The following is a 72089-nucleotide window of genomic DNA, read 5'->3' as shown; positions in this document are numbered from 1 at the left end:
ACCCAAAGCAACAGCTCTATTATCCTTAAACATCTAGACAGAATGGGAGGCTTGAAGCCGAAACCCACCATCCTAGACTGCATGATTAAGAATTTCAAAAAGGGGTATGCAGGAGACTATGGAGTTCGAATGACCCCTGGCAGGCTCCATACTTTGTGTGAGCTTGAATGCTGACCTTTGGAGTCGGGTGGTCCTCAGGAGGAACTCTGGACCTAGCAGCAGTGCAAGCAGTCTATCAAATAATCACTGGAACCCGAGGCCACCCAGATCAGTTCCCTTACATTGACTCCTTGCTGAATATCACCCAGTCTCTACCCGCATGGATTCGGTTCTGCTCAAATGGACCTGGATAATACAAGATATTAGCAGCTCAGCCAGTCCAGGCCAAAAAGACAGATAGAGAAAAGCTTATTTTCCAGGGAGACAGAAAAGACGAGATGTGCCTGCCCCCTCTATGCCCCAGGGCACTGACACCTCCCGTCCCACTGGAGACACTGCCACCCTCTATGTCACCACCTCCCCAGCCTGAGTACGCAGAGCAGAGCCCAGCCCCCAGCCTGAGCAGGTAGGAAGGAGACTCCACTCAGCACAAGCTGGGAGACCGGCACCACCGGCCCTCCAAATGCCACTGTGGGAGACGCAAGGGCCACAGCAAGTTGGGGAAGACAGGACTGTTCAACCCAGGCACCCCATACTCTGCTACCAACCCTTTAGTACTACAGACCTTCTCAAGTGGTGCCATCATACTCCTTCCTACTCTGAAAAACCACAGGCATTTCAATCCCATTATGGTCTAAACAGAATTAAGAAAAAGAGCTTCCACAAGAATAGCAGGTGAAGAGCTATTGGTGAACCGGTCAGGATTTTTGGCTGCCCTCCAAAGAAAAGGAGCAGAAAGTGTCGGAGCGGTCCACGGATGACATCAGGGAGAGCCCCCAAGCAGTGACAGCGAGCGGATCAGCAGCCACGGCCGCCTAGCAGCAGCAGCAGCCCCAGCACAGCCTCCACCTCGGCTGCTGCCGCCGCTGCCGCAATGGCATCTGTCGGGGAGCACCAGCCCCTGCCCAGTCCCGAAGTGATGCTGGGACACTCATGGGGCTCTGTTGCGAAGACATGCCAGTATTTGGTCTCTGTCAAGCCCATAACGATTTCTAGTTGATGGTGTGTGATAACTGTAATCAGGCCATCAAACTGCAGGCTCTGATCGACCTCGTAGAGTCTGTCTTTCATTCTCACCGGCCCACCTGGGAAGATGTTCGCCAGCTGCTTCTGACTCTTTCAATACGGAGGAAAAGAGACACATTCTCACTGAAGCATGAAAATGGCTGCAAGGGCTGAGCCCCCAGGGACACACTGGATGTTGAGGGGTGGGCCATGACATGGGCCCCTGACCAGATTGGGACTTTCTCTTGGAGTCCTGAATCAGAATGTGGGGCCATGGCAGCGCCCTGTGGCCTATTTGTCTAAAAAACTGGACCCTGTGTCATCAGGATGGCCACCCTGTCTACGGGGCCCTCGCTGCCACAGCCCCCTGGTCAACGAGGCAGACAAACTCACGCTGGGACAAACTTTAAATGTAAAAGTATCCCACTCCGTAGTGGCCCTGATGAATGACCCCAGTTACAAATGGATAACTGACACAAGGATTACCCACAACCGGGGCTCCTACGTAAAAATCTAAGAGTCCATCTAGAGACTGTGAGAACCTTAAACCCAGCCACATATTTACCCAAATGGGAAGGGCAGCCTGATCACAACTGTGAGGAAATCATCGAAGAAGTGTACGCGAGTAGGCCTGATCTAACCAACAAGCTCCTGCAAAACCCAGACCTGGAATTCTTCACAGACAGCAACAGTTATGTGCAGGATGGAAAATGGCCAGCAGGTTACACTGTAACAACAACCCAAGAGGTGAAAAAGGCAGAGTCCCTCCCCAAGGATGGTCTGCTCAGAGAGCAGAGATTTGGACACTGTTCCAGACACTAAGGGAAGGGAAAGGAAGACAAATCAATATATACACTGATTCCAAATATGCATTTGCAACCTTACATGTACATGGAGCCATCTATAAGAAGAGAAGGCTCTTGACTGCTGGGGGAAAAAAATCAAAAACAAAGAAGAAATTTTACAGTTACTGGAGGCAGTATGAGATCCAAAGGAAGTAGCCATTATTCACTGTAAGGGACATCAAAAAGAAAATGACTCTGTGAGCCAGGGGAACAGGCTAGTTGATCAAAAGGCAAAAGAGGCAGCTGCCCGGGAACACCCAGTAATTAAAATTATGGCAGCGCCAGAGATACCCACTATCCCAGAATATAGCCACGACAAAAACAAGTGGGCACAGGCCAAACAAGGGAAGAAAGAAAAGGATGGATGGTGGATCATGATGGATAGAAGGGTTTTCATTCCAAAATGACTAGCTTATCGCATAGTCCAACAACAACACAAAACCACACATATGGAAAAAAACGACTTTGGAGGCCCTCTTAAAGCGATATTTCCTGATTTCTTATCTCCCTACTCTGTGTGCATCAGTCTCCCAACGCTGCTTGCTCTGTGCTCAAAACAATCCAAAACAAGGGCCCACTGGGCCAAAGGGAGTACAACAACGTGGATTGGCTCCCTTCAAAGATTTAGAAGTGGACTTTACTGAACTTGGGCTCAGTAAGGGATATAAGTACCTTCTGGTTTTCGCCTGCACCTTCACAGGGTGGATGGAAGCCTACCCCACCAGGACGGAGAAAGCAAGGGAGATAACAAAGGCTCTCCTCAGGGATGTCATCCCTTGGTTTGAAATACCCACCTCCATTGTGTCTGACAGTGGACCCGCCTTCGTGGCAGAGATTGTACAGCAAGTGGCAAAGACACTGAGCATCCGCTGGAACCTACACACAGCATACCGGTCTCAAAGCTCAGGGAAGGTAGAAAGAATGAACAGAACTCTAAAACAAATGATAGCTAAAATAAGCCAAGAAACCCAGCTCCCCTGGGTGGACATTTTACCCCTGGCTCTGTTGCAAATTAGATGCACCCCAAGATTTAACATTGGGTTCTCTCCCTTTGAAATCCTCTATGGGCAACCACCACCTTTAGTCAGGGTGGGAAATCCCACCCCAGAGATAGGAAATATAGGGCCCGACCAACAACCATTGGGACTAGGACAAGTACTATGGGAAGTTTGGGGTTGGGTAATAGAGAAAACCCCCATTTTGTTAGGAGTCCAAGTGCATCCCCATAAACCAGGTGACCAAGTATGGGTGAAGGATTGGAAAAAGGAACCTCTCAAACCAACATGGAAGGGACCATATTTAGTGGTATTAACTACCCCTACGTCTGTTAAGTTGCAGGGATCATCCCTTGGATCCACCACTCCAGGGTTAAGAGAGTGACTTCACCTCAGACAGAGGGTCCCTGGAGAATTGAGAGCATCCCGGGAGACCCGCTCAAGATCAAGATCAAGAGGGACCAGAAAAAGGTCGACGAGCCCTGCTCTAGCCACACCTGGAAGCTGGCTAGTCAACACACGGCCAAAGTTTGAGGAAAGCTCAACAAAACTGTTAAATATATTCCTCTTGTGCTCCCTTGCCTCTTTCCTTGTTTGCTATACTAGCCTGCATATTAGTAGTGGGGCTGGCCAGCACCGCCCCACCTGACTGGAATATAGGCCATAGGATCCTGATAGCTATTATATACCTTGTTATAACTAGTGCCATCACCGCAGCATCATGTCTAAGATAACCATAAGGCTGATGTTACTGACGCTAATGCCCTCACTCCCCTTGGCTTCACAATGCACCTGCACTGAACTGGGTGACATGTTGTCCATGTACCGACCTGTATATTCAGCTTATACTTATCAACCGAGCTGATGCTATGACTCCACTTCAGAGTGCACATATCAGGGCAGATCCTACTGGACTGGCATGATTAAGGCTTATTATGTATCTGGCATCAAGTGCTATGGCACACCAGGCAAGCTAGTGTGCTGGACCAAGCAAACACACTATGGGATGAGTGATGGAGGAGGAGTACAGGACCAGGCATGCTGGCAAGTAGTCCAACAAGCAGTCCAGAGGCAACACCAAAAGTTATTACCTACCCAGGAGCCAATAAAGCTTCTATCTTTAGCTGAGCCTCAGGATCTAGACCCACAAATAGATGAGCTGTTGGCTGCAGTCCATGGGATTCTCAATCATTCCAAACCAGACATGGCTAAAGATTGCTGGTTATGCTTACATCCTGGCCCCATCCAGCACCTGGCTTTACCTTTGACAAACTTCACTAAGACTTTCACTATGACTAATAGCGATGCTGCCTCTACCACTAGAAGTTCCAGGCTGAACTCCGTACAGCTCGCCTACAAGGCACCAGAATGTTATTTCAATAATGGAACTAATCCTTTAGAGGGCAATCTAACTATAAAACAATGTATTAAAACCTCACACTATATGGGTCTAGGGTGCCAACCCACACAAGGATGCTGTTCTAATAACAGGACTTATTTTGTGTGTGGCGAATTTGCCTACCAGTGCCTCCCCACCGGTTGGGCAGAGTTATGTGCTTTAGCTTACCTCATTCCCTGAATGGACATTATGCCTAATAATCAAAGTCTGCCTATCCCTGTCATAACTCACCAGCATCCACGAAAGGATAAAATGACCCATACTACTGATCCCCTTGCTAGTGGGGCTCCGAGTGGCAACAGGGGTGGGCACAGGAATCGGTGGCAAAGCCTCATCCTCTTATTCCTATTATCAGCTTACAGGTGAGTTCAGCCAAGATCTCCAATGAATAGCAGAAACCCTGAGAGCTCTGCAAAATCAGATTGACTCTCTAGCCAAGGTGGTCTTACAAAACAGGAGGGGTCTGGACCTACTGACGGCCAAAGAGAGGGGAATGTGCCTCTTCCTAAATGAAGAGTGCTGCTTTTATGCCAATCAATCAGGAATTGTCAGAGGGATGATTCAAGAGTTACAAGACAGAGTGGAAAAGAGGAAGCATATTTTAGGCAAGAGCCCAAAGACAGGCCCCTGGAGCTGGATCTCCTGGCTGGCACCGTTCACAAGTCCCTTGCTCCTAATTTTTGCAGTTCTGCTGTTTAGGCCCTGTATCCTAAACTTCCTGACCCGCTTTGTCAGTGAGCAGATAGAGGTTATAAAACTCCAGATGTTAGCCTTCAATTATGAGCCCCTGCAACAGATAAGTGATGATGCTTACACCAAGAAAGGTTGTGAAAGCATCAAGAGAGGGGAATGAGAAGGAAAAGCCGGGCTGGGCTAACAAGCTAACTCATAAATCTAAGTGTAATAAGTGTCGGTTTACTGATCTCAGTTCTGCTGTGCTAACTCGTAAATCTGAAGTTTAGTAAGCTGTCAGTTTACTGGGTTAACAAGTTAATTTGTAAATCCAAGGTCAACAAGTGTCAGTAACACGATCTGTTCCTACAAGATAAGTTCCAGTGTACTGATTCCTTGCTTTTGCTGTTCATGCCTTATTGGCTAATAGCCCCATCCTTGTAATTAACCCTATAAAACCTCATGCACACGTCTTGAAGGTGCTCAGGGCTTTGAAGCAGAAGCCCTTCTGAGCCTGCTGACGTAATAAATCTGAGTACTCCAACCCTCCAAGTGGTGCTTCATTTCTTGGCTGGCCTGTCGGTTCCATAACATAAGTACTTACTTAATTGGGAATTAAAGAAAATCTCACCCTAAAAATAACTAAGCTGTGGCCCCTTTATTGTGTATACAGTTAAGTTAAAAAAAAAAAAAAAGGTGGCCTGAGAAAAACAATTTTTTTCAGAATTCTGATCTTACAAAAACAAAAGCCTTCTAAAGAGAATTTGCACTTCTCTTCCTGTGCCTTTAAAAAATGTGTTTTATCTTTCTCTGGGCATTTTGTGTGTGTGTGTGTTTAAAAAACTTGATCTTTGCCATTGGAAAGATACAAGTATGGTATACAAATGGCAGCCAAGCAAATAGATTGGGATTCTGAGCAATCCTTTGTACCAATTCTCAGGCATTTTGCCAACTTAACCTTTGTTGCATCAGCCTGAACCACAAAGGCCTTTACTTTTTTTGGAAGTAAACTTTTGAATATTATTTAGGTGGTACTCCCCACTCTCTTGTGGGAAAGCCTCTTCATCTTATTGGTTTGATATATATCTTCATTTATTATATACATTAAACCAATATATACCTTCTTCTTAATTGGCTTAATATGTAGCTCATTGATGGCCAGATGATAGATACTTTAAATTGAGAAACTTCTGAATTGGTAAAACTTTAGAAAGCTCTCATTATAAACAGCTGTTTAATTGGTACCTACTAAAAATTGAATTTAAGGGTGGAAAAAATGTATATCTAATGGTTAACCTAAGAACTCCTTTAGTTTAAAACAAGAAAAACCAGTTTGGAAAGTCTTATTTGTGTTCTTCCCTTCCCCTCAAAATGTTTTAGAGGTGCTAATAAAAATATTAGAATAATTAATGTTAATTAGGTTGAGTAACACTGTAGAAAAAGTCTATAAAGATTTTTCTTAACAAGGTAAAAATGAGGGACTTATCCCAAATGGATAAACATTTTCCAGATGGTTATTTAAAACACGATAAGTAGGGGGAACAGCCAAGATGGCAGAGTACAAGGACACTTCTAGCTCATCCTCTCCCACAAATACACCAAGACTGACATCCACGGACCCACCCAGCCAATCAGAGCACCTGCTGAACTTTGACAGAACATCGCCTTCTTTAAAAGACAAAATACACCACAAATCTGGTAGGAGAAAAGGAAAAAAGAAAGAAGAAAAAGCAAAATAGTGCGGGACTGATCCCGCGGGGAGGGAGTGGCAAAGTAGGAATAGCACTCCATTGCTGGGTCTCCTCCTCTCCAATGGAGGTCAGTGGGACGGAGGGAGAACCTCCAAGACTCAGATCTGTATGGAATAGCCCTTGACCATCAGAACTAAGATAAATGGGCACAAAGGGTCCCCATGACCCTCAGCCCTAGAGGCAAACCGGCAGGTGGGGGATGGGACAGATTGCCCAAGCCAGGTGGAGGACTCACGCCAGCTGTAGAGGCAACCACAGGGGATTGCAATGTGCTGTGCACCATTGCTGGGAGGGTATACAGAGCAAAATAACCTGGGTCCGCCATAAAACATGGGGAAAAAAAGCAAAGCAACACTGCTGATGTGCCCTGGGGGGAAGGGTGCTGTAGCCTTTGTCTCCAAAGACCTGCGGAACCATTGCTGGTGTGTTCTCTGGAGAAGAGAGGCAGGACTTGACCACAGCCACCATATCCTTAGGTGTGCAGAGCCCAGGCAGAGGTGGGGTCGAAACCTGAATCTGTACCAAGGGGCTCTGCAACCTCACAGATGGGACTGAGACTTATTTATAGCCCCAGTCAGATAGGATGGTTCTGCCCCAGTGCCTCTGTGAACTCGTGCCTCTAAGACAAACCAACGAGGAGTGGAGTTGTGGCACAGAGCAGGGGTGAAGGCTGGGTGGCCATTTTCTCTGAGACCACCTACGGAGCAAGGACCAAGATGGAGCGGGGAGCTGCACAGGGCAGGGGAGCAACCCACTGGCCTACCATGCATGAGTGTGGTGCCAGCATCAGGAGGGTGTGCAACCCACCTGCCTATGGTTCACCAGCGTGGTGCTGGACCATGGCATCAGGAGGGAGCGCACAGTCTCCATGGGAACATAACCACTTTTCTCCTGTTCAATTTTCTTTTACTTACTTAATTTTTGCTTTTTAAAAGGTTTTTATGTTTCTATTTTTTAATCCCTTTTAAAACTCTCTTTTGAAATATTATTATTATATTTTTAATTTGTCTCAATCTCATTTTTATTTCTCTTTGTTTTGTTCTTCTGTTATCAATTATACTCTGTTTTCAAATATTTTTTCTTCTTTTATAGTTTATTTTTTTAATTTCCCTAAATTTGATTTTTATTGTTCTTTGTTTTGATCTTGTTATTGATTATAATTTGTTTTCAATTTTTTTCTTCTTTTAAGGTTTTTAAAATACGTCTCAACTAGATTTTTATATTTCTTTGATTTGTTCTTCTCTTATTGATTATACTGTTTTCAAACCTATTTGTTCTTCTCTTATTGATTATACTCTGTTTTCAAACTTTTTTCTCTTTTAAATTTCTTTTTTTCTAGTTTTATTTCTGCAACTGATTTAAATAAATAAATAAATAAATAAATAAATAAATAAATAAACAAACAAACAAACTCCTTAAGGACCACAGTAGATAACTGATACTTCATAATCTATAGTGCCGGAGTGATATAAGCAAAATGAAGCAGAGGAACCACTCACAATTAAAAGACCAAGAGAAATCCCCTGAAAGAGCAATCAATGAAATAGACATTGATAGTCTACTAGATCATGATTTCAAAAGAGGAGTGATCAAAGTACTGAAAGGACTAAAAGATTGTGTTTAGAGACAGAGAATATGTCAAAAAGAAAATTGAAACTATAAAGAGGAGCCAATTAAAATTGGAAAACTCATTTGCTGAGAGCTGAGCTACAGAATGTTAAAAGTAGGCTAGATAACACAGAAAAATGAATAAGTGACTTAGAAGACAAGATAACAGAAGTAACCCAATCAGAACAGCTGAGAGAAAAACAAAAACCAATGAAAATAATATAAGGGGCCTATGGGATAATGTAAAGCATGTCAACCTATGCATAATAGGGGTCTCAGAAGGAGAAGAAAGAGCAAAGGGGATTGAAAAGGTATTTGAAGAAATCATGACCAAAAACATCCCAAACCTAAAGAAGGAATCAGATATCCAAGTACAGGAAGAACAGAGGGTCCCAAACAAGAAGAACCCAAACAGACCCACACCAAGACATCATAATCAGGATGACCAGGGTTAAGGCTAAAGAAATGATTCTAAAGGCAACAAGAGAAAAACAAGAGTGAGTTACAAGGGAACCCCCCCAACACTTTCAGCTGATCTTTCTACACAAACACTACAGGCCAGAAGAGAGTGGCAAGACATTCAAAGTCCTGAATGGAAAACTATGCAACATAGGCTACTTTAACTAGCAAGGATATCCTTTAGAATAGAAGGAGAGACAAAGAATTTCACAGACAAGCAAAAACTAAAAGAATATAGCAACACTAAACCTATGTTAAAAGAAATGAAAGGTCTACTCTAAATAGAAAAGAAGCAGGAAAGCTACAGAAAGAAGAAAACCATAATTGGAAAGGTGATAATTACCATGAATTACAACAGAATAAAAATGAAATTGTAAAAGAAGACATCTAAATCATTAAGGGTGGCAGAGGGGAGCAAGAAAATATAGAGTTTTATTTCTTTTTTAATTGTTCTTGGTAGGATGGGTTTGAGACTATATTATTATCTATTTAAAACAAATAGTTATAGTAAAGTTATAATATATGTACATAACAGGGTAACCACAAGCCAAAAACTTACAACAGAGACACAAAAACTTAAAAAAAAAAAAAAACAAAAAAACCCCAAGATAATGCAAAGGAAAATTATCAAACCACAAAAAGAAAAAGAAAGGAACAAAGAGGAAATATCAAATCAATTGCAAAACTAAGTTCAAAATGGCAATAAACATACTTCTATCATTAATTACTGTAAATGCCAATGGATTAAATGCTCCAATCAAAAGATAGAGTGGCAGGCTAGATAATAAAGCAAGAACCTACAGTATGCTACACATAAGAGACCCACTTTAGGGAGAAGGACACACAAAGACCGAGAGTGAGAGGATGGAAAAAGATATTCCATGTAAATGGAAATGATAAGAAAGTAGGAGTAGCAATACTGATCTCAGGCAAAATAGACTTTAAAACAAAGGCCATACACAAAGATAAAGAAGTACATTTTATAATGATTGAAGGAGTAATACAAGATGAGGATATTACATTCATTAACATATATGCACCCAATATAGGAGCACCTAAATACATAAAACAAATACTAACAGATATAAAGGGAGAAATTGATGGGAATATGATCATTGTAGGAGACTTTAACACCTCCTCCCATTAACATCACTGGACAGATCTTCAAGATATAAAATAAATAAGGCAACAAAAAAATTAAATGACACAATAGAACAACTAAACTTGGTTGATATTTTCAGAACATTACATCCCCCCAAAATAGAATATACATTCTTTTCACGTACACATGGAACATTTTCTAAGATAGACCATGTACTTGGGCATAAAAGAAGCCTCAACAATTTTAAGAAGATAGAAATTCTCTCAAGGATCTTTTCTGACCACAATGCCATTAAACTAGAAATCAACTACAGAAAGACAAAGGAGGAAAAAAAAGACAGCATGGAGATTAAGCAACATGCTTCTAAAAAAAAAAAAAAAAAAGGGTCCATGATGAAATCAAAGAAGAAATTAAAAAATGCTTTGAGATAAACGACAATGAAAACAATCATATAGAATCTATGGGATGCAGCAAAGGCAGTGCTAAGAGGGAAGTTTATACCAATACAGGCCTTCTGCAAAAAGGGACAATCTCAAATAAACAATCTAACCTACCAGCTAAAACAAATAGAAAAAGAAGAGCAACCCCCCACCCCCTAAAGTTAGCAGAAGGAAGGAAATAATAAAGATCAGGGAGGAAATAAATAAAATAGAGATTTTTAAAAATAGGAAAAATCAATCAAACCAAGAGCTGGTTTTTTGAAAGAGTAAACAAAACTGACAAACCTCTGGCCAAGCTCATGAAGAAGAGAAAAGAGAGAGCAAAAATAAATAAAATAAGACAGGAAAATGGAGAAATTACAACCAACAGCACAAAAATACACAATATCATACAAGAATACTATGAACAACTATATGGAGACAAAATGGATAACCCAGAAGAAATAGACAAGTTTCTGGAAACATACAACCCACCAAGACTGAACCAAGAAGAAACTGACCACCTGAACAAACTAATCACTAGAAATGAAATCGAATTAGCAATAAAAAAAACCTCCCCACAAATAAAAATCCAGGACTGGATGGCTTTATTGGGGAATTCTACCAAACATACAAAGAAGAAATCATACCAGTCCTTCTCAAACTCTTCTAGAAGATTGAAAAGGAGGAAGTACTTCCAAACTCATTCTATGAAGCCACCATCACACAGATATTAAAACCAGACAAAGACACTACCAAAAAAGAAAATTATAGACCAATATCACTGATGAACATAGATGCAAAAATCCTCAACAAAATATTAGCAAACAGAATCCAACAACACATAAAAAAGATCATACACCACAATCAAGTTGGGTTCATCTCAGTAACACAAAGATGGTTCAACACATGCAAATCAATCAATGTAATACACCACATCAACAAGAGAAAGGACAAAAACCACATGATCATCTCAATAGATGCAGAAAAAGCATTTGATAAAAATTCAACACACATTTATGATAAAAAAAAAAAAGTCACCAAAGTGGGTATAGAAGGAACATATCTGAACAAAATAAAAGCTATTTATGACAAACTTACAGCCAGCTTAATAGTGAAAAACTGAAAACCTTCCCATTAAAATCTGGGACAAGACAAGGTAGTCCACTCTCACCACTCCTATTCAACATAGTCTTGAAAGTACAGCCATCATTCTGTTAAAAAAAAAAAAAAAGGTCAACAAACCTGACTGGCCGGTTACTATTCACAGCTCCAGGCCCATTGTTAAAACTAAAGCTATTGATCTTACTGTTTCTACTTTATTCTGGTAATCAAAAGTTATAATCATGCTTGGTCTCTGAGTGGTTCTCCAGGGAGAAGGTCACAGGACTGTAACCTTACAAAATAGCCTAAATTACCAAGAAAACCATGCCTTGGGTGTTTATAAGATAAAGAGATCGAAATAGATAGCCTGTATAGACTTGGTCACCTGGAGACACCATGACACCACTCTGAGTCTTATGAGAAGAAAATAATTCTGTTGTTATCGATGCTTTGTTGTTTGAGCTATGGCTATACACACCGTGCCCTATCTCCAAGGTGAGTTCACAGCTTTGAAGGCACTAGCCTGCTATGAGTCCCCTTTGCCTGGCAAAGTAATAAAGCTGTCTCTTTTCTTCTAAGCTCCAAGACCCTGTCTCTGAGTTATTTGGCTTCTCAGGGATGGAGGCTGATTTTTTGGCAACATAGATCTTGGTTACTCTGAAATAGTGTCTAACTGGTGCATTATCCAGGACTTTGACCAATTTTCCTCTCTTCTATGGCTCCTCTTTTGGTCTCTACATTTATGGCTTACCCAGTGAAGTACAGAAAGCACACATCTGTCAAATTTTGTGACTTGTTTGATGAAGAAAGCCTGTGGGGAAAAGACTAAAACTACTGGTTGAAATTAGGTTTATAAATAATTTGAACATTTCATTTCTTTGTGATTTGCACATCCTCCTCATTATAGATAAATAAGAGTCTAAAGAAATGAGGTCATTTGCAATGATTACATAATAAAATGTTAGAGCCCAAATAGAAAAACTCTTCATTTTATTTAGTTTCTACTCTATTTTTCTTAAAATAACATTCATTTTTTAAAGTTTACTTCACCAAGGACTAATCCTTTGCTGATGTTCAAATTTATTCTTTTGTGTCTGTCTCTTAGGCGAAAACATGAAACATTGCTTCTGTGGCAGTTTCTTCCAGTTTTTCAAGCACTCGTGTAGTAGTAACTGGTTCAAAATACTGTTTTATTTCAAAGCATGCAGTTTAGACGTACCTTCACTAATGATGGCAATATTTCCATTTTGTTTCTGAGCTGTCAGGTCACTTTCACTGTCAGACAGCATACCTAGCAGAGTGTTATTTTCATAGGTTGGAAAATAATACTGTGGTTGATCCCACATCTGCCTTTCAGGAAGCAGGGGTGTATGTTTATATTCTTCCATGTGAGTCCTTCAATCAGCTTTGAAGTTGAACTTCTTGTGGCAGCTGTAACATCTACATTGGTGAATCTGACCCCCCAAATGAAATTGACCAGTTTCCCTTGCTGATAGAAGTTCAATCCAAGTTCTGACTTTATTTTGAGCAGACCAAATTCATGTGTATCCAAATAATTGATGACATAAAATCAGTCATATTCTTTATTCTTAGGATTTATCCTATGATGCCTTAACTATGACCCTTTTCTGCTATTTCTGCAGGGTTCAGATTCATAAAGTAATATTTTTATCTACTAAAATTCCAGGCACCTCTACATAATTGATTACATAATCACTTGAGTTTTGTTTTTTTAAGTTTAGTTTTATAGATTAGGGTAAGGAGACCCAATTTGCAAATCTCCTGTAACCTAAAATATAGCAACAATCTGTTTTACTTGTGAAATATCTCAAATTATACTATTTAGGGGAAAGTTCTCAAATTTTCAGTGTTCCTGAAAATATCTTGGGGTGTTTTTTGAGAATGTTCTTCTGACCAAGCCTGAGATGAACTGGGCTCAGGTGGGGATATGCTCCCCTTCTAGTGGGAGAAGCTGAAGGGGCAGACAAAGGGTAAGGATGTGTCATTCTAACTTGAAGGCAGGAAGATAAAGAAGAGTCATCCCTTATATGTGGAATCTACAAAAAAGACACAAATGAACTTATTTACCAAAACAGAGACAGACTCACAGACATATAAAACAAACTTATGGTTACCAGAGGGGAAAGAGGGTGGGACAGGATAAATTGGGAGTTCAAGATCTGCAGATACTCACTGCTATATATAAAATAAATGAACAACAAATTTATACTGTTTAGCACAGGGAACTATTTTCAATATCTTGTAGTAACCTATAATGAAAAAGAATATGAAAATGAATTTATGTATGTATATGTATGAAACATGCTGTATGCCAGAAATTGACACATGGTAAACTGACTGTATGTCAGTTTTTTTTAATGGAAAAATAAATAAAAACAATATGTTTTTGATCCTTTTTTTTTTTTTCCTTTTTTTAAGGAATGATCCAATCTCCCACATGAACCCTGGCTGATTAGATGTAGAAGTCCTAAACACAAATTCTTGCATTTAAAATAAATATTTTAAAATGACTCTCAGATTCCTTCAGCTTGAGATATCATGTGTGTGCAGGGGCCCATCACACACACACACACCCTCCAGGGACACTATAGGATCCTGCACAGCATCAGGCAGGCATCAGGAGCAACGCAAAGAGAGTGAATGACTCATATGATGTCCCTGGGACAGTTGCTCAGAGTCCGCTGTGAGGGCTGAGATGGGGCTGTGATGGGCAGATGGCACAGAGGGGTGGGGACCAGAGAGCTGGATACTGATGCACAGGGAGGAAGGAACACTATTCCTAACAGAGAATACATCTCTGCAGCAGCTGCACAGACAGAGTCCCTAGGCCAGGCTGGCTATACCTTAGCCATAACACTAACTTTGCCCCAAGGTGAGGAATTTTCAGTCTATGACCCAAAGGGGTGGGTTTGAGGTTGATGGTGATAGCCAAGAGAAACCTATGATTCCAAATTCAAAAGCTTGTGTCTACAAAATAAGAAGACACCCATGGATTCCCTATTACATTTCCAGGGCAACATACCTACATCCGAATGAGCAGGAATTGCAGTCATTTCCTGGCTTCCTCCCCTACAGGTTTACTTGCAGACACAAGGAGTGGATACCAAGTGTCCCTGCAACTTCTCCTTTGTTCAGCTGCTGCCACCTCCTGGCAGATCACTGATAATCAGAATATGGAGCCTGAGAGCCTGGTCCCCACAGCTGAGCAGGAGGGCAGGACTCAGCCTCCACTCTGGTGGGGACAGATTCAGTAATGACCATTCTGACAATCTGGGGGTATCTGGAAAGTTGGGCTGTCAAATGGAGTTGCCCAAGTGTGGTTGGGACAGAGTTGACGTAGGGATGGGTCAGGGAACAGAACTGAGGCACCTCAGCTGGAAGTGATGAAGAGGTTCTCAAATGTTTGCAGGGAAGAGGCTGGATTCTCCAGAAGAAAGCTTCTCACCCATTGTTTCAGCTGCAGCAGTTAGTGTCTGTGCACTGGTGTACCTGCTCCCCTTCCAGAAATGTCAGCCTCTCCTCACAGCCACCTGCCGAATCTCACCTGTGCTTCTTCACTGTCCAATCTACATGAGGAGTCTCTGGGGTCTCTTTCCTGCACTGCCGGGAGTGGGAGGGGAGGCCAAATTCAGGAATGGTGTCTTGAGAAGCAGACTGGCAGGACCTTACACTCCCACCATCCTGGCCCTCATCTGGAGTTGATGGTGAACTTCAGAAACTACCTGCTCCCTCAGGCTCTGAGAGAACCTGTGCCACGGTGAATAACACATTGTGCCTGATTCTTCCCAGTGGTAAGGTTCTTGAAGTACACAGGAGGACCTCTGTCATGCTGTGGAAGGCCCAGTCTGGAATATTCCACAGCAGTCCAGTCAAGGCCACAAGCACAGATCCTAAGTGACAGGGCCTTCAGGGATGCAGGCTCATGGCCATTCCCCCCAGTATTCACACCCATGGCATAGTGTCTGGGCACAAGTGTCCAGCCCTCACTGCCCACCGTGCCTGGAACCATCCCCCTCACCAAGGGTCCTGGGGTTGGCTCCAGGTCACCACTCCATCCTGTCACATCCTCCAAGTGAGGTTCTTCCCAGGGGAGACCCTGATGTCTGTCCCAGGAGCTTCACCTCGAGCAAATCTAAAGAGCATTTGAAGGCTGGTGGTTGTGGCAGTGAAAACATTTGCATTTGTCTCAGGTGATGGAAAAGGTCAATGTGAGCTCAAAGAGGAGCATGAGTGCCCTCTAGTGGATTGTTTTTGCTAGAAGCAGAGCAAAGAGGGCCCTAGAGAGTTGAAGGATGAGAGCTGATCCTGGACAAAGGGCACATTCAGGTTCAGAAGGAGGCATATTTAAGGGTGACTAACTTATGGCTTCCTGTAGCTCACTAGCTGGTTTTCCAAAGGGAATAACACACAGTCTCTTCAGCAAGTGGTGTTGGGAAAACTGGATAGCAGCATGTAAATCAATGAAGTTAGAACACTCCCTCACTCCATACACAAAAATAAACTCAAAATGGCTTAAAGACTTAAATATAAGACAAGACACAATAAATCTCCTAGAAGAAAACATAGGCAAAACATTCTCTCACATAAATCTTAGCAATGTTCTCCTAGGGCAGTCTACCCAGGCAATAGAAATAAGAGCAAAAACAGACAAATGGGATCTAATTAAACTTAAAAACTTTTCCACAGCAAAGGAAACCATAGCAAAACATAACAACAACCTATGGAATGGGAGAAAATATTTGCAAATGATGCTACTGACAAAGGTTTAATTTCCAGAATATACAAACAGCTCATGCAATTTAGCAAAAAGAAAAACCAAACAACCCAATTGAAAAATGGGCAAAAGACTTAAACAAGCAATTCTCCAGTGAAGACATACAAATGGCTAATAAGCACATGAAAAAATGCTCTGTATCACTAATTATCAGAGAAATGCAAATCAAAACTACAATGAGGTATCACCTCACACCAGTCAGAATGGCCATGATTCAAAAGTCTATGAATGATAAATGCTGGGGAGGGTGTGGAGGAAAGGGAACCCTCCTACACTGTTGGTGGGAATGTAGTTTGGTGCAGCCATTATGGAAAACAGGAGATTCCTCAAAAAACTAAAAATAGATTTACCATATGATCCAGCAATCTTACTTCTGGGTATATATCAAAAGGGAACTCTAATTCAAAAAGATACATGCACCCCAATGTTCACAGCACTATATAAAATAGCCAAGACATGGAAGCAGCCTAAATGTCCATTGACAGATGACTGGATAAAGAAGTTGTATATTTATACAATAGAATACTACTCAGCCATAAAAAAGAATAAAATAATGCTATTGCAACAACATGGATGGGCCCAGAGATCGTCATTCTAAGTGAAGTAAGCCAGAAGGAAAAAGAAAAATACCATATGATATCACTCATATGTGGAATCTAAAAAAAAAGGAAAAAAAAGGACACTATCCCCCATGCCTGGGGATCTGCACTGCATCCAGTGCATCCACTGTGAGCACTGGTTCCCACTCATTCCCCACAACCACCTACCAAGATGTGGTGGAACTGGCACTCACCAATCCTGGCACATGGCGGTCACCTGGGATTTCCCACGAGGCATCCCAGATCTCATCACCGGACCTTATGTCCAATGCCAAGAGAGTTACATGAGGCACAGGGTTTGGTCTGTTCTGCACTTGAGACAGATGAAGGGCCTGGGGACCTCATGGCTGCTCTTCCGAGCTCAGACGGGGCCCCTTCTGTATCCTCGGGACAGGTACCCATATCTGCTGGGCCTCCACCATGAAAGGAGCACCCAGACCCCAGTGCTAGCAAGTCTGTGTTGAGGTCCTCAGGCAATGAGAAAGAGAGACTGATGTTGGACAAAGATCTGCTCTTCTCTGGGAGCCGGATAGTAGGACGGGGAGCCAGGGCACATGTTCTCTGTAATTAAGCCCCAGAGGAGAAAAGGGGTGGTTCCTTCCTTGTACCCAAGCGGGCCTCTGAACAGAAGCCTTCCCTCCTGTCTGGGAGGATGTGCACAGCCCGATAACCAGCTGTCCCTGTCTGCCATCCACCTGCTGCAGGGACAGCACCTGCCTGGGGCCCAAATCCTCAGCTGGGTGAGCTTCAGACTCCAGGGCCTCTGGCCTCACCTCAGTCAATAGCAGAGGCTACAGTGGGGCCCATTTTCTACTGAGGACACCTACTTATTGGGTACCCCCTAAAATTTGAGGCCCTCTGGATAAATCTGGAGGCTCAAGTCCCAGCTGCTTTCACCCTTCTGGGCCCTGTATCTCCTCAGCAGAAGTCACTGACCACCCTGGTCACCTCCACCAGCTCCCATCAAGGCTGCCGTGTTCCATGACTCCCTGTCCTCCTGTGGAGCCCACTAAGCAAAGGATTTTGTTTGGAATGATGAGATTCCAACTCCCCACAATCCCGCTCTGCACCTCCTGAGGACACTGTCTTCCTCCCACATTTTGCTCTCCATCACAGAAGACTGGGGCCCCCCTGTAGTCGCAGTCCCATCGAAGCTGCCAGCTGTGGCACCTCCAGCCCTACTGCTCTTCCCACCCCTCTCAACACCCCAGCACCCACCTTTGCCAACCTCAAGGGCATCACACCCACAAGAAGCAGCCTGTGTCCCTGTCACTCTTACCCTGATTCAGATCTCAGCTGTCTCAGCCTCTTCCACTTCTGTGAATTGGCACCCCCAGATTTCTGACTTAGCCATCAAGGAGGTAGTGGTTGCCATGGGGGCTCCTGGCCCCTTTCTTCCAAAAAGCTAAGGGACCAAGGCCTTTGTAGGGAACCAGGAGGAGGCCAGGCAGGAACCCTTTGGGCATGCACTGTCTTACTCACCACACTGGAGAGACATTTGTCTTCTCAAAACCCTTGTCTTTCCCCCATCTGCCCACTCTTTCCTATCCTCTCCCTGGGGAGCAGACTTGCCATGAAGGCATGCCTCCTCCCTCATCCCTTCCATCTGCTAAGTTTGTATATATAGGTTTGTTCTCATGTGATATACAAGCTGCTTTATTATCATAGAGATTGCTATAGTCTTTCTTGCTAAAACTAAATGAGTAAGATTTTTGTCTACAGAAGGGTTTTTACTGTGGAACTACTACTTTGGACCAGATAATTCTTTCTTGTAGGGGATGGTCCTATGCACTGCAGGATTTTAAGCAACATTCCTGGCCTCCAGTAGTTCACCCACAGTTCTGATAGCCAAGTCACTGATAGAGCCAAAAAATCCCCCACCCCCACAACATTTCCAAATGCTCTCTGAGTGGGGGTCAGTGCCATCACTAGTTGAGAAAATAATTCTAAATCTTTAACATTTATCTCCAAGTTTTTTTGCCTTCTCTTGGGGGGAGAAGGGGGTTCCAGGTAAAGTAGGCAGGACTGTGACCCACCAGCATCACCTGGAAGTGACCTGAATGAAGAGGACCCCTGCTCTCATTTGCTCTTTTTCTGCTCATCGGAATTTTCTCTTAGCAGAAATTGATCTGAAACTCTGAGTCTGTCCTTTCTGGGACACACAGGAAAATACTATATCTAAATTATCCCACTCTCACCCCTATTTCCTGGGGAAGAGGAGTTTTGGTGGCAGAGTATGGTGGGGACAATATTAACAGGAAAGGATGACATTCAAAAGAGCCCCTCTCAGCAAGAATAGCGCTGGGATGTCCTCATGCTGCCCTGAGGACCAAGGGACTATGGACAGCTCCCAGCCTGTTTTCCTTGGCAAATGCAGGAAGAGACGCATGAAAATGGGGCTAGGTGATGTCCATACAAATATGAGTAGGAAGAAGATCTACTATGGGCAGTAGACACAACATGGACATAACTTCTTCTTGGCCCCTTCCAGTGTCCTGAGCCCTCCTGGCCTCTTCAGTCCAGGCTCTGGGGGAATGACACCCATAAAACATACCAACTTTTCCCAACTCTTCAGAAAAGCCACCATCTGTTTCATCTCACCTTCCCCCAAGAACTCCCACTCACCTGCTCCTTGTCATCTCATTTCCACATGTACTTCCCCCTCATAAATCCTGGTCCATCAAGACTTGCTCCTACCTCCCTGTATCTGCGTACACAGTCCCCGCCTGGGATGCCCTCTCCCCCTTTTCTCCATCAACCTGCCCCTTCCCCTTTTACAGCTGGACTCATTAGTCATTTGCCACAGTTCATCCCAACCTCCACAGGTGGACACTAGGGACTCCCTCTGAACTCCCACCTCTGACTCTCTCCTCCTTTGGGCTGTAATATGTTCAGGAGTAGTTCCTATACTCATGTCACATGTTCTATGGATCCCTGAATACCTGAGAGACAAGCCCGATGAGCCTAGTCATGATTATCAATGGTACTACCGTTCCTACACAAGGCCCTGGCACAGAAAAATGGCTATAAAGTGTTCAGAGTATGAATAAAGGAAAGAACAATGGATAAATGCGTGGACACCTGCTTCAGCTTCCACATAACTACTATGGGAGTGCTTAGGGTGTGAAGAAATGGACCTTCACATACACTCCCAGTGGTCTATTGGTGCCAGTTTTATGTAAGGTGCAGGATCCTCTCTTAAATTTTTTGTTTGTTTTGAGATAAAATTCACGTAACCTAATATTCACCATTTTAACCATTTTGAAGTGTAGGGCCAAGGGAATGTGGCCCATATGGATCTACCAGAGTTCTACTGTGCTGCAGAATAGGCCCAGGGTGTCTGGAGTCCTCCACTGACAGCCCTGCAGGCGAGAGGTCAGAACCCATCTCTGCCCCGGAGTTGGTCTCCAGAGCACTAATCTGAACCAAAGGGCAACATCAGGATGCATAAAGGTGTCACACACACATACACACAGGAACTGCTAGACTCACTTGACCCAAAAATGTCCTCAAGTAGCCTGAGTGTAGAGACAGGATGATTTGGGGAGGAGAGTAACCACCATCCTTAGACAAAATTATAGACATGCCTTTGTTTAAAAATGATCCTGCTCCCAGAAGAAGTAACATCATGTCCCAGCGTGCACCTCCTAGGGAGAGCTGTGCTGAGAAGACATGCATCTTGTCTGAATGAGGTAGGAGTGAGTCTCCTGTAAGTGCAAACACTCCAGACTTCCTTCTCCTTGCTCTTTCCCCACAGATGTGCCAAGGAGCCTCAGCACCTTCTCCTTGCAGAGGCCATAAAGGCATCATGACTGGGGTCCAAGCTAGGCCGACTCTGACACAAAATCCCTGGATGTTTTCTGTTCCCAGAAACCTGTGGGGTGGTGGTGCCCTTCTTCAGACCAGGCTCCCCTTTGCCAGGTCTCTTCCTCTGCCTGGGGGAAACAGCATCCCCTCTCATCTGCACATGGGTCTCCCTTTTCATCATCATCCCTCATTCCTAGTTGCATGAAAGTCTCATGCAATCATCTAAATAAGATGACTTTTCAAAACGCCTTTGACCAAGGCAACCCCAGACATCCAGCACTTCCCCCAACTCCATCGTGTGCGCCCAGGCAGCCGCCAGGAGGAGGAGCTCCAAGGGAACCCACATGCTCCACCTCCTACCTCCTTGCACTGGGATCTTTTCACCTGGGATCAAGTTCCCTTCAAGTCAAAAGCCTCAGCACAAACGACCCCATGGTACAGGACATTCCAAGGATAACAGACACCCCTAGAGGGGGACCCTTCATACTGACTGTGTCAGGCCCTGGCTCACTCCCCTCAGATACTCCAGAGCACCTGGGACTCTGTGTGAGGTATTCTCTCCCTCCTCTGGGCCTCCATGTGTTGGGACACCTGAAGTCCTTCTCAGAGAAAAATACTTTCAAGTCTTCCTCACTCAGCTCACCAGGTCACTGCTAAGATTTCCATCTATATATGTTTATGACAGAAACACAAGGTCTCTGCATCAGAGACGAGGCCATCTACTCAGAAAAAGAGAAAGGGATCCAAAGACTTAAAGATATTGGAATGTGGTATGGATTTATCATTTCAGACCTGCTCACCCACCCTGGGAGAGTTCAGAGGACATGCCTTTCACTACATGAGATATGAGTTTGTAAGGGAGCCCCAGCAGCCTTGAAGAGCTCTGTGATGGCTCTTCTCTGGAGGTCAGAAATTACAGTGGGAAAAGGGTAACCACAAGCCAAAAACTTATAAGGGAGTCACAAAAATTAAATAAAATCCATGATAATACAAAGGAAAATTACCAAACCACAAAAGGAAGGAGAAAGGAACAAAGAGGGTATACCAATTCAACTGCAAAGATAAGTTCAAAATGGCAATAAACACACATCTATCATTAATTACTGTAAATGTTAATGGACTAAATGCTCCAGTCAAAAGACATAGAGTGGCAGACTGGATAATAAAGCAAGAACCTTCAATATGCTGCATACAAGAGACCCACTTTAGGGAGAAGGACACATATAGATTGAGAGTGAAAGGATGGAAAAGGATATTCCATACAAATGGAAAAGCCAAAAAAGCAGGTGTAGTCGTACTGATTTCAGACAAAATAGACTTTAAAACAAAGGCCATAAAGAAAGATAAAGGACATTTTATAATGATTAAAGGAGTGATACAAGATGAGGATATTACACTCGTTAATATATATGCACCCAATATAGGAGCACCTAAGTACATACAAGAATTACTAACAGAGATAAAGGGGGATATTGATGGGAATACAATCATAGTTGGAGATTTTAACACTGCATTAACATCACTAGACAGATCTTCCAGACAGAAAATAAACAAGGCAACAGAGAAATTAAATAATACAATAGAAAAACTAGATTTGGTGGATATTTTCAGAGCATTACACCCCCCAAAAATAGGATATACATTCTTTTCAAGTGCACATGGAACATTTTCCAGGATCGATCATGTACTTGGGCACAAAAGAAACCTCAATTTTAAGAAGATAGAAATTATCTCAAGCATCTTTACTGACCACAATGCCATGAAACTGGAAATCAACAACAGAGAAACAAAGGAGAAAAAAAGGAAAGCATGGAGATTAAACAATATGTTATTGAAAAAACAATGGGTCAATGAGGAAATCAAAGCTGAAATTAAAAAAATACCTTGAGACAAATGATAATGAAAGCACAACCACTCAAAATCTATGGGACACAGCAAAGGCAGTGCTAAGAGGGAAGTTAATAGCGATACAGGCCTTCCTCAAAAAAGAACAATCTCAAATAAACAATTTAACCCACCACCTGAATGAATTAGAAAAAGAAGAACAAAAAGCCCCAAAAAGCAGCAGAAGGAAGGAAATAATAAAGATCAGAGAGGAATTAAATACAATAGAGATTAACAAGACCATAGAAAAAAAATCAACCAAACCAAAAGCTGGCTTTTTGAAAAAGTAAATAAAATCGACAAACCTCTAGCCAAACTCACAAAGAAAAAAGAGAGAGCACAAATTAGCAAAATAAGAAAGGAAAATGGAGAAATTACAACAAACAAAATAGAAATACAGAATATCATATGAGAATATTATGAAAAACTATATGGAACCAAAATGGATAACCTAGAGATGGACAAGTTTCTGGAAACATACTGTCCACCAAGACTGAATCAAGAAGAATCTGAACACTTGAACAATTCGATCACTAGAAAGGAAATAGAAATAGCAATTAAAAACCTCCCTACAAATAAAAGTCCAGGACTGGACGGCTTCACCGGGGAATTCTACCAAACATACAAAGAACTCATACCAGTCCTTCTCAAACTCTTCCAGACGATTGAAAAGGAGGGAATACTCCCAAACTCATTCTATGAAGCCACCATCACCCTGATGCCAAAACCAGGCAAAGACACTACAAAAAAAGAGAATTATAGGCCAATATCACTGATGAACATAGACGCCAAAATCCTCACCAAAATTTTAGCAAATAGAATCCAACAACACATAAAAAAGATTATACATCATGACCAAGTGGGGTTCATCCCAGGGACACAAGGCTGGTTCAACATATGCAAATCAATCAATGTAATACATCACATCAACAAGAGAAAGGACAAAAACCACATGATCATCTCAATCGATGCAGAAAAAGCATTTGATAAAATTCAACACCCATTTATGATAAAAACTCTTGCCAAAGTGGGTATAGAGGGAACATATCTCAACATAATAAAAGCTATATATGACAAACCTACAGCCAGCATAGCACTCAACGGTGAAAAACTCGAAAGCTTCCCACTAAAATCTGGGACAAGACAAGGATGCCCACTATCACCACTCCTGCTCAACATAGTCCTGGAAGTCCTAGCCACAGCAGTCAGGCAAGAGAAAGAAATAAAAGGGATCCAAATTGGAAAAGAAGAGGTAAAAGTGTCACTATATGCTGATGACATGTTACTATATATAGAAAACCCGAAAAGGTCCACACAAAAGCTACTAGAGCTGATTGAAGAATTCAGCAAGGTAGCAGGTTACAAAATTAACGTTCAAAAATCAGTTGCATTTCTTTACACTAATGGTGAATCAACAGAAAAAGAAAGTAAAGAAACAATCCCCTTTAAAATAGCACCCAAAGTAATAAAATATCTGGGAATAAATCTAACCAAGGAGGTGAAAGAATTATACACAGAAAACTATAAACCATTGATGAAAGAAATTAAAGAAGACTTTAAAAAATGGAAAGATATTCCATGCTTTTGGATTGGAAGAATCAATATTGTTAAAATGGTCACACTGCCCAAGGCAATCTACAGATTTAATGCAATCCCTATCAAATTACCCAGGACATTATTTCACAGAACTAGAACAAATCATAATAAAATTTATATGGAACCATCAAAGACCTAGAATTGCCAAAGCATTACTGAAGAGAAAGAAAGAGGCTGGAGGAATAACTCTCCCAGACTTCAGACAATACCATAGAGCTACAGTCATCAAGACAGCATGGTATTGGTACCAAAACAGACATATAGACCAATGGAACAGAATAGAGAGCCCAGAAATGAACCCAGAAGCTTTTGGTCAACTAATCTTCGACAAAGGAGGCAAGAATATACAATGGAATAAAGACAGTCTCTTCAGCAAATGGTGTTGGGAAAACTGGACAGCAGCATGTAAAACAATGAAGCTAGAACACTCCCTTACACTATATACAAAAATAAACTCAAAATGGATCAAAGACTTAAACATAAGACAAGATACAATAAACCTCCTAGAGGAAAACATAGGCAAAACATTATCTGACATACATTTAAAAAATTTTCTCCTAGAAGAAATAAAAGCAAGAATAAACAAATGGGACCTAATGAAACTTATGAGCTTCTGCACAGCAAAGGAAACCATAAGTAAAACAAGAAGACAACCTACGGAATGGGAGAAAATTTTTGCAAATGAAACCAACAAAGGCTTGATCTCCAGAATATATAAGCAGCTCATACTGACTCAATAAGAAAAAAACAAACAACCCAATCCAAAAATGGGCAGAAGACCTAAACAAGCAATTCTCCAAGGAAGACATATAAATGATCAAAAGGCACATGAAAAAATGCTCAATATCACTAATTATCAGAGAAATGCAAATCAAAACTACAATGAGGTATCACCTCACACCGGTCAGAATGGCCATCATTCAAAAATCCACAAATGACAAATGCTGGAGAGGCTGTGGAGAAAGGGGAACCCTCCTACACTGCTGGTGGGAATGCAGTTTGGTGCAGCCACTATGGAAAACAGTGTGGAGATTCCTCAAAATACTAGGAATAGACTTACCGTATGACCCAGGAATCCCACTCCTGGGCTTGTATCCAGAAGTAACCCTACTTCAGGATGACACCTGCACCCCAATGTTCATAGCAGCACTATTTACAATAGCCAAGACATGGAGACAGCCTAAATGTCCATCAACAGATGACTGGATAAAGAAGAAATGGTATATTTATACAATGGAATACTACTCAGCCATAACAACTGACAACATAATGCCATTTGCAGCAACATGGATGCTCCTGGAGAGTGTCATTCTAAGTGAAGTAAGCCAGAAAGAGAAAGAAAAATACCATATGAGATCGCTCATATGTGGAATCTAAAAAACAAAAACAAACAAAAACAAAGCGTAAATACAGGACAGAAATAGACTCATAGACAGAGAATACAGACTTGTGGTTGCCAGGGGGGATAGACTGGGATTTCAAAATTGTAGAATAGATAAACAAGATTACACTGTATAGCACAGGGAAATATACACAAAATGTTATGATAACTCACAGAGAAAAAAATGTGACAATGAGTGTGTATATGTCCATGAATGACTGAAAAATTGTGCTGAACACGAATTTGACACAACATTGTAAAATGATTATAAATCAATAAAAAATGTTAAAAAAAAATTACAGTGGGCACTGCTGCCACAGAAGTGGGAAACCTCAATGCAGTGGGGGTAACTGGAACGAGAGGTAGCAGGGCTAAGAAACGGCACTTAATCACCAAAGGCAAGGTGGGCCATAACGGACAGCAGAGTCAAAGCTGTGATCAGAACAGTCTGACTCTCAGAGAACAGTGGCCCTGGCTAATTGATCACAGTGTTCCTAGAAATGAAAGAAGTAGGAAGTCTACCAAATTCTTACTTGATCCATACAAGGGGAGGAGTTCTAAGTCAAGTGAACAAAAGTCTTTTGATTCAAGGATAAGAGTCAATGTCCCTCAGCCAATTCCCAGACTTGGGCCAGTTTAAGGGCCCGGAATCCTTTGAATAAAGGGGATGCCAGGTCTCCTTGAGGAAGGACTGCATTATGCTAACGAACATTCTTACTGCTAATCTTTCTCCCAGACTTCCTCAAAGTGACCTTTTTTACCTTTTACCAGGGTGACTATGCATCAGGAAAAAAGACATAATTGGATTTTGGGGGACTGATGAATGCAAGCTCTGAACTGACACTAATTTCAGGAGACCCAAAATGTCACAGTGGCCCACCAGGCAAAGTAGGGCAGAATGGATGTCAGACAAGCAATGGAGTTTTAGCTCCACTCCATCTCACAAGGGCCCAGTGGGTCCCTGAACTCATTCTGTGGTTATTTCCCCAGTTCTGAAATGCATAATTGGAGTAGATATACTCAACAACTGGCAGAATTCCCACCTCGGTTCCCTGACCTGTGGAGTGAGGGCTATTTTGATGGGATAAACCAAATGGAAGCTGCTAGAATTGCCTCTACCTAAGAAAATAAATCAAAAGCAATACCACATTCCTAGAGGGCTACAGAGATTAGTGCCATCAAGGACTTGAAGAATGCAGGGGTGGTGTGACATTGTGATTTATAATAAGAAGTATACATTTAGCCTTCATCCCCATTCGTGACAAAGAGCTCCTTAAAACCCTTGAAATTTCCTAAATGCTAAGAGCTACAAAGGCATCTTTTGTTATGTTAATGAGGTCTCTACTGGACTGCACCTGAAGGTGAAAGCTGGTGGCTAGTGGAACCAAACGTGTGATTAGAGTTAGAAATTTCAGTACCCCCGCTCCAAACCCACCCCCATCTCTAGGGAGAGGAGATAGGATGGAGACTGAATTCAATCACTCTAAGAGGCTGAATATGCTTAGAATCAGAGTCCACTATGTGGTGCTGTTTCTCTCATAGCCAGGATTCTCATGTCCAGGAATCAAGGGGTGAAAATGGAAGTGATGTCACTGATTTACCTCTAATGATCCACTAGCAAAATTTATTATTACTTCCTGTTCTGTGAATTTATGCTCTGCTGGCCTAGAGGGCTTAGTTCCAAAAAGAGGAATGCTTCCACCAGAAGACACAAAAATGATTCCTCTGACACATCAGAGTTCCTAGCTCTCAAGCTGTCCAAAAGGTACAAAACCTGGAAAGCAACAATCTCAGCTTCAACCTCCTTCCCTCACGGGGATCAGGGGTTAGAAAAAATGGGAGAGACTGGTGAGGCCCAGAGACTGTGAGGGGGCAGCAATCACAGGGATAACTGCCTAGACTGGAAGCAGGTGAGGCCACTGGCTGAGGATATCCACAGAGGCCCAGGGGGAAGGCAGTACAGGAAAGAAACCCCAGGAATGCAGAAGGCAAAGGCAGAGGGTCACAGGCACTGTGGGAGTTCCATTTAGGCCCTGTGTGGAACTGTGTGTGTGAAGCCATCTCAGGCCCAGGGGCTTCTCCCTTCACAGCTGATATGGGCAGAGAGCACCAAAAACAACCCTGGATAAAAGTGGACTTAATCCTTGAGAGTTCAGCCATGAGGCATAGGGCACACATGAAACATGAGGCCCAGGTCTTGGTGAACAAGAGGGAACCAGCTCCCATCTCACCTTACCCAGGAACACTGAGGTATAGCCCTGTCTGTCCCAGAATCAGACTTTCTGTTCTGGACACTAGGCCCTGGGAGCGAGAGGGGAAGTTGATTGTCCATCTTCTCCCTCTGCTCCCCTTACAGACCTTCCCCTCCAGACGTGTCCAGTGCCCTGCTCCTCCCTCTTCTCCCCATAAACCCACCACCCACCACTCCAGTCACATATAACACTGCCACCCAGGGTCACACATAGTGTAACTTACTAGAGACAAACACAAACTAGTATACATTCCTGGAAGTCTGAGTTTGGTGACATCATATTAAGGAAGGGGGTTGGAGTTCTTGGAGTAACAGAGACTGTGACTCACAGAGCTGGAACATGATGGAGCATTAACATGATAGGGGAAGTAAAATGTCTACAGCTTGATGTTGAATAAACATACAGAGCAGCTTGGCATGGTGATTGCTGCACTTCCCTCCTTGTCCACCAGAGAGCGGCAGAGTTACTCCATAGCCTGGAGCCTCTCCATGGGCTGCAGACCTCCCCCAGCCCAGCCGAATCTGACCCTCACCAGTGTCATCTTAGTCCATAGCCCTCCTCACTTTCTAAGCTCTCCAGACTGGACTGTCAGGTCCTCTATCCAGCCAGGCGTCAGCCCACTTCACACCGTTAGGAATTACTATTCCTTCAGGTCCTGACTGTGTGGAAGCTATGGCCACACTAGACCCCCATGGAGATAGAAGGAGGGTCCTTCTCACCAGGCATCACTCACCTTGCCCCCTTTCCAGCACCTCAATCCTCTTCTGGAGTCTTCTGACAGGAACAGAACACTACCTCCCCAGAATATTTGAGAACACTGGGACGTCCCCATGTGCCCAGCTGAGGTTCTGTGTCACCAAGGGAAATAATATCTTTGTTTGGGGACCTCTAAGTGTCTGTGTGGGGCTGGCCAGACCCCAGGCCAGAATACAGCAGAAGCCAATGCTGGGATACTTGGGTCGGCCTCTCAGGGGACAGGAGCCCCTCTCAGCCTTGCTAGTATAAGTGTGTTCCACAGCCCAGTAGGATCAGCACCAACTGCAAGACTGTTAGATACAGACTCTTGGGTCCACTCCACACCTGCTGAACCAGAATCTGTATTTTAACAGGATCTTTAGACCCTCTGTGTGCAGAGGAGAGCGAAAGAGGCCTCAGCCCATATTACAGGGTCTCAGCCTGGCTGGGCATACACATTACCTGGGCAGCTACTGAAACAGCATTTCTAAGGTGTCACCTGGGCATTTACACTCCTTATAAAGTTCCAGAGTGATTCCAATGCACAGTGTGGGTGATATCCTGTGATAAGTGCTCCTGATGTAGCCCCAGGGCTCCTTCTCAGAAGGGAAAAGCCAGAAGGAGAAGAGGGGACTGTGGCAGGGAGGCTGACGATGCACCACAACTGGAAACTGTGGGAAATGCCCAGGACACTGAACCCCAGGACTGTGCTCCCCCAACGAATGGCAAATTGTGTGTATGTGTGTGTGGGTTTCTAGGGTGAGAAGTCAAGCTGAAAAAGGCAGAAACAGCAGCGGTTCAAAGGGAATGAAATATAAACAGCAAGGGACAAGAAAAGAAGGGACAAGGGAGGCAGGACTGAGAGGGGAGAGAGAAGGAGTGTCCTGGGCGCAGACCCCGCCCCCAGCCCACATGACCCATGATGTACTCCTGCCCCAGGAGGAGGCCCAGCACAGAGAGGGGAAGGACAGCAGAGCTCACACATCAGACAGCAGTGCTTGTGGGTGTTTCTGGAGTGGAAACTCTTCTCACAGAGGCAGGGATGAAGCAGACTGAAGACACCATGGAGCCCTCCTCAGCCCCTGCCCACAGAGGGCACGTCCTCTGGCAGAGGGTCCTGCTGGCAGGTGAGAGGGGACAGTTTGCAGGGAGTGGGCAGAGATGGGAGAACAGAGTCTGGCTGGGGTCTCCTGGGGAGACAGGGCTCTGAGAGGGGACAGAGGGCTTCTGTTTGGATCTCAGGGGAGCAGGGTAGGATGGAGGGAGGGAGCTCGGCAACAGGAAAATCTCGATGAACTAAAATTGGTAGAGGGCAGGAAAACCTAAATTACTGTATGTTTTACAAGTTACTGAGCTTCATCACTGAGCAATGGTTTTTGAAAACTGATGACAATAACAGTTTATATCAGGAGGTCACACTCCAGGGAAAAACAAAACCAGGAAACTAAACATTGTCCTTACTTACCACCCTTAGAAACTGACAAATAAACACCAGGATGTGGAGAGTCCCAGGAAAACGCATTCATTCATCCACAGGTGTTGCAGTTTGTTCCAGGCACTGGGTTACAACCAAGATCAGACAAGTCCCTGCCCAAAGATCTCACGTTCTGTGAGAAGGAAGACAGACAAGCAAAGAGATCTAGAATGTGCTGTCAGGTGCTGACAAGTGTCATGAAGGAAAAAGAGCGGGGAAAGGTCAGAAAGTGAAGGCAGAGGGTCTTTAGAGCAGGTAGTCAGGGAGAGCATCTCCTAACCCACTCCCTGAGGGTGAGCAGGCGTGTGAGAGCAGAGAGGAAGTGAGCCAAGCAGGCACCTGGGGAAACAGAGGAAATAACAAGATCAGAGTGGCTGAAGTAATGGGGGTCACACTGCTGAACTTGAACCAGTAGGAGACACACACACACACACACACACACACACACACACACACACTATATTTTTATTTTTATTTTTACTTTATTAGTAGACTTTCTTTTTTTAGAGCAGTTTCAGGTTCACAGCAGAATTGAGCAGAAAACACAGAGAGTTCGCATATAGCCCTCCCCACCCACACATATATACTCCCCTACCCTCAACATCCCTCATCAGTGTGACATATTTGGTACAATTGATGAACCACAGAGACACATTATTATCAACCAAAGTCTACAGTTTACATTACGGTTCACTCTTGATGTTGTACATTCTGTGGGTTTTGACAAATGTATAATGACATGCAGCCACCACTATAGTATCATACAGAGTAATTTCATTGCCCTAAAAATCCCTTGTGCTCCATCTATTTATTCCTCCCTCCCTCCTTCTCCCCAAACCCCTGGAAATCATGATCTTTTTATTGTTTCTATAGCTGTGCCTTTTCCAGAATGTCATTAGGTTGGAATCGTACAGTTTGTAGCCTTTTCAGACTGGCTTCTTTCATTTAGTAATATGCCTTTTATGTTTCTTACATGTCTTTCATGGCTTGATAGTTAATTTCTTCTTTTTTTTTACTGCACATGTATTTTTTAATTTACATATATGTACTATTCATTGTTTCTAAGAACGTTTAGAGCTTTAGCTTTTTAAATTAACATAGTTATCAAAGGAATAAAGCCAACCACAAGATAAGAATTAATTCAAAAAGATATGTACACCCTGCTATTAACAGCAACATTATTTATAATTGCCAAGATATGGAAGCATCCTAAGTGCACATAAATAGTTGAACAGACAATGAAGATGCAGCATACATATATATGTGATGGAATACAGCTCACCCATAAGAAAGAAGGATATTTTGCCCTTTGCGGCCCTTCATTCACTTTTTTTTTTACTTCAAAAACCAGAATTTTATAACCAGTATAATCATTTCCATTACATCAAAAACAACAAAATAACTAGAACTTAACCAAGGAGGTTACCTATACTCTGAAAACCAAAATGACACACAGAAATGGAAAGATTTCTTATGCTCTTGGGTTGGAAGAATCAGTATTATCAAAATGGCCACACTACCCAAAGCAATCCACAGATCCAATGCAACCCCTGTCAAAATACTTAAGACATTCCTCACAGAACTAGAACAAACAATTCCAAAATTTATAAGGAACCACAAAAGACCCTGAACAGCCAAAGCAATCTTTTGTAGGTCTTTTTTCGCTCCCTTTCTTCTTTTTGTTCTCTTTTCTTATGGTTTGATGACTAGAGGAGGTTCTTTAACATTTGTTGTAAAGCTGGTTTGGTGGTGCTGAAATCTTTTAGCTTTTGTTTATCTGTGAAGCTTTTCATTTCTCCATCAAGTCTGAACAAGAGCCTTGCTAGATAGAGTATTCTTGGTTGTAAGTTTTCCTCTTTTATCACTTTAAATATAGCGTGCCACTCCCTTCTGGCCTGTAGAGTTTCTGCTGAAAAATCAGCTGATAACTTTATGGGAATTCCCTTGTATGTTATTTGTTGCTTTTCTCTTGCTAATTTTAATATTTTCTCCTTATTCTTAATTTTTGTCAATTTGATGACTATGTGCCTTGGTGTGTTCCTCTTTGGGTTGATCCTGTGTGGTACTCTCTGCGCCTCCTGGACTTGGGTGACTGTTTCCTTTCCCAAGTTGGGGAAGTCCTCAGTGATTATCTCTCCAAAAATTGTCTCAGGTCCTTTCTCTCTCTCTTCTCTTTCTGGGACCCCCTATAATGTGAATATTAGTGTGCTTCATGTTGTCCCAGAGTTCTCTTAAACTATCCTCATTTCTTTTCATTCTTCTTTCTTTTTTCTGTTCTGCAGCAGTGATTTCCACTAATCTGTCTTCTAGATCACTGATCTGTTCTTTTGCCTCATTTAGTCTATTCTTGGTTCCTTCCAGTGTGTTATTCAATTCAGTGATTTTATTCTTCAACTCTGTTTGGGTATTCTTTATATTTTCCAAATCTTTGCTAAAAACTTCACTCTGTGCATCTATACTCTTCTTGAGTTCTCTGAACATCTTTGCCATCATTACTTTAAACTCTTTCTCAGATAAATTGCCTATCTCCTCATCACTTATTTCTTCTTCTGGTATTTTATCCTGTACCTTGGCCTGGAAGATATTCCTTTGCCACCTCATATTGTCTATCTTTCTGTGTGTTTGTGGATTCCTTCCACAGGCTTTGGGATTGTTGTTTTCTTATTTCTAGTATCTGCTCCTGGTGGATGAGGCTGGACTAAAGGCTTATGCAGGTTTCCTGGCAGGCAGAGCCAGTGCCTGTGCACTGCTGGCTGAAGCTTGGTCCTGGACCTCTGGTGGGTAGGGCAGTGTCTAGAGGCCTTTGTGGCTCAGGAAGTCTGCAGATGTTTCCACCCTGTATGTTGTTTGGCCTGAGGCTTCCCTACAGGCTGTTGGGTGGGGCTAGGTCTTGGTGCTAATGATCCAATCAAAATGTCAGCCTCCAGGAAAGCTCCTGTAGATGAACATTCTCAGAATGCCCGCCAACAGCTTTTATGTCCCCTGGGTGAGCCACAGCTGTCCCCCATGTCCCCAGGAGACCCTCCAAATCCAGCAGGCAGGCCTGGCCCAGGTTCCTATGAAATCACTGCATCTGCCCTTGGACCTGGCACACGCGAGTTTCCATGTAGGCTTCCCAAGCAAATGGAGTCTCCGTTTCCTCCAGTCCCGTGGAGCTCCCAGAGCCAAGCCCTGCTGGCCTTCAAAACCAGATGTCCTGAGGTCTCTTTCTCTTCCAAATGCCAGAACCCGGGCTGGGGACCCTGACATGGGGCTTAGAGCTCTCACTTCTGTGGGAGGGCCTCTGTGACTTAACTATTCTTTAGCTTGTGGGTCACCCACCCGGGGGGTATGAGGCCCAATTATAATCGCAAGCACACCCCTCCTACAGTCTTGCTGTGGTTCCCTCTGAATGTTTCCAGTTGCAGAAGATCTTTTTTGCTAGGTTCTAGTATTTTTTTTTTTTTTATGATTGTTTTGCATTCAGTTGTGGTTTCATTGTAGTCGTGAGGAGAGGCAAGCTCATGGTCCTCCTACCACTCAGCCATCTTGACCGTAAATCCACACACACACTATAAAAATAGACCAAGGCTGAGGGATGAAGAGACCTGCTCTGGACCCAGGGCTCCATTTTTCCATCCCAAAATATAGGTGAGATTATGAATTACTTTCTCTCCCTTCCCTTCTAGTCTCACTCTTAACCTTCTGGAACCTGCCCACTACTACCCAACTCACTATTGAATCAATGCCCATCAACGCTGCAGAAGGGACGGATGTTCTTCTACTTGTCTACAATGTGACAGAGAATATTCTAGGCTATGGCTGGTTCAGAGGACAAAAAGTAGAAAACAGCCAACAAATTGCATCATATGTAGTAAGCTCTCAGGTAAATGTACCAGGGCCTGCATACAGCGGCCGAGAGACAATATACGCCAATGGGTCTCTGCTGTTCCAGAATGTCTTTCAGAACGACACAGGATACTACACTATAATTGTTACAACGGATAAGTTTGGCTCTGAAGCAGCATCTGGACAACTCCAAGTATTCCGTGAGTGATTCCTCTCTGACCTCTGGGTGCAGGGTGGTGTGATGTCACACAGGACCAACAGGCCTGCACTGTGGCTCCATCCCCCTCTGCATAACTCCCATGTTGGGGTTTTGGGCATTTAACATAGGACACACACAGTGGAGACAAATTTCAAAAGATTAGAATTCTTTCATGGAATCTAGGACCCTGCAGAAACCCTGTGCAGAAAGAAGGACCAATCTGATAGAGGAACTTAGCAGAGGGAGATCAGTTTCAGTCCTGGACCCTTCACTGTGACCATGGTCCTGAGAAAGACTCTGTAGAACTCGGTCAGGACCTGGCCTGAGGACCCCTGGGATCCTCACAGAGAAGATCAGCCCCAGGAAGCCCCTCCCCAGGCCCTGTCCCAGGGCTCCTGATTCCAAAGACCCTCAAGCACCTGTGTCACTGTTGGGTTTTGGCCTCTTGGGAAGGGCTAATTGGGAGCAATGATTTCCCAGCTGCCTCAGTCACGAGGCTTCTGAGCTGGGGCTGAACCCCAAGAGCCACATCTGAGCAGAGGTGGACCCTGGTCCTTCATCTGAGACTCAGCATGGAAAGCAAGATGGGTTAGGTCTCCAATTAGCCAACCACCTTGAGGACTGAGGAGACTCCAGAGGAAGGTCAGCATCCCAGGGAGGAACAGAGGAGAGAAGATGCTCCTGGCAGCTCCTCACCCACCAGGCTGCAGCCCAGGGAGCCCTCTCCTATGGATGCAAACAATGGTAGATGCAGTTTTTTGGTCAGCTCCTCTATGCCCAGCTTATGTCAGTTAATTATGAATTATTTAAAGTTAACATTCAGACAACATGGCAAGGCTGAGACCATTTACCACTTATCCTATTCTACAGGCAAGAAACTGAGTTACAGGGGGATACAGTCACTGAATCAGAGTCACACAGACATGACTAGCCAATCAGAGTCATGCCTAGATCACAGCCCCAGCCTCTCCTCAACCCCAGGAGCCTTACCGAACATCTATGGACCCAGAAGCCAGCTGTTGGTCCAGATCATTTCTACCTGGACATCCCCAGCTCAGAAGGAGATGCTGGTGTGGAAAGTGAAAGGAAATGGAAAATTAGTTACTTATACCAACAATCAGAGTCAGTGACAGGAGAGTCCAGGCCTGCCCCTGTCAGGCAGCTAATGCATAAGCTCCTTGTCCGGGATTAGAAATCAAACGTTTATTTCCTAATATGCTGGGTGTCATTCTCACTGGAGTAAAATGGAAAGGACTTGGTTTCCTCAATCCCCAGTCTACACCTGCAACCAGCACAGGGCCCGACAGATAAGAAACTCTCAATCTCTCTGTGATGAAGGAAGGATGGAATAAATAAGAATGAATGAATGATCTATAATCTCTTCAGACACTGGAATCTGCATGCAGAGTCCTAGGAGGTTTTGGCCACACCTGTTCCTGTCTCTTCAGGGATGGGACCCATATTCCATCCTCTGACCACCTGCCCCTAAAGCAGGCTGGGAGCCAAGTCTCACGATGACTGTGAGGCTGCTTGGCCATGGGAGGGTTGCCAGGGTGACATGGGTCCTGCTTTAGGCAGCTGTGGGACTCTTGGATCTTTGAATCTTTGAAATCACTTGTAACCTCCACTTTGAAGTCACTCGTAAATGGACATTTCTCGCTCTCTCTGCTCCTTCCGTGTCTCTCATCTTCCTCCTCCTTCATTCCAGCTGGGACTGGTTCTGCTCTGAAAAGAGCCCCCACCCTTAAGCCCTCCACAAATACTCCCGCAAACGGCTGACTGCCCTGCTCCCGTCCTGCTAACGCCTGTGGCCAGGCCCACTCTCCCGGGCAATAGTAAAGGACACAGGAAATCAGTGGGAGCAGCAGCCTCTGTGAGGCTCCAACCTGAGCCAGTTTCCCCAGGTCACCAGGAGAATGAACTTCTGCTTTGCCCTGGTCCAGGGCTCTTTCCCTCCATGACACCAACAAGTGGGACATGTCACTTGAGAGTGATATGCCACCCCTCCATCTACTCTCTACATGACTCAACCAGGGAGTCAAAGGCAGAAGGACAGGTCTGCAGTGGCTCACGGGCTCACTTCACCTCTTTGACTTGTGACTCACATCCTCACCCTGGTGTGAGGCTCCCATTCCTCCCAGTGGTTCTCGAGACTTCCTGGGGGGCAGGGAGGGGAGGTGGCTGACAGATGCTGTGCCTATTCCATTGTCTGTGTGTCCTTGTGATGGCACCTTTATCATAGGAAGGGATGCTCTCCGACAATGAGATGCCTGAGCCACTGTCCTTTCACTTAGCCTCTGCCCAATTCGGACAAGTTTGATCAAATTCTAGTTTCTTGAGGCAAAAAGAAAAGAAAGCATGCCACATGCCTTTGTTGCTCTCCTCCCATTTACCTGATCGTCCATAGAAATTGGTGATAGGGACCTCTTCTCCTAAATTTATCAACATGATACATATCATTTCTAGTAATTTAGATCATTCCTTCCTTTATAAAACAGAGACTCAGACTTCTCCTGATCAATTCTGCAGTTTAACAGGACTCACGTATCTCTACCCAGGTAGTTCCTGATCAAACCACTATGGCAGCTTCCTTTGATCATAATGTGATCCTGGTTGGACTGCAGAACTTGGTCTAAGACCTTACAGAGGTATTCCTCAGAAACTGGTCTTAGATCTTTGGGGCATTAATAATGATTTTCACATATTCTTTCAGAATTTAACTTCTACTCAGATTTCTATCTCATAATTGCCAAAAACAGATGGTCGATGAGGCCTAAATTTTCTGCAAGTTCATGATTCCTCACTTTCCACAACTCACCCTGTCTGTATTTGCTACTGTCTAAGAGTATTCAGGAAAGATTGACACGGTCCTTACCTGCCCTCAATAATGGGAGAAGAGACATTAAAGACCAAGGGCAGAGATTCTGGTTCTGCTGCCAAAGACAATCAGCTCCTGCCTGTCCCTCTCCTTCTTTTCTAATCATTAACTGGACTTGTCTACCCTTTATGGGCTCACTGTCTCATCAGTCATCTTTAACACCTGGACAGAACTGCCCCACCTCATGGCCCTGCAGACTGAATACTGAACTGAACACCAGGCTTGCTTCTGGTCTTCCTGTGTATTATTTCTGCTTAAACACCCAGTTCCAAACACCCATGCTGCTTGGTCTTCTCAAGGTTTAAGGACCATGAGATGGTCCATCATTACCCATCTCCAGGGTACCTTGGAAATCGAGGCCTCAGTGAAAACACATCTCCACCAGGCAGTGTAGGTCTGTGCAGCTTGAAGGTACTCGGAACCCACATGTTCCAGGTGAGCACCCCAAGGTCAGTCAGGCAGTCACCAAGTCAGTGAAAAACCAGGAGAGGAAACAGTGACCTCGACCCCCAGGCTTATGTTATGGCTATGAAACGCTGATACTTAATTGACACTTGAGGAAGTCTGTGCTTCCTCCCGGACATAGAGCAGGTGGCCGTATGTTCAGTGAGCTCAGAGTTTCATGCATTTGTCTTGTGATACACAGACCTGCCTTATTCTTTAAGGACTCAGCTTTGCTTAGAGGTTAAGAAATGACGACTCTGATTGAAGATGCTTTTGGAGGAATCAAAGGTATAAAACAGGCAATGTTCTCTCTCTTATCTTCACAGCAAAGTTACCCACACCCATCATCACCAGCAACAACTCGAACCCCCTGGAGCACGAGGACACGGTAGTGTTAACATGTGAACCTGAGACTCAGAACACCACCTACAAGTGGTGGATCAACAATCAGAGCCTCCCTGACAGCGCCAGGCTGGAACTGTCCAAGGACAACAGAACTCTCACTTTACTCCATGTCACAAGGAATGACACTGGACCTTATGTGTGTGAAACCCAGAACCCAGTGAGTGCCGGCCGCAGTGACCCATTCACCCTGAATATCCTCTGTGAGTAATCTCTGTTCCTATGCGGCCCAGGTAGCCTGCCTAAATCTACACAGCCAGAGGCCAGGCCACACCCACTCCTCTCAGGTCCAAGTACATGGACCCTCACCCATAGATACCAGGCTGGCCATGACTTCCTGGCCCAGGCAAATCTGGGCAGGCCTAGCCTTGAGCCAAGACTGGGAGGGAACAGCTGCTCCTGTCTTGAGAGGCTCAGGATCACCATCCTGTGATGGGAGAATCAGGTTAATGTCTCAGACTTAGGATGAATGAAAATGAGGGGATTCTAAAAACAAGATTGTTCCTGGATCAGAGGGATATTATAACCCTTCTATAGGCCAGGAGACTGGGTTGGGCCACCTTAATTCCCTAGTAAATTATTTAACAAGAAATTAAATTCCTCTCCTACTTTATGGAAAGTTCCCTTGGCCCAGAGATGCACAGAGCTGGCAAGCCTGCCTTCCCCAACATACATGGAAGTGTATATAGGGAAGGGGAATGGAATTTTTTTAAAGTCAAGAAAATTCTGGGAAAAAGGTCAATGAAAGTTAATGAAAAACTCCACTTGATAAGGAGGATGCTAGACATATGGGCTGAGAAGCGGTTCCTGGTACTGATACCACAGAGATGTCCATGGAGACTGGCCAGGGGCCATCCTGGGGTGTCTGGGTTTCAGAGAGGAAGAGCAGTCTCCTCCTCACAGATTATCACTGAAGAGAGACCCACGACCTTGCTCACAGGGTCAGGGCCATCCTCTGGGTCACCTCCACAGAATTCACTGGACCCCAGGAGTGGCTGAGATCTCTGAGGAAGGAGTGCGGCCCCAGGCCCCAGACCAGTCACCTCCTCTGTTTCTTCGCAGACCCAGTGGCACAGCCCTCCATCCAAGCCAGCAACACCAATGTCACAGAATATGAGGATACCGTGTTCCTGACCTGTCTTACAAATGACACTGGGATCTCCATCTCCTGGCTCTTCAATGGCCAGAGTCTATTGCTCACAGAGAGGATGAAGCTGTCCCAGGGCAACAGCACCCTCACCATACACCCTGTCAGGAGGGAGGATGCCGGGAATTATCAGTGCCAGGTCTCCAACCTGGGCTATTCCAGCAAGAGTGACGTCCTCAGCCTGGAAGTGAAATGTGAGTGACCACTTGCCCCGTGCTGCATCTTCCTGGGAGGACTACCCTACCAGTGGGTGCAAATTAGATACAGGTCACAGGGCGAAGAATATCAAATAAGAGACCATTGTAGTAAACAGAATGGCAAAATGGGTAAGAGCTCAGTCTCTAAATCAGATATACTTAATTTCTTATCCTGCATTTGGCATTTTAGTGTGATCTTTCACAAGATTCCTCCTTTTTTCCTGTTACCATTTTTAATGTGGTAAAATATACATAAAATATAATTTTAATGATTTTAAGAGTATAGCTCAGCAGCATTAGGTATATTCATACTGTTGTGCACTCATTAACTCAATCCACCCAGAACTTTTTCACCTTACCATACTAAAACTCTGTACCTGTTGAACAATAACTCCCCACCTCCCCCACCCCAAACCCTGGCAATCACCATTCTATTTTCTTTGTCTCTGTGAATTTGACTATTTTAGTTATTTTGTATAAGTGAAATCATACAATAACTGTCCTTTGGGGTCTAATTTATTTCACTTAGCATTATGTCTTCAAGGTGCCATCCATGTTATAGCGTACCAGAATTTCATTTCCTTTAAAAGCTGAATTATATTTCCTTGTGTGTGTGTATATATATATATATACCATATTTTGTTCATCATTCATAGGTTGATTGCTTTTAGATTATTTCCACCTTTTGGCTACTGTGACAACACTGCTTAAACATGGGTGTACAAACATCTGTTCAATCTTTTGAGCACATACCTAGAAGTAGTAGAATTGCCAGATCAAATGTCAATCCTTTGTTCAACTCTTTGATGAACTCCCATATCACTTTCCATGATGGTTGCACCATTTACATTCCCACCAGCAGTGCACAAGGTTCCAATTTTTCCACATCCTTGCAAACATTTGTTGTTTTCTGGTTTTTCTTTTTTTAATAGCCATCCTAAACGGTGTAAGGTGATATCTTAGTGGTTTATATTTGCATTCCTCTAATGATTAGTGATGTTGAGTGTCTTTTCATATGCTTATTGGCCATTTGTATATCTCTTGTGAAGAAATGTCTCTTCAGTTCCTCTGCCCATTTTTAAATTGTGTTGTTGTTGTACTGTAATAGTTCTTTACATATTACAGATATTAAGCCCTTATCAGGTATATGTTTTACAAATACTTTCTCCCATTCTATGGGTTGCTTTTTCACTTTGTTGATAGTATCCTTTGATGCACAAAACTTTTTAATTTTGATGAAGTCCAATTTATCAATTTTTTTCTTTGTTGCCTGTGCTTTTGGTTTCCTATCCAAGAAAATACTGCCAAATCCAAAGTAATGACGCTGTCACTCTCTGTTTTTCTTCTAGTTTTATCTCTAACATTTAGGTCTTTGAGTCATTGTGAGTTAATTTTTTGTTTGTTTTTGTATATGGTGTTAGGTAAAGGCTCAGCTTCATTCTTTCATATAAATGTCCAGTTTTCCCAGTTCCACTTGTTGAAAAGACTCTCTTTTCCTCATATAATGGTCTTCACACCCTCATCAGTGTCATCTGACTATATATGCAAGGGTTTATTTCTGCCCTTTCTATTCCATTGTTGTGTATGTCTGTTTTTATGTTAGTACCACACTTTTGATTAGCTTTGCAGCAAATTCTGAAATCAGGAAGTGTGAGTCCTCCCACTCTTCTTTTTTCTACGTTGTTTTGGCTATTGGGGGACTCCTAAAATTCCATATGAATTTTAGGGTTGATTTTCTATTTCAGAAAAAAAAAAAGCCATTGGGGAATTTTGACAGAGATTGCAATGAATCTTAGATCACTTTGGATAGTACTGTCATCTTAATAATATTAAGTCTTCCCATCCATGGGCATGGAATGGCTTCCCATTTATTTATGTCTTCTTTAATTTCTTTCAGTAGTGTTTGTTTATAGTTTTTCAGTGTATAGATCTTCTACCTCTCTGGCTAATTCCTAAGTAGTTCATTCTTTTTGATATTATTGTAAATAAAATTTTCCTGATTTCCTTTCTGAATGTTTCATTGTTTACATATAGAAACAACTAAATTTTACATGTTGATTTAGTATCCTGCAGCTTTGCTAAATTAGTTTATTAGTTTTAACAGTTTTGTGGGGAATCTTTAGGGTTTCCTGTACATAAAGTTGTGTCATCTGCAAACAGAGATCATTTTATTCTTTTCCATTTTGGATGTCTTCTATTTCTTTTTCTTGCCCAGGTGCTCTGGGTAGTACATCCAATACTATTTTGAATAGAAGTGGGAAAAGCAGGCATTGTTGTCTTGTTCCTGATCTTACAGGAAAAACTTTCAGTCTTTCACCATTGAGGATGATGGTTAGCTGTGGGTTTTCTATATGTGGCCTTTATCATATTGAGGTGGTTTCTTTCCTTCTTTCCTTGTTTGAGTGTTTTTATCATAAAAGAATGCTGAATTTTGTCAAATGTTTTTATTGATTTAAACTCTTTATATGTTCATATTTTCTATTTCTTTGTGACTGCATTTTTGTAGCTTTTGTTTCTAGGAATTTGTCCATTTCATAGAAGTTATCCAATTTGCTGGCATATGATTATTCATAGTACTCTTATACTTCTACTATTTTTGTAGAATTGGTACTAATGTTCCCATTTTCATTTCTGATTTTAGTAATTTGAATCTTCTCTTTTCTTCTTAGTCAACCTAGTTAAATATTTGTCAATTTTATTAATCATTTTGAAGAACCAAATATTGGTTTTATTGATTTCCTCTACTGATTTTTCCATTGTCTAATTGATTTATCTCCATTCTAATCATTATTATTTCCTTCCTTCTGGATTTGGGTTTAGTTTCTTTTTTAACTCATCCCTTAAATTGTAAATTTAGATTTTTGATTTGATCTCTTCTTTCTTAATGTAAGTATTTACAATTATAAATTCTTGCCCAAGAGTCTTAACTTCTCCAAGGCTCAGATTCCTCAACAGAAAACTGCAATAAGAGTACGTGTTTCATGGTATTGTTTCACAGATTTACTGTAATATCCAATTAAACCCTTAGCAAATACACACACAGAGGAAATTTTCCATAAATGTTAGCTGCTGTTATTGCTACTATTATCATTAGGCTCTATAAAATCAGGGACTCCTACCTCTAAGGCCCCCTCTTATTAGCCATTTGACTTTGGGTTTTTCACCAATGCAAGCCTGTTTTTTCATCTGTAAAATGGAGATAGTGTCTATCTGACAGGGTTATTATATGAATTAAATGAGATATATGGGAAATATGTAGCACAGAGCCTGGCACATAGTAAGTACCTCTTAACAGTAGCAACTCCAGCATTAATTTTCATCTTGAGTAGAATGGTGAGGCCAAACAAAATTAAAAAGAAGAAACAGAGGCAAAAGGTATTATATATATTTGGGAAGGAAGGCATAACACAAATGACCAGTGGGACATGTTACTGACTAACTATGGGAAAGAAAAAAAGGAGTTGAGTGCAGCGTTTCATATCTAGTATGTTAGTTTTCATCCCACGAGATGCAGCCAAGATAGGATTAGACATCAAGACATTCATTTCCGAAAATGCATGTGAAGGAAAGCGGGGCAGGAGAGGGAGGAAGCTGGCAGGGTCCTCAGACCATGATGTATATCTGACTCTTGAGAAAGAGAAAGGGAAGGAAGGAAGTTTTCGATTACAGTGCAGTTTTAGAGACTGTCTGCAAAGCTGGCGGGAAGTCCTTGAACTAGAGTCACTCATCACAGAAAAATCACTTCTCACAGAATTGGGGTTGACTTCGTATCCCTGCTGGGAGCCCGTGGGAAGGGTAGTCTCTGTGCAAAGGGGTAGTGAATTCAGAGTTCCATCAATTAAGTCCCCACCACAAGACACTTGAGAGGCACATATTCATGGATGGTGCTCAGGGAAAGATGCAGCCATGAAAAGGTAAGAAGTCATAATATACAAAAAAACAAAAAAAAACAAAAAACACAAAACAAAACAAAAAAAAAAAACGCCATCAATCCTTCTTATATTTCTAAAGGCTTCAAAAATATCTGAGTACAGAAAGGCCAGGATGGAACTGAGGCAAATCTGACCACCAACCTAGACATACAGTCAAAGAGAAAAGAACTGCAAGGATATAGTTGGCTAATCCCCTCACAGCAACCTCCCACAGAAAATTTACTCCTTGAAGAAACAAGTGGAGATTTTTTTATACTGAGAGTTGTTTCCCAGAGCACTTTCCACTGTAAAACAACATCACCTTCATTCACTGTTCTCTTTTCTCTCCATGACAGATGATTCAACACAAGGAAGTTCTTCTGGCCTCTCAGATGGTGCTATTGCCGGCATCGTGATTGGAGCCGTGGCTGGGGTAGCTCTGATAGCAGCCATGGTGTATTTTCTGTATGTCAGAAATACTGGAAGGTATGATGCCTTTCCTCTCATTCCACTTTCTCCAAGGCTAACTGCCACGCTTGGGAGAGGGAAGGAGACTTCATCTCTGTGTCTGGCCTGGATCGGCTCCTCATTCTTCCTAAAGCTCTGCTTCCCAGCACTAATTCCTGCGGGTCTCTTCTTCCCTGGTGGTCATGCTTCCCCTACCCCACTCTCTCTCGGACATGGTTATTCCCATCCCCATCTGGTTTAGAGGGGTGAGAGCCATTATGTTCTTCTGTCTCCAGTCAGGGAAGCCAAGATCCAAGAAGGAAAACTAATGAGGAAATGAAAGGAGAAGCGGGAGGAAGGGAGTCACATGCCCAGTGGACAATAGTAGCAGGAGGGGACTGGGGGATAGGACAGGAAGAGAACCTAAGAAAAGCAGACACAACCAAAGGCCTCTTAGGCAATAAATAAAGTGAGAAATAACCAGCATCTGCCTACAAAAGGGGAAAGATGTCAGGGTAGAAACAGGCTCAGAAACAGTTGTATAGGTCACCCAAAACGTGAAGGGCCAGCAAACAGGGAACAAGTAAACACTAGCAGGGATCATACATAGATTGAAGAAGGAGGGCCTGAGAGGAAAGAGTACTGACCAAGGAATAAATGAACACTGAGGAGCCCCAAGGTATCATGCTGACAGTGTCCTTCCTAATTCAAGGAGCAAAGATCCTATGCCTGGGAATAACAGCATCTGGAATTTATTTAGGGCAAGTGACCAGCATGATCTCACACAGCACAAATCCTCAGACTCCAACCACAGTAAGTAAACCCACTTACCCAGTGAGAGCTGGTATGTTCTACCATGTGCCCTGCCCTAGCAGGGAATCCTGGATTTCCAAATGATCCGTACCTTCTGAATTTTCAGAGGGTATTTCCATGTCCCAACCTTAAGTTGACATAGATCCTCGCACCCTTCCTACTGCAAAAGCTTCCCCTGAGACACAGCACCGGAAGAGAAACTCACTCCCCCTAGGCCAGGCAAGCCAGCAGGCCATGAGCTGGTCATGTTTCCAGGAGCCATTTCTTCATCCTTAATCCTACCCCCTCCGGACTCTTTTATGCATGTGGGCATCTCCTTTGGTGAGAGTTTCCCTGCCTTTGGTGCTCTGGGTGCTGTCGGCCTCAATGTCCCTCCCTGCCACTTGATCCTGTTGCTGAGAAACGCCAGGGCAAATCTCAGGCCTTGTGAACTTGAAGAAATCTTCAGAAGTGAACTGAGGCCTTCTGCCCCTCCTTGGTCTAATGCCCTGGGGTCTGGACCACAGGTTGAGGGAAGTGAATTCCTTAAGTGATCATGGGCCACCTCTATAGCCTACCCTCCCACCACCTGCCACCTCCTTTACCTGGAAGTCACAATAGCTTAGGAACACCACGTTCTGAGGATTTAAGTCAGGTCTGCATTTTCATAGGTTGGTAACTCTCTTTTGCTTCCCCAGGTCAGGGACATTCTGACAACTCACCCAGCAAGGTAAGCACAGCCAGTTTCACCAGCTCATTTTCTCATGGAAATATCTCTGTGTAGAATGGGTTATTCATGAAGACAATATAAGATCCACTCTGGGTCAAAGTTCCTCACTTCAGAACAAACAAAGAAGTATTGGTTAATTACTTCCATGGGTCTACATCACTGCAAGAATGTGGACTTGAATCCTAGCCATGACCTTGGGCAAGTAACTTAACTTCTTTGATCCTCAGTTTTGTCATCTGTAAAACTGGCATGATGCTTACCTTGAAGAGAAGGTCAAGGAATTAAATATTATAACAAATCTAAAGCAACCAGCACAATATCCAGCACAAGGAAGGCACTGGCTTATCCTCCCTCCTCTGCCTCCAATCTGACCCTGCTCTTACTGTCAAATGATAATTTCCATTCTAATGGCTCCTTTACTTTCTAATAATTCTATTGAAATGAATTTTCTCATCTTAACCTTTCAATAGAATACACATATATACTGAAAAGTGCTTAAATCTTAAGTATTTTTCAACAATGTGTAAGTTTTCGCAAGTTGCACATACCTATGTAAACAGTACCCAAATCATTAAAAAAAAATTGTCTCCCCAACACACATATACAAAACCTTCTAGTTATTTCCCTCTAAAGAATAACAACCTTCGAATGCACTAGATTAGTTTAACATGATTATATTCTTATATAAGTGAAAACCGCAGTATATCCTTACATGTGCCTGGCTTCTTTCATTCAAAATTGTTTTGTAGAGTCATTCATATTGTTGTATGCCTTTGTGGTTCATTTGTTCTCACTGCTGTATCATCGTATTCCATTGTAGAATTCCATAATCTATCTCTCCTAACGATCATTCAACAGGATGTTAGCAAGCAGAGATAATGGGTAACAAAAGCCCTCCTCCTAAGCCAAAAGTTTCAAAGTGCCGAAAGCATTTGGTGCTGAATCACAGTAGACAAGGTGAGGGCCTGGCCTGTGATGTTGACTCAATTGACCCCTGCTCCTGCCTTTCAGATTGACGAAGTTGCATATTCTTCCCTGAACTTCAATGCCCTGGAATCAAAGAAACCAACTTCAGCCTCTCCATCCTTAACAGCCTCAGAAACGGTTTATTCAGAAGTGAAAAAGAAGTGATGCAACCAGTCCTGCTCTCTGTACTGCTGACTTATTCCAAGCTCCTCCTCCCCATCCCTAGGAGATCCCTTTACCCTCAGGAAAAATGGGAGGAGTGTCTTCCCCACCCTCCCTCCCTTAACCCCCTAATGAGGCTCCTCCAGGCTGCCTGGTCACAGCCCCTTACTTCAGTTTTAAGAGATGAAAAGGTACATCCAGGAGGAGGTCTGCAGGAAACAGACTTTTGTAACTGAAATTTGGCAAAGCAGACCTTGGGAGAGGTTGCCAGAACCTCTGCCCCTCCCCTTTTCCTGACCTAGACTGCTTTTAAACTTGCCTATTCAGAACACATTTATCCCTTCCCACCTCTCCTGTCCCACTGGAGTCTAATTTCAATTTGCCATAACCTGGAGAATTATGCACTGAAACACATGTGCCAGAAAAGGAGAGAAATAGCAAAAGGAAAAGCTCCTCCTAGCTCTCTGAAGTCCAGTGTGAACCCTCCATTCACAGGAAAATACAAATATAACCAATTCTGAACTGGGAAATTCTATACCTTCATCCACTTTTAGGGTTGTCTACCTGCAGGACCAAGGCCTGAGCAACCTACTACTTAGCTAGAATAACACCTAAACCCTTTGAAAGCCTGTCTTCAGAAAACCTACCAGAGCAACTAGAAAACAACTTCTCAAAAGTCCATATGTGATTCCTGATGGAAAAAAACGCACATACTGTTTTTAATAACTTTATGGGCTGTATTCAAGAAAATGCCCTTGGAGGGAGAGGTTATCGCTTTAGAGGAAAAATCAGCTCTTAACAGAGACAGTCTGCTGAGTTTGGGGAGAGGAATCAGATAGCTACCCTTCAGAGATTATCTAAATAATGGTTAAGGAATGCACAATTTGGGGTATTGGGGTTTTTTCCCTTCCTTCTGAGACATTCCACCACTTTAATTTTTGTAACTGCTTGTTTATGTGAAAGGGGTTATGTTTACTTAATTTGCTGCATAAGCCAATCTGACTGCCTTAGGTGACAGAAGACATCAAAACCCCTCAAATCCCTCTGCCCAGGAGCTCCTCAAGGCTTTTATGTCAGGGGCTCCACATAAAAAGAAGAAGAAGCAGTTTTCTACATCAATGGCTAGAAATGGGTCTCACTCAGTTTCTAGGCATCTCAGACCAATCATCAACACCATTCTATTCCATGTTTCCACCTGTGCACATTCCATCTGTCTGCCCCACTCACCTTCTCAGGAAACCTGGGCCTCTGCTAAGGTGTGCTTGGTCCTTGAGAAGCAGGAGTGCCCTAAAGAGAACACTACCACTCATGCTGTTGGCATTGTTTACAACCTAGAAAGCAGCACTGGTGCTGATCCTCCTTAGGACATAAGGGGAGGATTATAACTCAGCCCTAGGCTTCTTGAAAGCGTCCGAAATTTGTTTTCTCCCACAGGGTCTATGAGACCCAATGTGTCAGCATAAAAAGGAAGGGCAGGAGAAGGAGAGGCACATCTACTTCCCACTCAGCCTTCTTCTGCACAGATGGAACCTCCTTGGGGCTGCTGAGAGAAGAGTTTTATTCCACATTCGTTACTTGATCTCATGCTGTGTCTAAGAGGCCCCCTCAAAGAGGGTTGGTTGGGAGCTCTCTGTACTCAGGTACCTCTTCAGGGTTTTCCATCCCTGACACTCTGTATATAACTCCCCTCATCCACCCTGTTCTGTTATTTAATTTTGCCTGGCTAAGGCTGCTTCTGAATTATTTGTAAAATTTGCTCTATATTTATAATAAAAATTATATACCAGACATCAACATGGTGCCTCACAGTTGGTACTACTTTCTACAATGTCTTCTTTACAGGCAGAAGAAGGAGAAATTGCTTAAATGGGAGTCAGAGTGAGCCTATGTCTAAGTACACAGATATTTGCTCTAGTGATCAGAGAATCGCTCAATTCATTTGCACACCTGCTAACAAAGTGAGCTGATCTGGAAGCAACAAGCCATAGCTACAACCTGCCTGAAGAAACTGCCTGTCTTCCTCTAGGAAAGAAGATGATCTCATGAGCAAATGATCTCCAGCCTCTTCCCTAGGAAGAAATCACACTTTCCACACAGAGGCTCCAGTGAATCAGATGCAGCGATACAGCTTTCACTCCCAACAGTCCCCACAGGTTCAGGTGTGTAGAAATCTCTGTAGCACCCTCCCTCTTCCTCGTACCCTGTTCCTTCTTTCTGTCCCCTCAGAGGGTCAGATCTCTTCCAACCTGGATAACCTTCATTTACTAATTCCACCAAGCGTTAGCCTGTTATCTCATTTCCTTCACTTCTAAGCAATTGAAATGTGTGCTGTCTTTCCCCTTCCTCCTCACCTGATTCCTCCTGGCCCTCTGCAGTGGTGCCTCCATATACAAGGCTGAAGCAGCATAAAATCAGTAGCCATTGCTTGGCCAATTCAAATGTATTTTCTCTGTCCTCACATGGTTCACTTTTACAACATCTGAGACCACAGACAACATTTTCCTTCCTGGTCATTCTCCTCCAAGTGTCCCCATTGCACCCCCACATCAGATTTCTTACTCAAACCTGCGTGAATCCAGCCACACAACCCTGTTTCCACAGCTTTCATGATCTCTTTGCAGATAAGTCCTTCATCTGTATCTCTAGCCCTGACTACTTCACAGAATGCATGACACTCACATCAAAATACCTTCTCAAATTACTCCCCATCTAAACTGGCTTTCCCCCACAGCTCACTCATTTTTCTCAGTGACACCACTACTTCCTCAGCCCTTGTTCTTTTGTTTCCCAGACTTGATACGTTGCCACAGCCTGTTGATTCTTTTTTTTTTTTTTTAGCGTCTCTCAGTTATGTCCTTCTCCCCATTCCCATACACCTAAATAACCCCCGCCCTCAACACCTCTGCTGGAGGTACTGCTTGAATTCTCATCTTTGGTCACTCTACTGAAATCTTCCTTGCACACTACTGCCTCATTACCTTCCTAAAAACTAGTTCACTGTCCCACGCAAGGACCTACAGTGTCTTCCCCTGGCCTATCAGATGAGTTCAGATTTCTTCCTCTTCACTAATATTTCTTATTTTCTTTCCCACTACTCTCTAGTTTAATTCCTCCAATCTAATTAGCTCTGTCTCCTTATCCATCCTACCCTCTACCCCATATACACATAGACTCCTTAGTCCCAGTAATATGCCTGAAAACAAGCACCGCACAGGGCATCATTATCTCACAGAGCAGTTACCCACATCAGTCATCACAAGCAACAACTCCACCCATAGGGAGGACAAAGACCTTGTAGTATTAACATGTAAACCTGAGGTTCAGGATACAACTCACCTGTAATGGAGAATCTTTTTCCTGTTGGCCAATCTATGTGTTCATGAAATCCTTAGGGAGCACCTACTGTGCTATAAGTCTCAGTGTTAGACCCCATGAAAGATACAGAAATGAGAAATGCAGGGCCCTTACCCCAGGGAACATAAAGCCTAAGACAAGAGATAAGACATGAAAAATTATCATAATATAAAAATAGAAATGGAAAATGCCACAAGAGACGACAGGGAGAAATTTGATGAGAAATATGGCTACACAATAGAATGACCGGGAAAATTTTAGAAACAACTGGTATTCAGACCCAACTCACAGATTTAATTTAATTGGTGTGCGGGGGAACCCAGGCACTGGTAATTTTTCCAAAGCTTCCCAGATGCATTTCATGTGTAGCCATGATGGAGAACCTCTGCTATAACAGATAGGACTTAAGACTAATAGCAGTGGTTTTTAGCTAGGAGTATAAGTCAGAATTACCTAGGAAACATTTTTTATATACATACTAAGCCTACAAACCATCACTGAAGAAGCCGATACATTATGTCTGGAGTGACACTTGGGCTTGAGTGTTTTGAAAAACACCTAGATGATTCTTTTTTTTTTTAACATTTTTTTTTATCGAGTTATAGTCATTTTACAATGTTGTGTCAAATTCCAGTGTAGAGCACAATTTTTCAGTTATACATGAACATACATATACTCATTGTCACATTTTTTTCACTGTGAGCTACCACAAGATCTTGTATATATTTCCCTGTGCTATACAGTATAATCTTATTTATTAGATGATTCTTAACGTATATTCTATGTTAGGAAACATTGGCCTAAAACATAGGTAGTATTGAAAAATGTGGGAGTTGCGAGAATATTCCCTGAGACAGACATGAGGATGAATAATCTATTCTGCAGCCACAGAGAAATATTTGAAAAGAAATTTTGGCTAAACTTTAAAAGATTAATGATACCAAGTGCTGTGAGGTTGGGAAAAAACTGGTATTCTGACATACTGCTGGTAGAAACATGAAATGGCACTACCACTCTGGAAAAGAATTTGGCATTTCTTATCAAGTTAAATGTACTTATAGAGTTCAGCAACTAGGTATTTACATGAGAGAAATTATAATAGATACCCATGCAAAGAATTATACATAAATGTTCACACCAGCATTATTCATAATAGCCAAAAAGTGGAAGCAACTCAAATATCCATCAGCATGTGAATGGATAACCAGACTGTGGTATATCCATACAAGGGAATACTAATCAGAAATAAAAAGGGCACAAACTGCTGCTAAAACAAGATGAATGAGTCCCCAAAACATTATGCTGTACAAAAGAAGCCAGACACAAAGGAGCACATGCTATATGATGCCATTTAAGGGAAGTTCAAGAATAGACAGTAGTAATTAATGCTGTCAGAATTCACCATAGAGGGTGGAGTTAACAATGAAGATGCACTTGGGAGCTCTTTAGGCCGATGGAAATAATCTACAACTCAATTGAGGTAGTGATTACGTGGGTGTGCACAGTTACCACAAATCAAATTGTACATTTAAGATCTAAATGCCTACCAGCACTAAAATTGAATCAGTAATTTTAAAACTTCAACAAACAAAAGTCCAGGGCTAGATGGCTTCACAGGTGAATTCTACCAAACATTTAGAGAAGAGTTAATGTCTATCCTTCTGAAACTATTCCAAAAAACTGCAGAGGAAGGAACACTTCCAAACTCATTCTACAAGGCCATCACCATCCTGATACCAAAACCAGACAAAGATATCACACAAAAAATTACAAGTCAATATCACTTATGAATATAGATGCAAAAATCCTCAACAAAATACTAGCAAATCGACTTGAACAATACATTAAAAGGATCAAGTGGGATTGATCCACCATGATCAAGTGGGATTTAGCCCAAGGATACAAGGATTTTTCAATATGTGTAAAATCAATCAATGTGATACACCACATTAACAAATTGAAAAATAAAAACCATATGATCATATCAATAGATGTAGAAAAAGTTTTGATAAAATTCAACATTCATTTATGATAAACACTCTCCAGAAAGTGGGCATAGAGGGAACATACCTCAACATAATAAAGGTCATATATGACAAAACCACAGCTAACATCATACTCAGTGGTGAAAGCATTTCCTCTAAGATCAGGAACCAGACAAAGATGCCCGCTCTCACCACTTTTATTCAACATAGTTTTGGAAGTTCTAGCCATAGCAATCAGAGAAGAAAAAGAAATAAAAGGAATCTAAATTGGAAAAGAAGAAGTAAAACTGTCACTGTTTACAGATGACATGATACTATACATAGAAAATCCTAAAGATGCTACCAGAAAACTACTAGAGCTCATCAGTGAATACAGTAAAGTTGCAGAATACAAAATTAATACACAGAAATAGCTTACATTTCTATACACTAACAACAAAATAGTAGAAAAAGAAATTAAGGAAACAATCCCATTTACTATCCCCCAAAAAGAATAAAATACCTAGGAATAAACCTACCCAAGGAGGCAAAGGACCTATATTCTGAAAACTGTAAGACTCTGATGAAAGAAATTGAAGACAACACAAACAGATGGAAAGACATACCATGTTCATGGGTTGAAAGAATAAATATTGTTGAAATGACCATACTACCCAAGGCAATCTACAAATTCAATGCAATCCCTATCAAATTACCAGTGGCATTTTTCACAGAACTGGAACAAAAAAATGTTAAAATTTGTATAGAAACATAAAAGACAACAAATAACCAAAACAATCCTGAGAAAGAACATACGTGGGGGAATCTCACTCCCTGACTTCAGACTATACTGCAAAGCTACAATAATCAAGAGTATGGTACTAACACAAAAACAGAGACACACAGCTCAATGGAAAGGATAGAAAATCCAGAAATAAGCCCACACACTTATGGTGCATTAGTCTACAACAAAGGAGGCAAGAATATACAGTAGAGAAAAGACAGTCTCTTCAATGAGTGATACTGGGAAAACTGGGCAGCTACCTGTAAAAGAATGAAATTAGAACATTCTCCAACATCAAATACAAAAATAAACTCAAAATGGATTAAAGACCTAAATTTAAGACTGGATACTATAAAACTCCTGGAGGAAAACATAGGCAGAACACTGTTTGACATAAACTGCAGCAATATTTTTTTCAAACCAGCTCCTAGAGTAATGAAAATAAAAGCAAAAATTAACAAATGGGACCTAATTAAACTTAAACGCTTTTGCACAGCAAAGGAAACCATAAACAAAATGAAAAGACAATCTACAGAATAGGAGAAAATATTTGCAAATGACATGATTGACAAGGAACTAATTTCCAAAATACACAAACAGCTCATAGAACTTAACATTAAAAAAAAAAAAAACAATCAAAAATGGGCAGAAGACCTAAATAGACATTTCTCCTAAGAAGACATACTGATGGCCAACAGGCAATGAAAAGATGCTCAATATCACTAATTATTAGAGAAATGCAAATGAAAACTACAATGAGATATCACTTCACACAGACTAGAATGGCCATCATTAAAAAGTCTACAAATAATAAATGCTGGAGAGGGTGTGGAGAAAAAGGAACCCCCCTACACTGTTGGTGGGAATGTAAATTGGTGCGGCCACTATGGAGGACAGTATGAAGGTTCCCTTAAAAACTAAAAAAAAAAAAAAAAAGACTTACCATCTGATCTAGCAATTCCACTTTTGGGCAAATATCTGGAGAAATCTATAATTCAAAAAGACACATGCACCCCAATGTTCATAGCAGCACTATTTACAATAGCCAAGACATGGAAGCAACCTAAATGTCCATCGACAGATAAATGGATAAAGAAGATGTGGTATATATATATACAACGGAATATTACTCAGCATAAAAATGAATAAAATAATGCCATTTGCAGCAACATGGATGGACCTAGAGATTATCATATTACGTGAATTAAGTCAAAGACAAATATCATATGATATCACTTATATATGGAATCTAAAAGAAGATACAAATTTTATTTATAAATGAGAAATAGATTCACGGACAAGAAACTATGGTTACCAAAGGGGAAGGGGAGGGGAAAGATGAATTAGGAGTTTGGATTAACAGATACACACTACTATATATAAAATAGATGCACAACAAGGACATACCACTATATAGCACAGGGAACTATATTCAGTTTCTTTTAATAACATAATGGAAAAGAATCTGAATAAAAAATATGCATGTATATGTATAACTGAATCACTTTGCTGTATACTTGAAACTAACATTGTAAATTAACTACACTTCAATAAAAAATAAAATTTAAGAAAATATCTAAATGCTTGTCAATGTATTTTAATTTTGTTTCAATTTTTAAAAGTAAAATAAGCAAAGGATCAGCTAATTCAACCTATCAGGTACAAAGCACCTGTATTCATTTTCTATTTTTGCTAGACAAATTACCACAAATTTACTGGTTTTAAACAACACTCATTTATTAGCTCACAGAACTTAGTTCCTTGATGTTATGAGACTGAGGTCCCCATTGTCCTGATATGAACACTGTTAGCTACTAGAGGACCTTCTCAGGTCCTAGGCATGAGGTCTCCTCCCATCTCAGCAAAGGAGAACATCCCTTAAATCGAATCTTTTTACAGGTCCCTTCTGAGACTTGCTAGAAAAAAACTGCCTGTTTTTAAAGGACTACTGTGATTATATTAAACCAATTCAGATAATCTCTCTGTTAAACTCAAAGTTAACTGATTAGTAACCCTAATTACATCTGCAAAATTCCTCTTGCCACATAAGGTAACACAATCACAGGCATGATTACTCATTTTATATTCACAGCCAAGGGATTAGGAGTAAATCTTGGCATAACATCTTAGAATGCTGCCTACCGCAGCACCGTATGAAAGCTGTTTATGCTCTCAGGGAGCTCCTTCCGGGTCCCTGCTCCGAAGAAATAACAAAAAAGCTAAACATGGTCAGTTCAAACTTAACATGACACGATAGGAGGTTAAGGACAAAAAACAGAGACAAGAAAGCAAAAGCCCACTTCCTGCTAACCTGTAAATCTGAGTCACAGATGCATTCATTACCCTCGAACCTTTAGTAATGTTACACAGGTACTGACTGATAGTAGCTAGCGTCAAAGTTAACCCCTAACTAAAGTTATCAGAAACCAAAAGCCATCCCAGCAAACTAGCCAAAAGTGACAGTAAGGCTGCACTAATTCAACCAGGACATTTTACAGACTTCTGATGATTCATTTATTTAACACTTATTGAGGATTTACTATATGTCAGGCATTAAGCCAGGTGCTGAGAACAACATGAAGATTAAAAAACCATGCCCTTGTTGGGGAAGGTATAGCTCAAGTGGCAAAGGGCATGAAGGTCCTGGGTTCAATCCCGAGGAACTCCTCCAAAAATAAGTAAGTAAATCTAATTACCTACCAAAAATAGAATAAAATAAAATGTTCAGAAAAAAAAATCAAGATTGAGAGAACTGTGCAGAGCATGTAAAAAGAATGGAAAATTTTTTTTAAAGTCATGTCCTTATTTGGATGTGTATTAAAAATTCTACTGTAAAAAGAGTGTGGGGGCAGAGTGGAGGACAAAGCAAGAAATGAAGGAATAAAGAAAAACTTGAAGGGAAGGGAAAAAATTATGAGGTAATTGGCAGAAATTTAAACATTTAATATTTTATGATACTGGAGAAGTATTACTTTTTGGTGTGATAATGGTACTGTGGTTATGTTTTTAAAAGATCCCTTATGTTTTAGTAATACAATTGAAATATTTACAGATGAAATGACTTGATAACTGGGATTTGCTTCAAAACAATCCAGGTTTGAGGAGGGCAGTGGATGGGACAAGACTGGCCATGAAATGGTAACTGCTGAAGCTGCATGAAGAGTACACGTAGATTCATTATATTATTGGCTTTACTTTTACAACGATTTCAAATTTTCCCGAATAAGGAAGTCCTGCTCTCCAGAAGCTTATAACACAACAGCCAGATATTCCAACAAATAAAATGCTAAGTAGTTAAACAAAATATACACAAAGCCCTAGTCAAACTCAAAGGATAGTGACTGCCCCAGGATAAGCAGAGGGAGTCAGACAAAATGTCAAAGGAGCATCTCCCCTGACCAGAGTTTTAAGGAAGTCCCCCAGGCAAAAAGGGCAGGCAAGCAGCTACAAAGGCATGTGGATGTGAAGCCACAGAGCTTCTGCACACTCTTTGGACCACTTACTAGAGGCCGTGTTACCTAAGAGCACATGTTCTAGAGCCAGACCAGCTGTGCTGGAGTTCCTGCTCCCGGGTCTCTACTGTGAGACTTCAGACAAGCTATTTGCAATGTTTCTGTGCCTCAGATTCTTCACCTACAAAACAAGGATAATAATAGTACATACTTCACAGCGCTGTTGTCAGGCGTCAAGGAGTTAATCCATGTGTAAAACATTTAGAACAACAGGTGAACAATAAACGTTAGCTGTTAGTGATGGAAGCAGCATCCCAGCCCACAATACCACACATCATGAAAATCTCATCTACTCTCTACTTGTTGTTACCTTCTTTTGGTTAGACTGTACACCTGTAAAGTAGGAACCACGTCCACTGAGCGCTACAGCCCAGAACCTAGCCTACGGCCATGCCCAGAAGAGGCGCCGATCAGTCAACTCTTCTTTCAGGCAGCAGGGCTAGGACCACCAAAAGTCTCTGTCCAGCCTCCTCTTTATTCCCCCATGGATTAGACCCTGAATTCCTACAATTCTTTGGCTCCCTTTAGTTTCCTTCTTTGTTTGCGCCTCATCCTTTACTCTGCTCCAGAGATGTCCATTCACTAATGGTGCTCTCTGGTTCCCTCCCTGGTAGGTAATACAATGCTTTCTGTGTCTTTCTCCCCACTGCTTTATTATCTAAACAGACACTACACTTATTCTGCAATTTATAAAGGGTGAAGGGAGGTTGAATTCTAGACCATTCGCCTCATACCTATTTGTGAGAAGCAGACTCCTCTGGAGAGGAGAAAAGCAGGTAAGATGGTAGCCACAACATAGGTCTCCCCACCTTCGAGGAGATCCTATAGACATAGTACAATCAGCTAACATCTCACTTGGGTTTGGAGGGGTGGCATTCACAAACTGCTGGGGAAGAGAAGGAAGCATGGTGGGCAGGAAGTGCAGCTTTATGTTAATTTTTGCTGCGGAAACTTCCGAATTTCTTTTCCTCCCTCCCCCACTAGTTGACATCCTCATTCTGGCCCAACCCTCTCCCCAGAGAGGAAGAGCCTAAGAACTGAGAAGATACAAGACCATAGACGGATATAGACTCTAAAGATGAAGTACGAAGGTCAGATGCAGTTCTCTCTCAAATCAGCTCTCTGTACAAAGTCCCCTCTGCCCTGAGCAGCAGTGTGGGGCTGGAACACGATCCTGGTCTCCCCGAGAGCGGGAAGTGCTGGTTGAACATTAACTAACTACCCAGGAGCAGAAGGAAATGGAGCCCTCTGACGTTCCTCTCCCTACACATTCTCCCCAAGTTTCCTCTGAGAGGAGGACAATTCAAGGCTACGTTCCCAGCCCTAGGATTTGATGGCTCTTTGCTGTGTGAAATGAGAGGAAGGGATCACAAAGCAGAAATGGGACACTGGAAAGGACAGACTAAAAAGAGCTGTTTAAGCATGATTTATTTAAATGTCAAAGTCTTGTGAAGCATGCCAACATCCCTCCCCTGCCTGGTTTCTCTATGATGATGAGCCTTGCCATGTACTTGGAGCCCCGCTGAACCCAGACTCTTCTTGCTTGGGGACTAAAGAAACAAAAGAAAGGGGGAACTGGGAACAGGAAGACAAATAAAAACAAGCAGAGTGACAGGACCCCTGAAATACTCAGTGTGATTACAAGGAAGTGAAACTGGTCTTATTGTAAGGCCCAGACTAGTTTGGAGAGCAACTATACCTGATAAGTAACCAAAATATTTTAAGTAATGACAGAACTTTTGGAATAAATATGTAGCCAACTAGGACTACTTTTAAGATGTTCATATTTATCCGGATATGATATACTTGTAAAAGGAATCCTATAACTCATATGAGTCTTATAACTTTATTGTCTTAACTCACATAGGACTGAGAAACAGTATGATACAACCAGGAGTTTAAGGAGAAGGGAAGATTAGGGGAAAAATAGGAATGTAAATGGTGGCAGAGATGTATGGATAAGACAAAAGAAGACCCAAAGGGAAAAATAATACAAAAGGAACAATAAATTCCAGAGATGAAAGCACTATATTAATTATGGCTAAAATCAGCTAATAGGCCCCCTTCCCCAGCTGAAGCTTTTCTGGGGAAAGCTGTCAGCCAGCTTTGTGTGGTCCAAGGTGAAGTGAAGTGGGAGTGAAAATGGGCAGAGACAGACATTAATGTCTCCCACTTCCATTTAAACCCAAGAAGGGCTATATTAATATATACTAGAGAATTAGACTTTGCACATTTGTTTGCTACTTTTACATTAGACAGAGAAATTTGATTAATGTCAATTCTTCAAAGAAGCAGCTATATAAAGAACCAGCTGTAAAACTTGCCTATTTGCTAAATTAAATTAAAGAGCAAGTTTTTCAAAGGGTTTCATGTGTTTGTGAGCATATTCTCTACGGCAACCTCATTTCTAAAGAATCCTAAGTCCTCCTATGACCCAGCAATTCCACTCTCAGATTTACATTCAAGATAAATGAAAATGTATGTCCAGACAAGAACTCGTACACAAATGTTCATAAGCAGGACTATTTGTAATAGCCAGAGTGGAAACTAGCTGTATGTCTGTCAACTATGAATGGTTAAACAAAATGGGGGTATATAATGGAATATTATTTGACAACAAAAAGAAGTAAAGTACTTTATATGACACAAAGTGAATAAGTCTTGAAAACATCATGCTAGGTGGAAGAAGCCAGTCATAAAAGCCACATATTACATGATTCCATCTAAATGAAATACCCAGAATAGGCAAATTCATAGAGACAAAAAGTGGTAGTAGTTTCCAGAGGATAGAGGGACAAGATGAGAGGAGGGAGGGGAATGAGGAATGATTGCTAATGGGTATGGGGTTTCTTGTCAGGGGATGAAAATGTTCTAAGGTTGATTGCGGTGATGGTTGCAAAATATTGTGAATATACTAAAAACTACTGAATTATACACTTTAAATGGATAAACTGTATAGTGTATTAAATAAAGACTGATAGATCTGTTACCAAAAAAAAGAAAAAGAATCTTAAGGCCTGGATAAGGGCTGTGTCAGCTGGCGGGAATTTAGACTTCGCTATACTATCCTAAAAACCCATTCAGGCCCATAGCGAGCTTGTAAAACTGCAAAAATATGAATTTTGATTTAATTTTTAAAAATAACTGACATCAAATGTTGGACCTCATTTCTGCTTGCTTCCTACAAAATTCTATACTAGTTGTTCAATTAGTTTAATGAGACATGTCCAAAGTAACTATGGAAATCATTCACTGAGATCATAAATATTTACTGAGCATCTACTAGGTGACAGATGCTTTTCTTGGCTCCAGGAATTCAACAATGAGACACAGAGTCCCTGCCCAAAAGGTGCTTACAGTGCTTACTCACCAGGCGGTCTCAAGAAAGTATGCTAAATGCTACAGAAGGGGTAAGCACTGAATACTTCAGCAGCATAGTCTGGGGTTGGTGTGTTAGTGTAGGATTACAGAAAAAATAATGTCTCAACCAAGGCCTGAAGGATAACAAAACTGATAGGAAAATAATGAGGCATGATAGGAGCACAAAGGCCCAGATGCAATAGAGAGCAGGGGCAATTAAGGAATAAAGTACGTTGGTGTGGCTGGAGGATAAAGTGCAAGAATTGGGGTGGGGGAGGGGCAGGACTGGCAGAGATGAAGCTGGTGGAGACTGAGGCCTTTTAAATGTGTAACATGACAAAAAACTTGGGAGCCATGCTGAAGAGATCAAAGTGCATCCTGAGGGCAAGAGAGAACAGTTAAAGGACTTTAATAGTGGAAAAAGTTCTGATCAGAATTTAGTTTATTATAAAATCACTCTAGCTGCACTGTGGACAATGAATTAGAGGGGGAATGGAATTAGACTGGAGGCAAAGAAGGGAGTGAAAGAGAAGACTGTTGCCGTAATCTCAAAAAGGAAATGGTGATGGTTTGAATCAATCGTGCGAGGAAGGTTAGAAAAAGGAGTGGACAGGTTAGAGAGATATTTAGGAGGTAGCATGGTCAAGACTGAATTACTGGCTAGATGAGGAAATGACAAAGGGAATTGTCTAGGGTGGTGGCCAGGTTTCTGGCAGAGATCACTGTGGGGCACCAGCCACTAAAAAAAAAAAATATTAGTTTTAAAAATCAGGTTTGGAGGTAAGATAAGTTCAGTTTTGGACATGTTGCATATTCAAAAGCAGATATCTGGTAGACTGTTGAGATACACAACTCAAAAGAGAATGATTACAACTAAAGTCCCAGAGGGCCTGGTGAGTAGATCTAGAAAGAGGAGAGGGCACAGCTCAGAACTCTAAAGACCACTGACACTGATGGGATGGACAGATCAGAGGAGGTAGCAAAGAAAACTGCAAAGGAATAGCCAGACTGGTGGGAAGCCAACAGAGTGAGGGCCATGGCAGCAGCTCCAGTGAGTAGAAACTACCTGCATGTGTCAACAGTGTCAAGTGCTCTGGGACTTCTGGTAAAACAAAGAGAGAAGAATTTAGTGTGTTTTGGGGTGACTTCATCATTGGAGACATTAGAGCATTTCAGCTGTGTGACAGGGGAACTCCACAATGCTGAGGAATGAATGGGAGATACATAAATGGGGATACCAGCTAAAAACAACTCTGAGGAAATTTGTCTGTAAAAAGGAAGACAGGGATAGAGTAGAAGTCAGCAAGAGAAATAGGGTTCAAAAGGGACTTTTTAGAATATTAAAAAGACCTAAAATATTTAAATATTAAAATAGATACAGGGAGTTTGTTATTTCACATTATAATCATAATCTTCCCCCTAAATTCCTCCTTCCTTCTCACAGGGAACCTGGAAGGGAAGATCGATACAATAATATGTTAGGTGTGAAGTAATTTAAGCCAGCGCAGCTTCACAGACTTGTGAAGACTTAATTTACTAGCATCTTCTCAAACAGGGTGCCTTAATGCCTCCATTAAAATCTGCTCTCCTATCAAGTCTTTTCTTTACTTATGACCACACACAATATAAAACTACTGATTTTCTCATCATCTTTGAAGTGATCTATATTCTTCTAAAATGGACCTTTTAAAAACCACAATATGTGCTAACTTACAAAGATCCAATGGAGACATGCAAATAGTGGCTCTCCTTCTCTCTTCTCATTTCAGCAGTAGAATCTCCATTGCTAGTTCTGTGGGAGTGCTTATGAGTTACTGTTTTTAGAGGAGCTGTGGTTTCTGAGGAGGAAAAGTGAAGAATCTGTCAAAGCAGTAAGTGCATAGGAGGTACTGACCCTAAGACCGACTACCAGAAAGGCTATCATGCCTGCCCCCTGGGCAATTACTCAAAGATATCACCACACTCTGCCTAAAATGTTCACCCTACTTTATTAAACTACTTGATATTTCATCCAATTCATTTAGCAAACGATTCTGAGAAGGTTAGAGAGCTTTCAACTACACATGAATCACCTGAAGATTCAGACTGCTTTTCCCCTACCACCTACTTCCAAATCTACCACACTGAGTTGGGAGCTTTGATGGGGTGGGACTAGGAAGATAACTCAAAAGAAAGGAAAATTTTGGCCTTAAATGAGGAACAGGGTGGGCTTAGGTCAAGCATTACAATCCAGGGCTCATGAAAGCATCTAAGTCCTATGTGCCTGAAACTTGGAAAAGAGAGGAGTGCAAGTGAAAGGGTTCAGGAAACGAAAGGGGTAAGCATCATTTTTAAAGTATGTCTCATGTGAATCCACCAGCTCCAAGAAAGGCAGATAAACTTCTTTTCTCCTGAAGAAATTTCAAATCCAGAACCTAATTGTATTAGGGTTCTCCATAGAAACAGAACCAATAGGACAGATACAGATTTAGATCTAGAGAGAGACAGAGAGTTGGAGAGAGGGATAAACAAAGAGATTTATAAAGAATTGGCTCACATGATTACAGAAGCTGACAAGTCCCAAGATCTGCAGGGCGAGCCAGCAAGCTGGAGACGAATGAGAGCCAATGGTGTCATTCCAGTCCAAAGGCCAGCTGGCTCAAGAAGAATGTTTCAGCATAAGTCTGAAGGCAGGAAAATGCTGATGCTCCAGCTCAAAGGCAGTCAGGCAGAAGGAAGTCTCCCTTACTTAGAGGAAGGTCAACCTTTTTTTCTATTCCATAGGATTTGATGGAAAAAGTGTAACATTTCTTTAGGGAATTGAAGGATGATGGCAATGGCATAAAGGAGGAGGGCATTCCTAATGAAGAAAAGAACCAAAAGACAAAGAATCAGACTATGGTGAGTCATCCATGTCAACCGCAGTTTAAAGTATGTGAGGAGAGCTGGTTCGGATTAAGATGTTGGAGTAAGAGGACACAGAACTCACCTCCCCCCATCAACATATCAAAAAATGCATCTACATTTGGAACAATTCTCACTGAAAACTAACTAAAAACTGGCAGAAGGACTCCTGTACAACCAAGGCTGTAAGAAAGATACACACATAATCAGTAGGAAGAGGAGAGAAGCAATTGGGTCAAGACCTGTGTCTCTGAGAGGAGACTCAGAAGGAAAAGGCAGAATACACGGACGGAGACCTGTCTTGGGGACTGAGTGGCAAGAGCCACAAGTTGGGTGTCTCAGCCCTGGGGCCCTAGACAGGGGAGAGAAGCCCTGATGGCTGGTTGGAAGACTGCTATGACTTACAGGACGGCTGTGGGAAGTCTGGACTCACTCATGAGGAGCCCATGAGCACTGGCTAGCCCCCAAGACAGGACAAAGGGAAGTCTGCTCTAGCAGCTGCCAGGTTTCCCATGACTGCCTAACCATACACCCCAGACCACGCCAAGTGAACGCTCCAGCCCCACTCACTCCACATCACAGTATGGCACTGGATCTGAGGAGGCCACGGTTGGGGTAAAGAATCAACCATGGAACATGGAGGCAACCTCGTCCCAGAACAGAGCCTGCATGGCGTGGTGGTGGCCATTGCTGGCATTTACTCAAATGTGTTCCTCTGAAGCAACCCAGATCTCTGAGGGTGGCTGCTCCACCACAGCTCACTCCGTGGTATACGCTGAGATTCCACATCGGCCGTGCCTGCCCTGTGGAGTGGTTCTACAACACAGCAGGGGCAGCAGAGGCTGGGGGCAGTGATCAGCTGTGAGGGACAAAGGGGACTTGCAATCAAGGCTGCATCAGAGAAGAACCATGGACACCTACACAGGCAGCACATAGGACCTCTGTCTGTGGCTAATGTAAGCCAAGAGCCTACAAGAGGCCCACTTGCTTCAGCATTTCCCTGCTCTGGGACAAGAGTCCTGGTGCAGGGAGAGAGGAGAACACACATTTAAAGGGAATAGGGGTTTTTGCTCCAGCAACTTGGGGTCAGACCCCACCTCCAATAGGGTACTGATGGCCACTGACCAGAGAAGAAGTCCTGCCAGACACCTGGCTCCAGCTCTAGGTCCTCCATATCTCCAGCCCCACACCCTACAAAGGTTATAGCTACCAGCACACCTGGAGGCCAAACATGACTTGTGTCCCTGTCAAATCTGGCTTTCCCACCAAAGGTACTGGGCACACACTGTCTGTAGTGGGATATTCCCACACAAGAACACCCTTTCAAGACCACAACAGGTAACTGTTTCACCTAAATTCATAAAGGCAAAGAAAGTTAAGCAAAATGAAAAGGCAGAGGAACTACTCTCAATTGAAAGAGCAAGAGAAAACTGAAAAAAATAAATCAAACAATTTATCAGATAAAGAATTTAAAGAATTGTTAATAAAAATGTTAACTGAATTAGAGAAAAGAATTGATGTACATATTGAATACTTTAACAAGGAAGTAGAAAATAGAAAAAAAATCACCCAATCGGAAATGAATCACTATGCTGTATACCAGAAATTAACACAACATTGTAAATTGACTATACTTTAATAAAAAGAAATGGGTTTGAATTTAAATGACTAACAGTTTATAACAAATAGATGTAGTCATAGTCAACATATATAAACCCATGGTAGCCACAAATGAGAAAGAAAAATACCATATGAGATTGCTCATATGTGGAATTTAAAAAAAAATGAAAATAAATACAAAACAGAAATAGACTCACAGACATAAAATACAAACTTGTGGTTGCCAAGGGGGCAGCGGGGTAGGAAGGGACAGACTGGGATTTCAGAATTTGTAGATACTGACAGGCATATGAAGAACAGATAAACAAGATTATACTGTATAGCACAGGGGAATATATACAAGATCTTGTGGTGGCTCACAGTGAAAAAAAATGTGACAATGAATATATGTATGTTCATGTATAACTGAAAAATTGTGCTCTACACTAGAATTTGACACAACATTGTAAAATGACTATAACTCAATAAAAAATGTATAAAAAAAACCCAATAATACATACACAAAAACTGAAAAGAAAGTAAACACAAGCATACCACTAAAGAAAATCATCAAGCTACAAGTGAAGAAACAAAAAGAAGAAATGAACAGAGAAGAACTACAAAAACAACTGGAAAATGATTAGTAAAATGGTAATAAGTTCATACCTATCAATAATTACTTTAAATGTCAATAGACTAAATGCTCTAATCCAAAGATATAGAATGACTGATTGGATCAAAAAAAACCCAAGACCCATCTATACACTGCCTACAAGAAACACACTTCAGAGCTCAAGGCACATACAGACTAAAAGAGAGACGACGGAAAAAGATATTTCATGTTAATGGAAATGACAAGAAAGTGGAGGTAGCAATACTTATATTAGACAAAATATTCTTTAAAAGAAAGTCTGTAACAAAAGACAATGAAGGGCATTATATAATGATAAAAGGATCAATACAAGAAGAGTATATTACACTTGTTAACATATATGCACCCAATATAGGAGTACCTAAATATGTAAAGCAAAAACTAACACACATAAAAAGAGAAAATGACAATAATACAATATATTTGGGGACTTTAATACCTTACTTACATCAATGGACAGATCATCCGGACAGAAACTCAACTAAGTGACACAATAGTCCAGTTGGACTTAATAGATATCTTTAGGACATTCTGTCCAAAATTATCAGAATACGCATTATTTTCAAGCACGCATGGAATGTTCTATAGGATAGATCATATGCCAGGTCACAAAAACAAATTTCAACAAATTGAAGACAATAGAAATTATATCAAGCATGTTTTCTGACCACAGTGGTATGAAATTAAAACTCAATTCCAGAAAGAAAAATGGGAAAAGAACAAACATGTGGAGACTAAATAGGCTACTAAGAAACCAAAGGGCCAATAAGAAATCAAAGAGGAAATCAGAAAATACCTTGAGACGAATGAAAATGGGAACACAACACTCCAAATTCTATGGACTCCAGAAAAAGAAGTTCAAAGAGGGAGTTTATAGTGATGCAGGCCTTCCTGAAAAAATAAGAAAAATCTCAAACAACCTAATCTACCATCTAAATGAATTAGAAAAAGAAGAACAAACAAAGCCCAAAGTCAGAAAAAGGAAGGAAATAGTAAAGATCAGACTGGAAATAAATAAAATAGAGACTTCCCCCCAGCATAATAGAAAAGATAAAACCGAGAGCTGATTTTTTTAAAACTAAACAAAATTGATAAACGTTTAGCCATGCTCACTAAGAAACAAGAGGAGCAAAATAAATAAGAAATGAAAGAGGAGAAATAAAAATTGATACCAAAGAGATACAAAAAAATCATAAGAGACTACTATAAAGTTATATGCTAATAAATTGGACAACCTAGAAAAAAATGGACACATTTCTAGTAACATACAACTTGCCAAAATGGAATCAAGAAGAAACACTTTTTTTTTAATAGTTCAACTTAGGCAGGTAAGAACAAAAAGGGATTAATTAGGAAAACTATATACAAGAGGTACTTTACAGAGTAATACAGACTTTTCATGTTGATTATTTTAACATGGTTTAATACCTGTGATTATTCTTCAGTCTTCAAAGTTTAAATTGTTCAGGTAGCCATAAGATCTGGAGACAAATATATATAATAAGTAGTTTATGTTCAATATGTTTATATTCAATGATATGTTTGTTGCAATATGTTCAATGTGCTGTTCCTCTCTAGTGGTTCATAGTTCAATAAGCTGTGCAAATTTACATTGCACAATGTGCACTAAAGCAGGATTTCAATCAATCCTTGTACATCCATTTACAATGCATTGCCTCAAAAGACTTGTGTGTCTAATTTTCACTGAATAAACCTGCAACTTTAGCATATCCTAAAAGAAGTGATCGATGGAGTTCAATATACTAAGAAATATATGTTGTCTATGTTTCCAGACTTTGTGGTCACCTGTATTTTACTTTTTTATAAGATTCATCTTCTGTAAGTCTTAACCATTTTTTTCTTTTTTTTAACTTTTATTGAGTAATAGTCATTTTACAATGTTGTGTCAAATTCTAGTATAGAGCACAATTTTTCAGTTATATATGAACATACATATTCAGTCACATTTTTTTTCACTATGTGCTACCACAAGATCTTGTTTATATTTTCCTGTGCTATACAGTATAATCTTGTTTATCTATTCTGCATTTTAAAATCCCAGTCTGTCCCTTCCCACCCCCACCCCCCTGGCAACCACAAGTTTGTATTCTATGTCTATGAGTCTGTTTCTGTTTTGTATTTATGTTTTGTTTTGTTTTTAGATTCCTCATATGAGCGATCTCATATGGTATATTTCTTTCTTCTTCTGGCTTACTTCACTTAGAATGACATTCTCCAGGAACATCCATGTTGCTGCTAATGGCATTATGTTGTCAGTTTTTATGGCTGGATAGTATTCCATTGTATAAATATACCACATCTTCTTTACTCAGTCATCTGTTGATGGACATTTAAGCTGTTTCCATGTCTTGGCTATTGTAAATAGTGCTGCTATGAACATTGGGGTGCAGGTGTCATTTTGACGTAGGGTTACTTCTGGATTTATGCCCAGGAGCGGGATTCCTGGGTCATATGGTAAGTCTATTCCTAGTCTTTTGAGGAATCTCCATACTGTTTTCCACAATGGCTTTCCTTGCTTCCCTCTCCCACTCTCAATGAGTCTTAATCATTTTTGCCATTTATATTATGCCGAGAAAAAAATGAATACTAAGAATGAGATAATGGAAAAACAAAAATAGATTTCTTTTGCTTTCAAGTAATTCCACACCAAAACATTTTGCTGAAATGATTTTAATCTACAGATTTAAAAGACTCTTTAAATGATACTCAGAATACATTATAAATTTGGTTTTAAAATAGATTTGAATTTTAAATAGAACTTACAATGATTTCAATAAATCAAGTGCTCCAGAACACAAATGTGGAGGTGCAACAATTATCCAAGGAGATAAAGAGGATAAAGATTTTCTTCAAATATGGAAAGAAATTAAATCTTTCTATAGTAGTGACCTCTAAGAGCTATTCTCCTTTATAGACTACTATATTATTGTCAGTTTCATATACTTTTACATTATGAGAGTCCCCATAGGAAGAAATTTCTGGAGGTTTTCCCACATATACACAGCGACATTTTCTGTCATGCTTACATCTGCAAAGTATGGCAAATCCAGGTTCAGATTCTTATGATCAAAGGGCTTCATAATTGCCTCCTCCATACACTCTCTGAGATCAGTCGAATTCATAACCATTCCTATAACAGGATCAATCTTTATAATTGTGCCTATGGCCAGTTGGATTGTTGCATTTCCTGAAAAGTTTCAAGTTTTCTTCATTACTCAGATATTTGCCATGGAGCCAATGGCTCCAGCTGAAGGATACAAGGCAGGAAGCCCGCCCTGGAGGCAAGAACCCCCGGAACTCATCTTTTTGCAGGCAGGGCACCCAGCCAAGGCCTCTTTACTCCACCCGACGCAGGGCTGGGGTGGGAGAGCCTCCCTCCACTGCTGTGCAGTGGGGGCGGTGCCCAGAAGAAGCCAAAACAAGCACTTTGAACACACCAATCATTAGTAGTGAAACTGAATTTATAAAAACAAAAACAAAACACTCCCAGCAAATAAAAGTCCAGGAGCAGTCGGCTTCACAGGGGAATTCCACCAAACATACAAAGAAGAGCTATTACCGTCCTTCTAAAACTATAAAAGAAAACAGAACAATCCCAAAATCATTCTATGAGACCACCATTAGCCTGATACCAAAACCAGCAAATACACTACAGAAAAAGAAAAAGGCCAACATCTTTCATAGAATATAGACTCAAACATTCTCACAAAATATTAGCAAACTGAATCCAACAATATGTATAAAAAGGATCATACACCATGTTCAAGTTAGATTTATTCCAGGGATACAAGTCTGTTTCAATATAAATTAATCAATGTGATAACACCATGTTAACTAAAGGAAGGATTAAAATCACATATCACATGATCATCTCAGTAGATGCAGAAAAATCATTTGACAAAATTCAGTACCCCTTCATGATAAAATCCTCATTAGGGAATATATCTCAACATAATGAAGGTCATTTATGACAAACCCACAGCTAACATCACACTCAAAGGTGAAAAGCTGAAAGCCTTTCCTCTAAATTTAGGAAAAAGACAAGAATGCCCACTCTTGCAACTTCTATTTAACATAGGTGTTGGAAGTCCTAGTTACAGCAATCAGACAAGAAAAAGAAATAAAGGGCATCCAAATTGGAAGGGAAGAATTAAAGCTGTCTCTATTTGCAGATGACATGATACTCTATATAAAAAATTCTAAAGTCTCCACCAAAAAACTATTAGAACTAATGATGAATGAATTCAGCAAAGTTGCAGGATTACAATCTGTTGCTTTTCTACACACTAATAAAGAGCTATCAGAAAGGAAAAGGAAAAAATCCCACTTAAAATTGCATCAGAAAGAATAAAATGCCAAGGAATAAACTTAACCAAGGAGGTAAAAGGTCTATACTCTGGAAACTATGAAACAATGATGAAGGAAATTAAAATGATACAAAAAATGGAAGGATATCCTGTGCTATTGGATTGAGAGAATTAATATTGTTAAAATGGCCATCCTGCCGAAAGCAATCTAGGGATTTATCAAAATACCCATGACATTTTCCACTTAACCTGAACAAATAATCTAAAATTCATATGGAACCACAAAAGACCCTAAATTGCCAAAGCAATTTTGAGAAAAAAGAACAAAGCTGGAGGTATCACCCTCCTAGACTTCAGGTTATACTACAAAGCTACAGTAATCAAAACAGCATGGTACTGGCACAAAAACAGAGACATAGATCAATGGAACAGAAAGGAGTCCAGAAGTAAACCCATGCATCTATCGTCAATTAATCTATGACAAGGGAGGTGAGGCTATACAATGGACAAAAGACAGTCTCTTCAATAGGTGGTACTGGGAAAACTGGACATCTACATGTAAAATAATGAGATTAGAATATTTCCTCACACCTTTCATAAAAATAAACTCAAAATGGACTAAAGACCTAAATGTAAGATCTGAAGCCATAAGACTCCTGGAAGAGAACATAGGCAGAACACTCTCTGACATAAATCACAGTAAATTTTTTTTTTTTGGATCTGTCATATAAGGTAAAAGAAATAGAAGCAAAAATAAACAAATGAGACCTTACTAAACTTAAAAGCTCTGCACAACAAAGGAAACCATCAACAAAATGAAAAGACAACCAACAGAATGGGAGAAAGTACTTGCAAATGATATGAATTACAAGAGGTTAACATCCAAAGTATATAAACAGTTCATACAACTCAATATCAAAAAGAAAAACAACCCAATCAAAAAAGGAGCAGAAGACCCAAATATACATTTTTTTCCAAAGAAGACAAACAGTTGGCTAATAGGCACATGAAAAGATGTTCAATTTCACTAATTATTGGAGAAATGCAAATCAAAACCACAATGAGATATCATCCCACACCAGTCAAAAAGTCTACAATTAACAAATATTGGCAAGGATGTGGAGAAAACCCTTGTACACTGTTGGTAGGAATGTGAATTGGTACAGGCACCGTGGAAAACAGCACAGAAGTTCTTCAAAAAACTAAAAGTAGAACTATTATATGATACAGCAATTCCACTCCTGGATATACTTGGAAAAAATGAAAATGCTAATTTGAAAAGACACATGCACCCCAATGTTCATAGCGGCACTATTTATAATAGCCAAGATATGGATGCAATCTAAGTGTCCATCAACAGAAGAATGGACACAGAAGATGTGATGTGTACATACACAATGTGATGTTACTGAACCATAAAAAGAAGGAGATTCTGCCATATGCAGCAACATGGATGGCCCCAGAGAATACTATGCTTAGTGAAATATGTCAGACAAATACTACATGATGTCACTTACATGTGGAATCTAAAATTAATACAAACAAAGATATATAGCAAAACAGAAACAGACTCACCAATACAGAACGCAAACTAGTGGTCACCGGAAGGAAGAGGGAAGTGGGGAGGAGCATATTAACAGTATGAGATTAAGAGATACAAACTAATATGTATAAAACAGATGAGCAACAAGGATATATTGTATAGCACAGGAAATTAGAGCAATTATCTTATAATAACTTTTAATGGAGTGTAATTTGTAAAAGTACAAAATCATTATGCTGTACACCTGAAACTAATATAATATTGTAAATCAACTATACTTCAATTTAAAAAATTAAATAAAGTGTATGAGGAAAATTGAAAGCCATTTGCATAAGGGTAGGTGGTAAAGGGAACACAGAGCTTCCCTATCTCCCCAGTAGGACTTTCTAAGAACCCACCTCTGGCCCAGAATCTTTCTGAAACAGTTTCAGTTCAGCTGCTAAATATTTCTGAGAAGTAACTTACTTCCCATTCTGCCAAATTCTCCTACCTCCTAGAGTTCCTCTCCTTCTCAGGCCTTCAATATACCCAATTACCCCTGTTACACTATAGATTTAAATCGCTTCTGAGGTGGAATCACCACCTAATCAACATTTACAATATATTTCATGAAATATATTTCAAATTCAAAACAATTAATTTCAAATTCATGAAACAAATTTCTATCTCTATGTAACATGCACAGTGATAAGTCCTATGGGGAAAATGAATTAAAAACCATACTTCCTGCACTAAAGGACCCACTGTTATCCACCCAGGTTCGTAGACTCTAATCAATAGAAATTGATTAAGAGGCCAGACGAGAAATTCAGGCATGGCTTTACTGGGGCTCCTATGCAGGAGCAAGAACAAGTAACAGGTTCCCTTGCGCACTCCCTGAGGAGGGGCAAGTGGGTTCTTAAATGGAGTGAAGGTAGGGGAAGCCCCATGGGTGGGGCTGGAGGGGTGGCTTGGGTGATCTGCCCACCCCCTTGGTGGTGCTGTGTGCAGGGATCATGTGCAGTAACCTATTTTGCTCCCAGTACCTTAGACTGGCAGTTGGGTTTCGGTCTTTTTGTGTCTCATTGTTGATAATTTGCTCCAACTGCACATGTGAGCAGTTATTTTTGGTCCCTTATAGCTTCTTTGTATTCTGTTGCTCAGAGAAGACGCTTGTCCAGGTGCAAGCACTGCAGCAAAGGGTCCCAAGTCTCAGGTCCCAGTCTGTCTCATGTCTGCTTTGGAATGAAGACACGTCACAAGATGGACGATGTCTTTGGAAATATCTTGAGAAGGACCATGTAAAATATATTTTCAAGGTCAGTTCTAACCTACAAAGCAATTTTGCCTTGTTTGTGACCACAGGAAAAAGGGTACCCACCTACATTCAAATCAGGACTCAGCAGCTGCTAGCAGAAGCTACAGCAGTGGAGCTAACCAATAAGAAACAAGCACTTCCCCATGTCAGCCTCCCTGTCAGGCTTGGGAGATACATACAAAGAGGAGCGCGCTAAGAGGTGTGTATTAAGTGCCTCCTGTTTACCAGGTGCTACGGCAGGGACTGGAGACCTAGTCCCTAAAAATGGAAAAGAGTAGCCTGGAGAGGAAAGAAGCAGCAATCACAGCTAACTCAGCCTATCCTATTCCTGGGGCTTCCCTGGCTAAATTGCCCCAGCTTTAGCTCATTTTCCCCAGCCCATTCACTCTGTTCTCCATTTTGATATTCAGAGTGATCTCCCTAAGTCACAAATCTGATTACGTCAATGCCCTGCCTAAAATCTCCATCACCTTGAGGATAAAATCTGTTGATGAAAATAATCAATGAACAACCAATAATAAGAATAGAAGAGTTTTATTTGAGCCAAACTGAGGACTAGCCTGGAAGCCGGCTTCCCAAGTTACTCTGAGAAACTGCTCCAGAGAAGCAGGGTTTTTAGCACAGTTTTATATGTCGTCAGCACAAAGAACACTGAACAAGTCAGGGATC

The 72089-nt window shown here is 41.6% G+C and overlaps 1 protein-coding gene and 1 long non-coding RNA gene across 4 annotated transcripts in view; both read left to right on the top strand.

The window, feature by feature from the left end:
- The window catches only part of LOC106728974, a 9823-nt gene extending 4196 nt beyond the window's left edge, over nt 1-5627 (top strand). The window contains exon 2 of the long non-coding RNA XR_001365248.2: nt 3342-5627. This is a non-coding gene — a long non-coding RNA (uncharacterized LOC106728974). The remainder of the gene's footprint in view (nt 1-3341) is intronic.
- Nucleotides 5628-29498: 23871 nt separating this feature from the next.
- Nucleotides 29499-47938, top strand: LOC102506626 (carcinoembryonic antigen-related cell adhesion molecule 7-like). Of its 3 annotated transcripts, none has more exons than XM_032485978.1 (8): nt 29500-29694; nt 33710-34069; nt 37717-37995; nt 38855-39133; nt 43404-43533; nt 44255-44307; nt 44985-45016; nt 46028-47938. In XM_032485978.1, exons 1-8 carry the CDS (start codon nt 29610-29612, stop codon nt 46145-46147), a joined length of 1338 nt encoding a protein of 445 aa, XP_032341869.1. In that variant the 5' UTR covers nt 29500-29609; the 3' UTR covers nt 46148-47938. The 3 variants fall into 3 exon arrangements, with proteins under 3 accessions (XP_032341870.1, XP_032341869.1, XP_032341868.1); XM_032485977.1 differs by having other exon boundaries at nt 44207-44307; XM_032485979.1 differs by lacking the exon at nt 44255-44307 and having other exon boundaries at nt 29499-29694.
- The last annotated feature ends 24151 nt before the right edge of the window (nt 47939-72089 follow it).

Source organism: Camelus ferus, chromosome 9, assembly GCF_009834535.1.
Source record: "Camelus ferus isolate YT-003-E chromosome 9, BCGSAC_Cfer_1.0, whole genome shotgun sequence".
In the NCBI taxonomy this organism is placed as follows: domain Eukaryota; kingdom Metazoa; phylum Chordata; class Mammalia; order Artiodactyla; family Camelidae; genus Camelus; species Camelus ferus.
This window is presented reverse-complemented; position numbering and strand designations above follow the sequence as displayed.

What these genes read in the sequence shown, in the direction of transcription:
- LOC102506626 (XM_032485977.1), top strand. Translation starts at nt 29,610, where the DNA reads ATGAAGCAGACTGAAGACACCATGGAGCCCTCCTCAGCCCCTGCCCAC. An exon ending in GCAGAGGGTCCTGCTGGCAG is followed by an intron (nt 29,695 to 33,709) that starts GTGAGAGGGGAC and finishes CTTCCCTTCTAG; the next exon opens with TCTCACTCTTAACCTTCTGG. An exon ending in CTGACAACTCACCCAGCAAG is followed by an intron (nt 45,017 to 46,027) that starts GTAAGCACAGCC and finishes CCTGCCTTTCAG; the next exon opens with ATTGACGAAGTTGCATATTC.